Below are 72,089 nucleotides of genomic sequence, written 5' to 3'. Positions count from 1 at the left end.
TTTTATACTTGTGTGCTTTGCGTTTGTATTGTGATGGCCATTGGCTATAAACAATAAAAACTTGTGAGAGGGAAATTAAGATAATGAGCAGATTGAAGAGTAGAAGCCCCAAGTGATGTATGCGTTACTGGCTATACCATTTCAGGTACAGATATCACTGCCCGCCCCCCCAAACATAAAATACCCCTATAACAGGGAACGCCTGTTGAAGTACATAGGTTGATGTAGTACAACTCCCATAATTGTTAATCATTGGCTATGTTGGATGGGACAGATGGGAATTGTAGTCCAACAACCTCTGGAGGACCTAAGGTTCCCCCATCCTATGGAACTCAGCTTCTGCAGCATTTTCACTAGTTCCTTGAAGCATTTAAACACAAAAGCATTCTCTCTGGCTCAGGATCTCGCAACCTCACTGGGAGCATTTGTTTTGGGGTATTAATGTATGCAGCTTGACCTACTTTTCATTTGACACCCCTTGTAGCTCCTTGATGCTAGAACTCCCTGCTGTACCTATGGCCCCATTCAGGCCACAGCTAGACCTAAGGTCATCCAGGGTTCGCCCCTGCCTGAGCACTGGATCCCCTGTGTGTCACCTAGATGAACAGGTTTGACCCCTGGATGATCCAGGGATAAACCTTACGTCTAGCTATGGCTTTAGACAACACTCTAAACCATGCTGCTTAGCCACAAAATTGTTAATGGAATGCATTAAGGTTAATGCATTCTGTTAACCATTTTGTGGTTAAGCAGCATAGTTTAGCATGTTGTCTGAATGGGGCCTATGTAATTAACCCAGTACTACACGGACTGAACTTGGGATGTGATCCATGGTGCTATGGGTAATCTATGGTCTTTTAAGAAAGTATTTTTCTTTTAACGGAAGTATTTCTCTATGAAATTGCTGTTTTTATTCTTAATCATCCCCCCCCTTTGATATGTTCAAACTGAAAAGCAGGTTAGAAAATCTAAATAACCACCCCCTACTGCTACTCCTACTATTTCTCACCCATTATCAGTCCTACAAGACTCCCCATGAATCTGAGCTGTGTAAATGCCAATATGCCATTGCTTAGAGATGTCAGAGAAATTCGCAACAGGTTCATATGAATTTGGATTTCTGCAATTTGTGGATTGGTTTTTTTTATTTTAGCTGGGAGGGTGTTGCACTAATCCTCATCACCACATCTGTGCAACTCAGCATTAGCACTAATGTGCATAAGCTAGGGTGGCCATATGGAAAGGAGGGCAGGGCTCCTGTATCTTTAATGGTTGAATAGCAAAGGGAATTTCAGCAGCTGTCATTTGCATGCATGCGGCACCTGGTGAAATCCCCTCTTCATCACAAGTAAAGCTGCACGAGCCCTGCTCTCTTTTGTATATGGTCAAGAGGGCAGCTTTAACTGTTGTGATGAAGAGGGAATTTCACCAGGAGCTGCACGCATACAAATGACACCTGCTGAAATTCCCTCTTCTATGCAACAGTTAGAGATACAGGAACCCTATCCTCCTCTCCATAGGGTCATAGCATCAATGTGTATTAGAACAAGTAGAATGAAATTCTGTTGTTGTTGTTGTTGTTGTTGTTGTTGTTGTTGTTGTTGTTGTTTTAAAAAAATCTAATTCCAGCAATGAATTGAATTAGTGACAGGAGGAGATGGGCTGCCTCCTTGCATTGCCACAGTAGAGGCATTGATCCTTTCATTTGTGAACTCAATACAGCGGCACTTGGGATTGGATTATTGGATGCAAAGCACCTTGGGTAGCTCCTTTAGAGTTCTGGCAGGTTCTGACTGAAACCCAGAGTGGTTTCACTGCCCCACTCACATCACAGCCACCAGACTTTGCTGTATCCAAGGTGCTGAACCCCATCTCTCAAATATGTTCAGCACCTTGGATAGCTCTTTTAGAGTTCTGGCTGGTTCTCACTAAACCTAGAATGGATTCACGCCCCTGCTGAAATCGGAGGAACAAGCCTCCACTGCACCCAGTTCTAACGTGTCCTATGGGAATGCAACCCCTGACAGGAAAAAGAGTCTGCCCACCATTAATGCAAAGCAGTCTTCCCAGGTCAGTTTAGTAAAGGCTCATTCCTGTAGCATATTTATTTTGAGGATTGAAACATTAATGGATTATGTTAGCAGAGCCCCCAGTCACCAGCATAGAGAACGATTCATGTGACACTTTCTCTTCTCATTACAACCCTCATTACAGAAATTCGGTTTGGAATCCCTTTAGTCATTCTGCTAAAGAGATGGCGCTTCAGTGCACCTTAGTGACTTTTACAAGGTTTTACAAATTAATTAAAGGCAGGTCCTGATATGTGTCATTCTGCTTGTGCCTCTTCTGCAGGCCAGCTGAGTTCAAAAGAAAGGCAGTTTTCCGGAGCCATAAACGTTCTTTCGCCAAAGATTTTTCGGCTGCAATGCTAAGAACACTGACCTTGAAGAAAGTCTCATTGAGCCCAATGAGACTTACTCATGAGTAGACATTGTGTGGTTAGTTACTTTAAAGCCTCAACTAGAGATGTAAAATTTCTGGAAATATTTGGGGAAATTGAAAAAAAATGCAATATTAGCACTTTTTACAGATTGAAAGTCACTTTGTTGCTTTAGGAATATAAAATGTAATTATGTAAAGTTGGTTTGGCATAAAATTATTACATTTGCTATATTAAAAGTACAGTGTATTCAAACAATTATTACAAACTGAATTTAAGTTTTTAAATTTTTACTTTTGTTTTGGTAACAAATGGAGCTACAAGTTCCTGAACTGTAAGGAACACCTGAACTGTAAGACCCCTCTTGTTTTGCCAGTTTATGAGGAACAATTAAAACCAGAAGAAACCATCAACATTAATAACAAAGAAAATTATGTCTCCACTAGTCCTCCACACTGTCAAGCAGATATAAAGCACCATAAAAAGTGCTTTGTTGTTGTTTATTCGTTCAGTCGTTTCCAACTCTTCGTGACTTCATGGACCAGCCTACGCCAGAGCTTTCTGTCGGCTGTCGCCACCCCTAGCTCCCCCAAGGTCAAGTCTGTCACCTCCAGAATATCATCCATCCATCTTGCCCTTGGTCGGCCCCTCTTCCTTTTGCCTTCCACTTTCCCTAGCATCAGCCTCTTCTCCAGGGTATCCTGTCTTCTCATTATGTGGCCAAAGTACTTCAGTTTTGCCTTTAATATGGATGCCAAATATACCGTATTTCTTCGATTGTAAGATGCCATCGATTGTACGACACACACTAATTACAGTACCACCAACAGAAATAAAAACCCTAAGACACACCCGCGATTCTAAGATGCACCCCATTTTTAGAGATGTTTATATGGGGGGGGGGGGGAAGTGTGTCTTAGAATCGAAGAAATAGGGTATCTACTATTTGAACTGTGGATGCAGGATTACCGATTTCTATAGCAGCAGACCCTTGCTAGATTGAGGGCATCAGTGTGTCTACAATTCAGCTGTCTTTTGTAACATGATTATCAGAATAGTTAAAAATGTGATTATATAATTTATCAACAGTAGACATCCAAGTTACCATATGCTGGAACTAATGAGGCAGTTCACACTCCCAGAGCTTTTGCTGTCAAAAGTTCTCCTCAGATTCCTGCAGATGCAAAAATTATTTTTGGGCTGCAATCCTATAATACTTACTGCTTTAAATATCATGCAGTTTGTTTCTGAGTACACCTGCATAGGTTTGTGCTATTTTTAGGCTTGTTTTGATCTAGAAACCAGTTTATTCCGAAGCAACAAAGAGTCTTCTGGCACCTTAAAAAGTTACACTTTTATTCTGGTATTAGCTTTCATGGATTTCATCAGATGCAGTTTATCTGTTTATACAACCTGCAAGTGCACAGGACACATGTATTTTTAAGATGAAAAATGACACGATTTTTCTCTGTATTGATTTTGATTGGTTTGAAAAATAAATAAAATAATAAAAATAATAATAATGACATTATGCAAAATTGGAGAATATATGCAGAGGAGATATCAAAGTTGTATGTATCTGTATTGGGCTGTTTTCATGTTCTGTTTACATGTAACTATGAATTATTTTTACAAATATGATGTGTGTTCAGTGTATTTGGATGTTTAAGACCTCACAACCCATATGAACTAAGTGTCTCACAACTTCTGACTAGGGACAAAATGATGCCAATTGCTGAATTTCATTGGTGGTTTTATACTTGCATGTATGTATTCAAAATAAAAATAAAATTAGAGCTGTGCACAGGGCCCCCGAACTGCTTCGGATCCTGATCTGGACCTTCCGGATCGGGCCCAAACTGCTTCGGGTCAATCTGGACCTCCCCTGATCTGCTCTGGAACTGGATCCGGAGTGAGATCCAGATAATATGTAAAACTGCATACACAGTTGAAGAATGTGCAGTTTTGCATATTAAACTCATTTAAATCATAGCACAGTTATGACTACGAGACTACAATGGAGTTTTCATCTGTTGTCCTGATGCCTTCTAGTCACCAGTGTATAGACAAGAGAAATTCTGTTGTAAATTATTTCTGCAGACATTTTTACAACCCCCGGAAGAAGGCCTAACAGAAAGAGAGGCCGAAATGAATTGGGCTTGTTTTAGGGTGACCAGATGACCTAGAAAACCCTGGAGACCTCTGGAAAAATGGGGATCTCTGGGGCAACCACGACTGGGCCCCAAGTTACCAGGGAAAAGCCCTGGAGGATGCGTTCCCAGACTTCCGGGAACATGTCCTCCAGCACGATTGCGCTGGCCAAGGAGAAGGCCTGGAAGCAAGAGAAGAAGCAAGAAGAAGGAGGAGGAGGAGGAGGAGGAGGAGGAGGAGGAGGAGGAGGAGGAGGAAAGACTAAGGTGTGTGTGAGAGAGAGTGTATGGGTGAATAGGGTGCCTGTTTGTTTGAGTGAATGGGTGTGTGTGTGTGTGTGTGTGTGTGTGTTTTGGAGTGGGTGATCCTGAGCGAGTGTGTGTGTTCGTGCACGTGCTGGCAGTGTGTGAGTGAGTCTTGCACATTTCACAAGAACAAACAAAAACCCACAAAGACACCACCACCTATAAAGGTAGACCCAGATTCTAAACCATTTGCCGAAAATGACTATGGAAAAATCCACTCTTCAAAAATGGTCAGCTTTTGCAGCAGCTTCAGACGAAGCAACGTCAAACTAAGGCTTCACTGCTTTTGAGAAAAACAGCAACTTGAAATAATGGCTGACAGCTGACTTTCAAAAATGACAGCTTGTTAACTGTTTTGGAACAGTGAAGAGCCAGCCAATATATTCTTACAGACTGTTCCTCCATCACTGGCCGTCAGTCTCTCGATCTTCATTTGAAAATACTTTGTGCAAAGCACCGCAGGAGAGATAACCTATTTAGTTTTTCAAAAATATGCAATAAAACTAAGTGATCTTGCTTTTATCTTCATTATATTTATTACTTTCAGCTCCATATCGGCCAAATTAAACTACTTGGTCTCTCATTGGAATGATTTGGTGGAATTATATTTATCATCTACATTGCAAATGGGCTGGCTGCTGAGATAGCTGCCAGATAAACAAGTCATAAGCCTTAGAATTATTTAGGCTGTGGGGCATCATTATCCCATAGTGATGGAATGGTGTAAAAATTGGAATTCTTTCTGCCCCTATCGAGTATTTGAATGTCTGTTTCTTTGGAAGATATCTACTAATGAAGGCAGTTTGGTGCCATTTAAACATTAGGTTGATTTTTCTTGACCTGTCTGTGGAGCAGAGAGGCTGAATTTCTGTGCCAAAATAAAATGTTGCAGAATGGCAGTGGTCCCACAACCTTTTTGGACTGGTGGGCATATTTGGGAATCTGATAAACTGCTGTGGGCACCACTGCAAAATGTCTTCTCCAAAAAGTGGGTCTATGACCCTCCTGGCAAAAGTGAAGTACAAGCTGAAGGATTACAGTTTGAGATTGATAAACAAATGGTCAAGGAACACCTAATTCCTTTGATAACATTCAAATCTCCAGGGCCCAATGAACTGCATCCTAGAGTAATAAAGGAGATGGCAGAAGAACTCTCAGAACCACTGTCTATTATCTTTGTGAAATTATGGAAGATAGACGAAGTACTGAATGACTGGAGGAGGGCTAGTGTTGTTCCTATCTTCCAAAAAGGCAAAAAGAGCAAAAGGGAAGGGCAGTGAGGGTAATCAGGACCCTGGAAACAAAGCTTTATGAGAAGAGACTGAAAAAACTGGGCCTGTTTAGCCTTGAGAAGAGACAGCTGAGGGGAGACAGGATAGCACTCTACAAATACTTGAAAGGTTATCACACAGAGGAGGGACAGGATCTCTTCTCGATCATCCCACAGTGCAGGACATGGAATAATGGGTTCAAATTGCAGGAAGCCAGATTCCGGCTGGACATCAGACAAAACTTCCTGACTGTTAGAGCAGTACAACAATAGAACCAATTACCTAGGGAGATTGTGGGCTCTCCCACACTAGAGGCATTCAAGAGGCAGATGGACAGCCATCTTTAAGGTGGACTCCTGCGTTGAGCAGGGGGTTGGACTTGACGGCCTTATAGGCCCCTTCCAACTGTATTATTCTATGATTCCACCTGTGATGTCTATGGATTTTAGGCTGTGTCTTATTCAGTAAAAACATTCATTTCATGACTATTGAACACCACAATGGCTAGATCTACATTACTGTTTTATAGTGGTATTGAATTCCATTGATAACCGTTGGGGGACATTACACATTTTATATACCACTATCTTAGTGTTATTTCCTGCTTTTTATTCCACATTATCCAAAATACCGCAACAAATGTCATTGTGTATGAGGTATGTGCCAAAGGGATATAGAGTTACCATGATGAGACTGTAATGATTTGACACAAGGTGCAGATCTGGTCTTTGTCTCTTTAATAAGGGATTGTCTAATTCTGCTAATTGCTGATGGTGCGATGCAGCGAATGCTTCTTTAAATCATATGTTTTGGCAATGTCCGCTAGTTGCCATTACCTGATTTGGTAGCTGCTGGCTCTTATGAGGTGGGCATGGTGAGGACTGCATAGGAAGAGTTCCCTCTGAATCTGGTATGGTCACAGCCTCTGGCCTGGAAGACCCTGGAGTTAGAAATGGTGGGTTAATGGGTAGGATGACCATATGAAAAGGAGGGCAGGGGTCCTGTATCTTTAATAGGTGCATAGAAAAGTGAATTTCAGCACGTATCATTTGTATATATGGAGAACCTGGTGAACCTCTTCATCACAGCAGTTAAAGCTGCAGAAGCTATACTAGAGTGACCAGATTTAAAAGAGGGCAGGGCACCTGCAGCTTTAACTGTTGTGATGAAGAGGAAATTTCACCAGATTCCCCATATATATAAATGACACCTGCAGAAATTCCCTTTTCAATACAACTGTTAGAGATACAGGAGCCCTGTCCTCCTTTTCATATGGTCACCCTATTAATGGGTGAAGCCTCTTTTGAGACACAGGAGGGATTGGGGCTGGAGAACATGAAAGGCTACCAGACATGGTAATTATAGATTACCTCCAATTGCTGGGGAATGTAAGTAGAAGGGTGCTGTTGCATTCAAGTGCTGCTCATGGGTTTTCTGGCATCTGGTTGGCCAGTCAGGAATGGAATGCTGGACTAGATACGCCTTTAGTCTGATTCAGCAGGACTCTTCTTCTGTACTTCTACCTTTCCCTTGACTCCCAGGCCATAGCTAGACCTAAGGTTTATCCCAAGATTGTCCTGGGGTCAAACCTGTTCATCTAGGTGACACACAGGGGATCCAGCACTCAGGCAGGGGTGAACCCTGAATGATCCCAGGATAAACCTTAGGTGTAGCTGTGGCCTCAGTTACACTTGAATTTTTCACACATATGATTGCATGCTATGAACGTAGGAGTCAGAAATGTGAGATTGCTCTCATGGTTTGTTTTTTGGCCTGGCCCTGCACCAGTTTCATCACTGTAGTTGGCTTTCCCTACCTGGTAATGAGACATCAATATTCACACTCTTAAAACAGATTTGGGCATTGCTATTTATTCTGTTTAATTTGTTGTGGATACAACAGATTTTCTACAGACCTTAGCACCTGACATTTACAGTGCAATCCTAGGCATGTTTTCTGAGCAAGAAATCCCACTGTGTTCAATGGGGCTTACTCACAGGAAGCAAGCATACAGTAGGCTTGCAATCAAAGATGGGCCGTTTTGTGACTTGCTGCTGGCATAGGAATAATGATTATGTCTATACACATCGGAGCTGAAGTTATTCTCCAGGCATTTGGGTCAATGCTTATTGAGGTAATCATTACTGCTGCTTGCCTCTAATTATAATGAACAGGCAGTCTTTGAAGAGTAAAAGGGAAAGTAATAGATTGTCTATGAGTTGGGAAAGATTCCTCAAGAGACTGCATTTAGTGAGGGTTTCTCATTCTGGTGCCCAATTAAAAGAGTTCATGATTAGACTGTTTAACCGAAGTTAAGCCCCCATTTCAGTATGTTATCAATCACCACTTCACCGTTCCATTGTGTTTTGGGACAATATCTTCTGAGGGTATGTGTCTGAGGAAGGAAATGCACTTAGCACAAGGAAGATATTAACAATTTTATATTTTCCAGCGGAGTTTATGAACATTGAGAGGAACATAAGCAATTATCTTTACTGATATTGTCATCACTGAATGGCAATTAGCCAAGATGCCTTTCCAGCCCTACCTGGAGTGGACATCTCGTGTGTTTATGTAAAGTCAGTACCCTGGGCTCCCGCATCATAAAGTTCAGAACTGTGCAATAACCTCCAAACAATACGTTGAGTTTTTAATACCTTTTGGCCATTTCTCTTGGCCCATTTCCCAATGAGATGTATTGTTCAGCCAAGCCAAGCTGTCAAAAGCGTTTGAGAGCTCTATTTATCCTTTGTAATTTCAGATGATGACAGAACTGTAGAATTTATCAGGAGAACGTAATCTCAACAGAAATGAAAAGAATGTGCCAAAAAATTGAAATCAACTGTTATGTAAACTGCCCAGAGAGCTTTAGCTACAGGGCGGTATATAATAATAATAATTCTTCAGTGAGATTCAGAAGCAGAAATTGAAAACCATGCCATGCAGGACGACATTAAACAATTCGTTGAGGGTTGGTGGTTCTTCATTGCATCTTTTTCAAAGAACTTTATATAATGACTAGCTGATATGCCTGGCTTGGTCAGGTCTATGAATAATGTTTATAATATTTATTTCATAAATAATAAATTTCTCTGCTACTTATTCATCTTTAGGTTGGTTGGTTTTTTTAGTTTGGCTGAGTTAGTAAATTCTTTTGTTAGAATAAATGGGAAATTGTGTTAATAAGAACTGTATTTTAAATTAGAGCTTTGTGATAAACCACATTTTTGTTTTACCTGAAATAATGCTTACACTTCCCATCATGCCTTGGCCAGAGCAGCTGTCTAAACTGCAAAAACAATCAGGACACACAACACTCTTTCTACCAGTTTTAAAAAAATGCAAACCTAAAAATATGTTTTCAAAATATACCCGGCATTGCTCAAATATCTGAATAACACATAGTATGGAAGCAGATCTCAGTAGACGAGGAGAACTGTTGTATGCATATGCTCTGAAATTATTATTATGAAAAGAGGAAAGCAGCCAGGACACAGAATAATTTATTGGCATAATTTACTGTATAATATCTACATTTAAAAGTTTTTGGCAGAGAGCCAGGGTGGTCAAGGCCACTGGTGACTTGGGGCTTTTATCTGACATACCTGTGCTCTGAAGACTCACCATGGCACTTTTTATTTTATTTTAGTTAAATGAACTTGTATATAAATTAACCATCTGCACTACAGTAAGTGCGTACATACGGAAGTGAAGACACAGAATGATTAAGAGCCAAACTGCATGTGACTTGAAGTGTGCTTAAATAGCATGCTTAAGATTGGCCATACCGCCTTCTTAACAGAAAGCAGCTTTGGGGACCAAATTGTGATCAGGGCTGTAGCGGGGGAGAATTTAACTCCCCCATGCACCCATCCATGCTGTTTTCCTGGTTCAAATTTCCCCAAAGCTGCTATTTAACCCAGATAGTGTCATTAATAGCAAACAGCACATGACCCTGGATGATGATGATGATGATATTTATTTGTATCCTGCCTTTTGCCCAATACTGGTCAACCCACTAACTTATGGTGCTGGTGGCATTATGCCACTGGTATGGAGTCACATAGATGATAGAGCAATTTTCAATATCTCCTGCTGAAGAAAACTTATTTATGAAATGTCCTGAAGGAATAATAGCAATTTGTACTGGTCATGACCATGAGTCATAGTATGGTGGCAAGAAAAGACTCTTGGGAGTTCCACCTAAGGCATGCTGGGAGTTGAAAGCATCAGCCTTGTTTTTTTAAATAAATTCTTTAAAAATACTTAAAATCCAAAATTTAATGTTTTTAGATTTTTCTGGTACATAGTACAGCCAGCATGCCAAATTTCAAGTTTCTACCCAGTGTTGCTTGGGTCCCTAAGATAGGTGACCATATGACTGGACAAGTGATGGCAAGTCCGGGAGGGGGAGGGGAAATCCGGATTTTCCCCCCCAAAGAGCAGCTCTAATGGGAATTAACAAAAATGCTTATAACTCCATCATTTTTTAAGGTAAAGACATGAAACTTGGCACAATGGTAGCTCTTAGGAAGGGCTTTAATCACACCAAATTTGAAAAAGATCCGTTCATCCATTGATTTTTTAGGATTTTTTAAAAAATTATGGTTTTAAAATTATTATTTTTAAAATCGTCATTTTTAAAGATAAAGAGATGAAACTTTGCACCATGAAAGGATTTAAGTAGAGCTTTAGCCACACCAAATTTGAAACAGATCGGTTCATCCATTGATTTTTTTAGGAATTTTTTAAAAATTGAGGTTTTAAAATTATTATTTTTAAAACTGTCATTTTTAAAGTTAAAGGGATTAAACTTTGTACCATGATAGGATTTCGGTAGTGCTTTAGCCACACCAAATTCGAAACAGATCTGTTCATCCATTGATTTTTTAGGATTTTTTTTTAAAAAATGAGGTTTTAAAATTATTATTTTTTAAACTGTCATTTTTAAAGATAAAGAGCTGAAAGTTGACACCATGATAGCTTTTAGGTAGAGCTTTAGCCATACCAAATTTGAAACAGATCTGGGGCCAGTAGCAAACCCTGTTAACAACAACAGCAGCTTGCAATGAGTGAAGATACAGTCAGAAAAGATATTTGAGGGAAGGGGAGAATGTAACACACAGAGTATAGCAAAAGCTTCAAAGTACAGCAAAACCTACAAAAGTAAGAGTGAGTGAAGTTAATTTCAGATACACTGAATCTCTCACTTGTTCTTTATTTCAGTGATTTTAACATTAAGATGTTATGTAGAACAGATTTGTCTTAAATGGGTGCTGTAAAATCAGACATGTGACCAAGGCTATGTTCAGGTGGGCACGCCCCCTTGGTACTGGACACGCCCCCTTGGGGGCGACCATGTTGTCCTCCTTTTTGGTTTCCAAAATATGGTCATCCTACCTAAGATATATGTCTGTGAGGTAATCATCTTAAAGTAGCAAGCCAGTGCTAGGTCTCTGAGTTAACCTTTAAACAAATTAAATTCATTTCTTTTTTCCTCTCTCACCTTCATAACAACCCTGCAAGGTAGGCCAGTCCTAGGCCTGTGAGGTAAGTTTTAAACAAATCAGCCACTCTACATGCCAGTACTACACCTCCCAGCATGCCTTTGGTGGCCTGCAGTTGCCCACGTCCTCTGAGAGGCACTTCCCTCCTCTCATTGCCAATGCTGCTCTTTCATAGAGGATTGAGGAGGAGTATTGCAAAGAAGGATAAGTAAGCAGCTGTCAGTGGACACGCCCAGCTCCTGCCATGTCCTGCCAGTACTGCCCTGGCCTGCACTTCTTGCCCATCAAGTGCTCCATCAGGAACATGTACTGGAGGGTCAGGGCTGGCCCACCTACTTGCTCCCCATCATTGAGCCTATTTCTGGGCATGCCTTTTCCTCCCTCCCTCCTTCTTAAGGATGAAGGCTGCATGTGAGCTTCCCCCCAGTTTCTGAGAAAACAGCAGTATCAGGATGGGGTTCCTTTGAGCATGTCCAGATTTCAGCCTCTCAAAGTCAGGCTGTTGTATCTAGTTATGATTTTAAAACCACACACAGCCGGTGGGAGGAGGCACTGCAAATGGATGCAGGCCATTTATGTGGGATGTTTCCTTTTATGTGAAATTGGGTTGTTTGCTTGAGGCTGACCTTAGGAATCACAATGGCCACCAAAGGCTGGTAAGTCTGGCCTTCCACCCAAGGCATGCTGGGAGTTCCGCCCAAGGCATGCGGGGAGTAGTAGGCATAACCTGCAGTTTTTTATTAAATTCTTTTAAAAAATACTTAAAACTCCAAAATCTGTATTTTTAGATTTTTCTAGTAGGTTGTACAGCCAGACCTATCAGTGTGTAAAATTTCAAGTTTCTAACTCATCTGGAAGTGGGTAAACTTTTCCGGACATACATGACACGCACATACTGTCCACTTTATAGTCAGAGATGTGAAGGGGAACAAAACCTGGATTCACCAGGTTGCCATGAGAGCCAATGTGGTCTAGTGCAGCAGAGCAGAACCTCTTTCAGCCTGAGACTTGATTTCAGAACAGCTCTTGGAGGATGCATTCCAGGGAAGAGAGGAGCTGAAAGCCAAAAATACCAGGTTATTTGAACTAAAAGCTCTCAGTGCTTGGAATTAAGCCTATGGAGTGGCATTTCAATATTTTTGAATAAGGGAAAACTGCACAAAAATCAAGAAAACACCAGACGATTGGTACCTGGTGGAAAGTGAAAGGGGTGTGTGGACTTGTGGGGAACCTCAGAGGACCGGATTAGGACCCCCAGAGGGCTGGATTTGGCCTCTGGACCTGAAATTCTGCACCCCTAGGTTATTGTTCAAATTCAGGTTCAAATCCTTACTGGGTCATAAAGCTCACAGGGTGAGTTTGGGGCCGTCACTAATTCTCAGCGTAAGGTACCTCACAGGGTTGTCATGAGGATAAAATGGAGAGGAAGATGACCATGTACATCATCCTGGCCTCTTTGGTGGAAAAGGAGGGATAATTATTCATTTATTGATTTAATTGCATTTATACCTCACCTTTTTTCCTCTAAGGAACCCAAGGCACTGTACATAATCCTCCTACTCTCCATTTTATCCTCACATCAATAACAACCCTGTGAGGTAGGTTGGGCTGAAAATCTATGACTGGTCCAAATTCACCCAGTCAGCATCCATGGCCAAAAGGGGACTAGAAAGCCAGATTTCCCAACTCCCATTTCAAAAGTCTAGCCACTACACCACACTAGTTCTATGTAAATATGTATAATGTAAATGTAACAAATCAATAAAAGAATGAAAGACGGAAACCAGCCAAAAATGGAATAGCATTCCATCTTTCACAGAGGAAGGTTGGGCAGTGAGGACAGGCAGGGAGAGAGGGGCCCTGACACTGTCTGATGACATCATCAGCAAGCAGCAGAGAAAACTAAGGATCCGTGCAGTGGAAGCTGGAGTCTCCTATGTGAGTGGGCCAGTGAATTTGCTCTGGGTTTCAGTCAGAACTCTAAAGGAACTATCCAAGGTGCTGCCAAAGCCTGGGTTCAGCACTTTGAATCACTCCTTTAGAGTTCTGAATGAAACCCAAAACGGATTCACTGCCCCACTGACACAGGAGCCACTAGCCTCCACTAGCTCCAAGCTACCATTTTGTTGTGGCTGTAGGACGACTAAACTTAAACCCAGAACTGTCAGATTTGGAGGTTTGATCTGAAGTTTGCCTCCGACTGAGGATCTCCAGGAGAAGAAGAAAAATCTCAGAGTAAGCAGCCGGGACCAGAGCCAAGCTATGGTTTCCTTGATTTGATCAGCATGTTTCCTTTACCTCCAGTCCCTTGTTCATTAGGTTCCACCCCTCAGCCACAAATATTATTTCTGCATTTATTCATGTACGTATTTATTTAACAAAGTTATATATCACTTCACAGAGAAATTTCCCAGAGTAGAGTACTATAAGAGACACATTGTGTTTGAGATTGTGTCTTTTATTGTACACTGCTCTGGGAAATTTCTTTGTGAAGCAATATATAACTTTATTAAATAAACACATGAATAAGTACTTGTCACTTCCTCTGTGCCCCTCAGCCTCCATTATGCCTCTCTGCAGTTGAATTACAATACCATCATCCCCAACCACTCACCATGCAGAGTGGGAATGATGGGGGTTGGAGTCTAATCACTTCTAGAGGACCCCATGTTAGGAAACACCGGTTAAGATCTATTCCCTGAATCATACTTTCTGTGTTCAGTGTTTTTAAGGTGAGAGCAAAAGGTGTGCATGAGCAGTGATTGCTGCAGACTTGAATGACCATACAAGAAAGTCTGGGCTGGATGAGACCGGAAGCATGCCTCATTCTTCAATGTGCTTCCTACAATAACCAAGCCAGCGAAAGCTGGTGGCTCCGATGTCAGTGGGGCTATGAATCCACTTTGGGTTTTAGCCAGAACCAGTCAGAACTCTGAAGTGCCTTTGGAGTATAAATAAAAATTCCAGAGGCATTTTAGCTTTTTAATACTGTAGTTTTATTTGCCAAGGCCTTTTACCTTTTTATTGTATTCATCAAAGCTGTTATGTTTTTAACTTGTCTTATTGTATGAGTCACCCCAGGAACTTTCTGTTATAGAGAGCAGCAAATAAATAAATAAATAAATAAATAAATAATCTCATATATCAATGATTCACAGAGTGCAAATCAGGATAATTAAAACCAACAGGCTTTTTGCTATTGACTTCACAAACATGTGTGTTACTCCTGTAAGACTGGACCAAAAATCAATCATAGTTAGAGTACAGAGCCATGAAATCAGTGGGGCATAAGTTAGCCATGATTCTAACTCAATGACTTCAATGGGTCTACTTTAAGTATGGCCAAGTGTGGACGATGCCCACTGTCTTTTGCTTTAATGAAATAGCACCTCTGAGCAGCTCATGCTAATGGCAAAAAGGGGACCGTCTTGTCACATTAAACTGAATTGTTTTTAATGAAATGTGTACCCTTGAAGGCTAGAGCTCCAGTAAAGTTTATTGTGGAGCATCCATGCCCATCATCCAGCTGATGACTAATTCAGAAACTTTTTAGAATATGAGCAGCATTGAGGTTTTATAGAATTTGTAAAAAACACACAGAAGCACAGGGCATTGGCAACAAACATTTTATTGTGCAAAAATGGACGCGTGTGAAGGCAGCAGTGAAACACCACAAGGGCACTACGTGTTTCTTGAAGCGTCTTCTTTCTTCATCATGTTGTAAATATCTCATAGTCTTTATGACTGTCTCTTGATAATGTCATCCATGGGGGAAGCAATTTTTTTATAATAACCTGGTTGAGACTTTATTATCGAGCAGCTGCATGCGAAATGATGAGAAAACAACACTGTGATAGCTTGCCTGCATATAGCCAGAATTTAGAAGGGGGGGGAAAGAAACGTGGCTTGTACTGAATCTGTGTAATTTATATGCATGCAGTATATTCGGTGGTAGCTAATGATAGATCATTGTGTGCCATCTTAAAGCTAATAATAATGGGTATTTAATACCACCAGCTTCGGAGGCAGTATGCCTCTTAAAATGTGTTGCTGGGAAACCAGCCCATTGGTGGAGTGAGGAACTGGTTTTCCTCCTATCACACCCCCTGCATTTCATTTCATGATGAAAATATACCCCCAGCCCCACTTTGTAGCAAAACTGTGTTATGTGATGTGCTCTCATTAGACCCATGTACAAACTTGCACATGCTCTGGTGAGACTTACACTCGCTTATAAGGAATCTTTTGTCATTGGCAATAGAGCGTCTGTGGCTAAGTAAGGCAATTCTTACTCAAGAAACTTACAGCACTGAAGGGGATAACGCCACAATGGCACATTTATTGAGGTTGAAACAAATACAAAGGCACAAGCTAGTTTTGGGGAAATTAGCTGAGCAAGTAGAGGCTTAGAAGCAGTTTCAAGACTGAAAAATAGACTTTTTGAGATTTAAGAGCATACACACACACACACACAGACAACAGGGGAAAGAGTAGAGGGAATCTTTAAAAGCAGTATACCTTTCCTTGGGCTGCAGCCCTTTCCTGTAGACTAGAACTGGGGAGAGTTGCAACTCTAGGGCCATAGCTAGACCTAAGGTTTATCCCTGGATCGTCCAGGGGTCAAACCTGTTCATCTAATTGACGCACAGGGGAACCAGTGCTCAGGCAGGGGCGAACCCTGAATGATCCCAGGATAAACCTTAGGTCTAGCTGTGGCCTTGGTCTTAGGTGAAGAGGAAAAGAATACAGCCAGGCAAAGCACTCACTCATGGCGGCTTGCTCTCGCAAGCTGGCATCTGTAGTATGCCCTGTGTTTCTGGTTCAAAAGGGAGAGAGAGAGAGCTAGCCTGCTTCTTCCCTCAAACTTGAGGGTTTTTGTATGATCTTATCTAAAGATCTACTTGCTATGGGAACAAAAGTGGGTGATTTGGGATGATGGTTGTACTTGATGCAGCCTGGAGTTCAGCAACAGGGCTACATATGTGTATGACCAGGTAAAACTCTTGCCATCCAGCATTCATATTCTGCTTAGTTTTACCCCTACCTTTGTCTCTGGGGAATGCATTTGAAGAAGTCTATCAGGAAATGGTTACTTGACCTAGGCCTTCTGTGAATGCTCTCACTCTGTAGGTGGGCTTTTGGGTCGCTTCAAAATGGAGTCAGTACTGCTCACAGAAGCTACCTTGTAACAACTGGCAAGACTCTGATTTGGCCCATTGATTGGCATATCCTGCAGCAAGTCAGGCAGTGGCTACTTCTGCCTTGCTTTGGGACAATCTATAAACTAAGACACACACGGAAAGTGGAGAGAGGATAGCAAAGCCATGGCAAAGGGGAAGGATTGGCTATTGATTAAAATAGGGCAAAGGGTTACAAGGCAACCACTTGGGAAACCGGGGGGATGGGGGAAGTATCCAAGCAGCCTATCCACTGATTCCACTGCACAAGCACTGCTTGTGCAACAAAGATTTAAAGCTTCCTATAGGAAACCCTGAAGTGAGCTGATACCTTCGTTTCTGGATTGGGACCGATTGGTGGAATTCCCTTATGGGAGCTCTTTTCCAGTTGCTCCTGGAAAATTCATCCTGACAATCCCCATAGGGCATGTCTACACCAGGGAAGAGGAGGGGGAAGATCTCATGATAGGCTGATTGCGAGATCCTCCCCCTCAGTCCACATGGGCCGGGCGACATCCTGGGCATCACGCCCATCGCGGTGGCCATTTTTTTCCGACAGAAGAGCTGGCGTGCACAAGCGCTCCAGCGAAAATTACAAGGTGAAATAAAAATAAAAATTGACCCTGCTTCCCTTCCCACCCCTGATGGTCACGGAGCTCCTGAAGAACTCCGTGCCCCATGCCCAGTTCCTGGCTCCTGGCATTTACTTGCGAGGAGCCAGAACAAAACTGGGATGGCCACCCACACCTCCCATGGTCTTGGGATGATCCTGAGACCACGGGAAAAATCAGGCTAAAAGCTGTCCCGGTAATCCTGGGGAAATGGAGGCATCATCCCTCCCTGCCCCTGGGATCCACTGTGCGTCATGTGGATGCATAGGGCATCATCTAGACATGCCCATAGTCACATCCTCAAAAAGAGTCTAAAGGTTCAGGCAAATGTATCAATGCATATCAACAAAGCAAATTCCTGGAGAATAAGGTCTCCATCACACCTATTCCCCCCCCCCCCCGGTTTATGTTATGCCTTTTTTACCTCTGTTTCATAAGTGTGTCAAGGTAATGGTCCCTTTCACGTGGGTTTGTGGTATTGCACTGCACCATGAAACCTCCCTTTCTCTTGTTTGCTCTTCCACTCCACCCCTCCCATTCTCCTTCTGCCTCTAATTCATTGGTTGTGGTACTCTGATGGGCATGGGCTCCTTCCCCTCCCCTTGCTCTGGCGTTGTTGTTTAGTGGTTCACTGATTTAACATTTCATTGGCTGGGCTCCGTTTCTGTGGGCAATGAGGGTGGGGTTGGAGCAGTAAAAAGTCCATTCAACTGACAAAGCACAAGTCCGATTGACATGGCATGCTGGTGGAGAACCGCCCTGCCCTCCCCTTTCATCAGCAAGACTCAATTCAAAGCACACGCCTGCAACAAAGGAAAAAGCGAGAGGACCGCAATGCATGGAGGTTTAAGGGCAAATTAAATTCACTTTGGGGAAATAATCCAGACTTTCCCTGCACCAAAATAATACGCAAGATGGAGGAAAAGAGGCAAGATGGGTGCAGGACAGGGGTGATGTCATTTGAATCCCACGCTGCAAAACCAGATACCAGATGTGGCGAGAGTTCATTAAACGGTTGTTTGATGGAGCTCTAAGGCTATCAATGGCTACTAGTCCTGATTGCTAGGTGTAACCTCCAGTATTAGAGGCTGTAAGCCTGTATAGTATACACTAGTTGTTGGGGGACATGGGTGGGAGGGTGCTGTTGCACCACATCCTGCTTGTGGGCTCCTGGCTGACAGCTGGTTGGCGACTTTGAGAACTGAGTGGTGGACTAGATGGACCCTTGGTCTGATCCAGCATGGCTCTTCTTATGTTCTTAATTCTAGTAGTTTTCATCTCCACCAGGAGCAAGTCTTTGGTAAAACTGATGGCTCTTAATGCTTTACATTGCAACATGGAACAAGATATTTCTACTGCAAAAAATTATTTCCCCCCAGCTACTGTGAGGATTGCTGTTAAGTTCAGAGACAGCAGGGAATTCTGAGGTGGGGGGTGGCAGATGATGTCACCATCCCTGCTGATAAAGAAGTCACGTTGCTGCATCCCTATGAGCCCAGGTTCCACTATAGCACTGTTCTCAGACCTTTCAGTGGTCCGTTCAATAGGTGGCACAGTGGTCCATTGCACTGCCTTTTATCATTTCTCACTGCTAGTGTTTGCCTGTCATGGGGAGAGGGGCATTTTTTGAGATTGGTTTCTTATATGATTTCACATTATTTCTGTCATGATTTTCAGTGTTTTGAACCGTGTCAATTGCAATATAATTTTATTGATAAATAGTGGTCTAGAATTTTTTTCAAATTAACCAATTCATACACACAAGCCATCCTTTGATGGTGCAGCCTTCACACAGGAACAAGGGCTTGAGCTATTGGATGGTATAGAATTGTAGCAAATAAACAAACAAACAAATACACAGGTCAACTGGCACTAACACAGCTGTCATGGTGATTCCAGTGCAGTTTTGATGTTTTGCAGCACAAGTCTATGCATGTTTACCTAGAAATCGGTATGAGTTCAGTCTGACTTACTTCATCCCAAAGCTCCCAAGGTCAATCCATGCCATGTGATATCTTCCAGTATAGCTGGCAGCAACCCCTGGCTGAAACCCTGGAGACCTGCTGCCCATCCATGTAGAACAGGGGTGGGCAACCTCAGGCCCATGGACCAAATCTGGTCCCCTGAGAATCCCCAGATGGCCACACACCCTTTCCCCTGACTCTCAATTATTCTGTGGTTTTCCAGCTCTTGCATGTGTTTCCCCCCTCCTGTTCTAAAAGGCTGAACTGCTTCTCCAAAAAAATTAGTTACTTGCTGTAAGAGGTTTAAGCTAAAGCATGCTGGCATTTTTGCTATTTTGCCATTGACCCATTGCCTTTGGTCCCACCCAACACTGGAGTGTTGTGTGTGTCCCCCACACCCCCTGAGAGCTTCTCTGAAAAGGAATTTAGCCTTTAGACTGAAAGAGGATCCTCACCCTTAGTGTAGATTCTATATTGTAGGTGATACTGTGCTAGATGGATCAATAGTAGCTTCTCATGTTCATATATCTCATAGAATAGTAGAGTTGGGGCCACCAAGTCCAACCCCATGCTCAATGCACCTTAAAGCATCCCTGACAGATGGCTGTCCAGCTGCATCTTGAAGGCCTCTAGTGTAGGAGAGCCCACAACCTCCCTAGGTCATTGGTTCCATTGTCGTACTGCTCTAACAGTCAGGAAGTTTTTCCTGATGTCCAGCCAGAACCTGGCTTCCTGTAACTCGAACCCATTATTCCATGTCCTGCACTCTGGGAGGATCAAGAAGAGATCCTGGCCCTCCTCCATATGACAACCTTTCAAGTATTTGAAAAGTGCTATCATGTCTCCCCTCAGCCTTCTCTTCTCAAGGCTAAACATGCCCAGTTCTTTCAGTCTCTCCCTAGGTGATATGTTCATGTAAATATGCTTAGAACTGCTTGGTTATAGAATTGTCTAGATGAGGACTGAAGAAATGCTGTCTCTTGCAGTCTTCAAATACTTAAAAGGTTGTCACACAGAGGAGGGCCAGGATCTCTTCTCGATCCTCCCAGAGTGCAGGACACGGAATAACGGGCTCAAGTTAAAGGAAGCCAGATTCCGGCTGGACATCAGGAAAAACTTCCTGACTGTTAGAGCAGTGCGACAATGGAATCAGCTACCTAGGGAGGTTGTGGGCTCTCCCACACTAGAGGCATTCAAGAGGCAGCTGGACACCATCTGTCAGGGATGCTTTAGGGTGGATTCCTGCATTGAGCAGGGGGTTGGACTCGATGGCCTTGTAGGCCCCTTCCAACTCTGCTATTCTATGATTCTATGATTCTATGAATTCTCACCGTGTTTTGCTCGACTTGGCTAAATCTGCATCAAGTTCTAAACCATTTTTCATTCAGCAGCAAAAGTGAAGGAAGGGCTACATTCCTTTTTTTTTCAGAGAGAAAAAACAAAACAAAAATCACGTGTGATAAATTTGATTGATTCTTAATGAGAGCAGTGACAAATATCCTTGTCACAAAGAATAACATCTTGGCAGCAGAGAACAAGCTGTGTGACTTGTCTCTGGAGCAAGAATGCAGATGAGTAGCACAATTCTTGTTCAAGTCGTACAGGAGGAATTCAGGATTTTATTTCTTCATCTGATGACTGTATTATGATACACATGCAGTGACAAAATAAGATGAGAACAAATAACCACAAGATACCATTATACTCCATTCAACTTAATTTTTTCCCGCAATTGATGATCAGCTGCAAATGCAGACAAGATAGCCGTAGGCCAGTTCATGTGAGTGGAGACCACCCTGCTGAAAAACTAAAGCCATGTATGAGAATTTCAGTTTTGCTTGCAAAACATGTAAGCATGCCCCATTTGAACCCCTGAATGTGAGTGTGAGTATGTGTTCGCTGTAAATATTCACAAATTGTGAAAAATGTGCTCATTTTCATCTTGATTGTGGTTCCCAGTTCCTGGTTGGATTTGCACAAGTTTCCAAATTTGTGCAAATTTCCTCAGTGGATTAAATCAGCCTTGCTTTAGTCTATGGAGGAAAGTTATGCAAATTAAGGAATTTACACAAATTTGGGGAGATGTGTGCAAATCACCCATTTGATGGCTGCAACACTGCACCTACTTATCTGGGTGTAACACCCATTGAACTCAATTGGACTTACTTTTGAGTAGTTATGTGTAGAATTGCGCTGTTAATGTTCTATGTATCTTGTGGGTCCAAAGATTAGAAGATATGCTAAGTGTATGTCCCTGGCAGTGAAAAACATTCTGATGATCAGCAGCATTATTAGAGGTTTTGGTTGTCTTCTTATCTCATCTTTACTTTTTCTTTTTCTTTTTTCTTTTCATTTTGACATGAAACACCTTTGGGGGGATTTCAACATCAGAAAGTTTATTTTTGTATAAAGTTTTGTTTTCATAGTGCCATGAATGGTAAATTTACATCATGCAGCGGAAGCATGATGACCTGGGAAACCAGAGACAGATTGGTTGAGAACTGAGGTTGGCCAGATTTGGCCAATGGGACTGAGGTCCTGCTCCCCTGGTTTATAATACAAAGGGCATAGGGCTGCAAAATCCTACAAGTCCCAGTATTCCCCAGCTGGCTGGAGAATGCTGGGAGTTGTAGGATTCCTCCCCCCTGTCTAAACATACATAGGATTATGCCCTACATCACCATTCCAAAGTACTTTTCTTAGCACAGATATCCTAACCGTAAGCAACCAGATTAATCCTTTTGGAGATAACATTGCCTTACACCACTCTAACATTCAATATTATAGGTACAAATCAAAAAAGTGGGCGGCAACATGGCTTCATTCAGACCTTATAAAATATCTGCACACATTTTTTTTTAAAAAACACCTGAACAGAAACACAAACACAGGGATCAGAATACTTAGAGCAAGCTGAGAAAACTTTCTAATATATAACGATCACAATGGTGGATATAAGAAAGTGAGAGTCACAGGTAGGAGTACATCTTATATTGCATCACATCAGCTTGAGCAAAACCAAGGAGTCATGCTTTCTTTCTACTTGAGAAGAACTATCTTTGCACATGCGCCATGTGGTTTCACTTCTATCATTAATTCTCTCCCCACTTCTACGCAAAACACGCTCAAATGGAATATTCACCATGGAAAACTGATACGAAAATGTCACCCAATACTGAACCTGTAGCATATGTAGTACTTTCTAAATAGCACATTTTATTTCGTGATTTTTAACAACTTCTTTATGATCTTTATATACTGGTTGTGCACATACATGTTCTCAAAATAGTGATCTAGAGTAATTTAGATGCCAAAATATTTAAGAACTATTTTAGTTTTGGGTAACATTTTAGGATTGAGCACAGGATGGGTTAGTGTTTTTTCTCTAGACCCGTTTGAGGCCTGCTTTACACTATCGTTTTTTTTGATAGTGGCAACCTCAGGGTCCATTGCAGAGTGGTAGAACACATCCTTTGCATGCAGAAGTCCCAGGTTCGATCCCTGGCCATGGGGGGAAAAACCTACGTGTTGCTATGAGGAGCTGCTGCCAGTCAGTGTTGACAATACTGAGCTAGATGGACCAAAAGAGCTTCCTATGTTCCTGTGGTTTGTTCCACAGGGGGCTAGAAAGCAGGAGTTAGGAGTTCAAACCTGAGCACTGGGAAAGGGGCAACATGGCTCCTTTTACTGAGGAAAGTCATCTGTTTGAAAGGCCGCTAGAGGACTGTCGTCTATTCTGAAGGCATCCTCTGTTTGAAGAGCTGTCCAGTCCAAGTTCAGTTTAAAGAGACAGAACCATCAGAAGGAAGAGCAGGGGGCTTGAAGTTCCCCATCAATACCACTTAGACAGTAGACTGTGCAAGACACAGAGGTCACCTGGTCACAGTCTTCCACACTATGGTGAGATGTACTGTATTTCTATTTAAATTATAATAATGATTTCAAAATGTGCATATCTCTCTATAACTTAGCACATGCAAATTTTATGCAAGTCGGCATCCTCATTTGTCCTCTTTTTCGGTGATTCATAAGTGGGCACTCTAGATCTTACTCTACTTGAGTGAGGGTAGATTTTGGTTGAATATTATGCAGAATTTCTTGACGGCTTGACAGTGCAACCAATTACCTAGAGGTTTGGTGGGCTGTCCCTTGCTGGAGGTCTTCTAGCTGAAAATGGCCAGCAGTCTGCCGGGTATGCTCTAGCTCTAGATCTCCTATGTTGAACAGGGGTTGGACTAGATGGCCTCCAAGGCTGCACCCAACTCATGATACTCTCAGTGGAGGGTGGTGACTCTGATGCCAGTGCAGCAATGAATTCACTCCAGGTTTCAGTCAGAACTCTTCAGAACTCTAAAGGTGCTCTTCTGACTGAAACCCAGAGTGGATTGATTCATCATCCTACTGATATCAGCACCACCAGTCTCCACTAGATCCAATGACCTCTCCCCATCACTTCCACATGATGAAGCTTCAAAAATGTGTTTTCATATAGTGTGTTCAATCATTTGCCTTCACTTGGTTGAGACCATTGACTATAAATGCAGCTGAATAAGATGGTAGAGCAGAGTGTGAAGATGGAGTTGCCTTAAAAAAACAAAAAACACCCCCCAAAGATTATCTGCATAAATCTCCCAGCAAGTTTAAAAATAATCAGCACTACGGTAGTACATCAGGAAGCAAGGTTCTAGCTCAGCTCATTCCCTGCTGTTTTCCTGTTTGAAGGGAAATTGGCTTCCTTTTTCTTTCTAAGTACATTGGGAAATATTCAAGAATGTGACTTTCCTGTGTAGGAGGGACAGTATATTCTTCACACACAGACCTCTGCCACAAACTTCCTCCCTCTCCTCATCCCACTGCATGTGAAGGCCTGAGAGAAACATTCTTTTGCTTTTGAGATAAGAAGATACACTGATAATTAGCCACAGTGGGGCCAAGAAAGCTCAAAGAATGATGACAAGTGGGACTGCCAAAGTTGAGAGTCTTTCTTTCTTTCTTTCTTTCTTTCTTTCTTTCTTTCTTTCTTTCTTCTTACATTTATGTCCCACTTTTCCTCCAAGGAGCCCAAGGCAACATACATGACCCTCCTCCTGTCAATTTTATCTTGACAACAACCCTGTGAGGTAGGTTAGGCTGAGAGTCAGGGACTGGCCCATAGTCACCCAGTGAGCTTCATGGCTGAGCGGAGGCTAGAAACCAATTTCCCAAGTCCCAATCCAACACTCTAACCCGGGTTGAGCAAATTCAGGTCCGGGGGCATTTTTGCCCCTGGACCTGCTCCCCTTGGCCACACTTCTCCCTTGCACCACGAGGGAGCTAATATATATATTAAAAACCTGGCATCCAGGGTGCATACAGAGTGCCCAAAGGGTTGAAATTAGCTCTGGGAGCAGCAACGGGGGTAGAAGGGGGTGCATACAGCCCAGTGTGGTGTAGCGGCTGAGGTGTTGGACTGGGAGTTGGGAGATCCGGGTTCTAGTCCCCTCTTGGCCATGGAAACCCACTAGGTGACTTTGGGCCAGTCACAGACTCTCAGTCCAACCTACCTCACAGGTTTGTTGTTGTGAGAATAACATGGGGGGGGAGGAGGATTAGGATTATGTATGCTGCCTTGGGTTCCTTGGAGGAAAAAAGGTGGGATATAAATGTAATAAATAAATAAATAAATAAATAAATAAATAAAATAAATAGGCAAACTGTTGCCCACATCTGCTCTAACCACTACACCACACTGGCTCTTCTGTTCCTGTTCAGGATACTCCATTCCATTCACCTGCCTTCCTGGTATTCCAATCTCCACTCCCAACAGACAGGGAGCATTTTGTGGCCACTGACCATGCTCAGTTTTCATTGGGATATTTTTTGGGGTTCCCATTGCTCTTCATTTCTTTCCATAACTTTTTTTTTAAAAGGTCCCCTTTTGAAGTTTCTCCAATCCTGCTGATACCTCCCACTTGTGTGTGGATGGTGCTGTTTAGGCTAGAAAAGCAGCATCACTCATCTCTGAACATGAGAAATAGACAAAGTCATGATGACTGTGTGTTCTTGCTCTCAGTATGTCTTCCTACTACAGCAGCTGTTTTAATACACAGCAATCTCCATCCTTCTAATAATAGGCAGTATCCAATCATGTCATTCCACAAACTCAAATAGGGCTAGCGGAGCTCCACTGAATCTTCCCATTGCACAAGCAGTTGCCCATTACTCTTGAGCAACTGGTTGTGCAATGGTTGCACAAGAGTTACGGGTTAGGTATTGCACAAGGACTTACACAAGAGTTATGCACAATGGGTTGCACAACCACTTGTGCAACCATGCTTGCGTAAACATAACCTTACTTGGATCTTTCTCTTGTGCATAGTTCAGAACCAAATTTCCACTAGTGCAACATCATTTGTGCTAATGGAGTGACACAGTTGGAGACTGCCCAATATAGGGATTGTGGCATCATCTGATACAGCCAATGTATTTATGATTACTTTGAAATGGTCCCAGCAGCCATTCGACATATGATCCTTTCTAGTGAGGGGAAACTTTGCATGATCTCCAGAGTGTTTCATAAGTAGAAGACCACTTTAAATCATCATCATCATCATCAAACGGCGTAGACCATTTTCTTAGTCAATGTATGTTATGTACTTGCTCTCTAAGAACTTGAGTACAGTGACCAATATATTGTGTACACAGTAAATGATTTTGTTTTGATATTATTATTATTATTATTATTAGCATTTTTCTATTGTTATATTAAGCTCTGCCTATTTTTGCGGCTTCCCTTAATAGTTTCCGTGCGCGGCAGAAACGGACACTGTAATTTGCTATGGAAATACATTCAGAAAGGTATTTGGAGCAGAGAGATGATAGTGAACATGCTTGGCATACAAAAAGTCCCACATCCATAGCATGTCTTGTTAAAATAATTGTTATCGTGAAAGACTCTTTGACTGACACTGTGGAAAGCAGCTGCTACTCAGAATAGACAATAGTAGGCTAGATGACAAATACTCTGCCCTGGTATAAGGCATCTGCCTATATTCTTCATGGCCTCTAATGTTCTTGCTGTGAATCCACTCTGGGTTTCAGTCAGACCCCCCCCCCCCCAGAACTCTAAACGGGCCATCTAAAGTGCTGAACCCTATCCCCAAAATGAGTTCAGCACTTTGGGAAGATCCTTTAGAGTTCTGGCTAAAATCCAGAATGCATTCACAGCATCACCCACAACCCTGCCATTAGGATGGACCTACAAATGAATCAACATGAGGTTGAGGAACTACACCGCTCAAATAGATGGTACCACTTTAGACTGGATAGATAGGCAATCAATGTTTTTAATCCCCACTCCCATGCAAGTTCAACCAAACCTTTTGGGTTTGATCCAGGTTAAGTGGGTCACACTTTGTTCCTGTTGAAATCAATGGAAGAAATTATTCACAACTTAGTAAATTCCCATAGATTTCAATGGAACTGAACTGTGATCCCAGCCTGCAAGTCGCGCAGCAGACATGAAGAAGGGCTGAGCTAGAACCTTAGCCCTTGATGCACTACTTTTCCATTTGCAAATTGCAGGGAGCTTTTAAAGCAGGGGAGCTGCAAAGAATGCTATTCCCACTTAAATCCTAAATGGTCTACCACCTGATGTTCCTTCTGGCTTGCTGCTCTAGTTGTGTGAAAAATATGCCCTCAGACATTTCACAGATGAAACTGCAGACTTGCCTAAGCATCTGAAATTCTGCCTCTTCCCATATAAACCTGCCTGCAATTTGCAGCCAGCATTAGAAGTCCTGCTATATGTTCCAGCACCTATAGAGTAGGGCTGTGGACAGCCCACCACCCCCTGATTCCCATCAGAGGCCAATTCAGAGCTTCCAAATTGGCCATGATTCAACCTGGGGCACCTCAGAACCACCCTGGCCCACTTTGGTTTCAGTTTCAAATCTGAAGCAGGTCAGCTGTTCAGTTCCGAATCCAAAGCAGGTCAGTTTCCCATAAAATTCTCCTTCCCTCCCGCTCACCTCCCCGCGAACCATGAGAGCTGCTGCTCCCCTGCCTCCGGGACTTACCTGAAGCCTCCGCTTGTGCCATGAGCCACCAGGAGAGCTGCTCTGACCTGCTGTAGATCTCTGTTGTAAACTACAGCCAGTGGATGGCCATCTGTCCAAATCAGTCCCCAAATGGATTTGGGCTAAGATTTGGGTCCCAAAACGGATTCGGGTCAAAGTGGGCCAGATCAGCCTGCTTCGACTCAGATTCAGAGTTCAGGACCAAGGCTGTGCACACCCCTACTAGAGAGGTTAGATTGGGCCCTTTCTACACCATACCGATGTAGAGGGAGGGAGGGGGAGGATCTCATGATATCCTGATCACGAGATCCTCCCCTTATTCTACATGCGGGCGCAACATCCCGGGAGAAAGGAGGATGTTGTGCCCGCCATTTTTTTTTAAGGGAGATGAGTGCAAGTGTGCTCCAATGAAATGTGAGGTGTGGTTTTTTTTTTTAACAAAGCCCTGACCCCGCTCCCCCCACCCCCAATTCCTCCCAGCCCGGTTCCTTCTCTCTACAGATCCCTGCAGATCCTGACACCACGGGAAAAAACAGGTTTTCCCAGGGAGTACTTATCCCTGGAAGGGTGACCAACTGTCAGGATTTCCCCGGATTTGTCCTGGTTTTTGTTCTTTCCATAGTGTCAGGGGGGATTTTCTATAATTTTCAATAATGTCCTGGAATGACACACCTTCCCTTTTAAGGCTGCCATTAGCATGGCAGGAGGGAATGACATGTTTTCTTGAGGCACATCATTCCCCCACCCCGAGCTCCAATTGAGGTCTTAAAGGGGAAAGTGGGTCATTTGTGGACATTATAGAAAAGGCCCCAATTGGAGTGGATGGTGGTGGTGCAGAATGAAATCCTTTCCCCTCCTCCACTCCAATCGGGTTCTTTAAGGTGGCGAGGGAATAACGTACTTTCTGCAGGACTCAGAAAGCTGCTTCCCCCCACACACACTAGGTGTCCTCTTTTTTTGGTTTCCCAAATATGGTCACCCTAATCCCTGGGAAAACCCAGTCTAGTCCCTCCTTCCTCCCAGGAGCCCCTGTGCATCATTTGGATGCACAGGGACTTGGCCGTGACCAGCTCGGATTTTGGGACTGGTGTAGAAATGGCCTTGGTGTGCACTCAAGTCTGGGCCTTTTTGTAGCAGCACCCTAATAATAGAACTCTGTCCCTGTGGAGCTCAGACAAGCACCCTCTTATCATGCTTTAGGCAGGCACTGAAGACCATATTGTTCCACTGAGCTTTTAATGGTTTGCAATGACATTTTCTGATTTTATTGTCATGAATGCTTAGCTTCTTTTTATTTTATCTGAATTTTTTTATATTGCCTTGGCTCAAGTGCCCAGAGGATGGAAAGGCAGTATTTATAAATATGTAAAATAAATTAATAAACCACCGCTTCTACTATGGCAATTGTTACAAATTACAGAAAGGCGTTTTTTTACCTGATGGATGAAATGCTAGATTCAAGTTCAGATTCAATGCTCTGAGTCAAAATGGCAAGAGCTACTTGCAAAGAGTAAGGTATCAGGAGTAGTCATTAGAGTGTTGGACTAGGAGTTGGGACATCCAGGTTCTAGTCCCACCCTCACTTGGCCATGGAAACCCACTGAGTGACTTTGGGCCAGTCACAGACTCTCAGCCCAACCTACCTCACAGGGTTGTTGTGAGGATAGAAATGGAGAGGAGGAGGATTATGTATGCCGCCTTGGGTTCCTTGGAGGAAAAAAAGGCAGGATATAATGCAATAAATAAATAAATGAAAAGCCTGAGGTTTACAGAAATACCAAAGACACAACAAAAACAAACAAAAATCCTAAAAATAGCCACAAAAAAAGATTGAGTCTGCTCACTAGCCATGGAATCTGGTTGGCTGTTGAGATGAAAAAAACCTGAAACCCTTCTGGGAGGGGGAATGGTAGAGCATGACTGGAAAAGGAATATAGAGGAAAACACAGATAGGCTTGTTCTGAACATCATGGCAACCCAGTGGCTATTTCTCTGGGGAACTGGAAGAGAGACATGCCAGAGCTCTGTGTTCCGAGGCAATGCTAAACAACCGGGATCCTTGGGTTGTTTAGCCACTCCACCCAATTGCACTGGGAGCAAGTGGGCAGCAGAGCAAACACCAGAAGCTGCCTTATGTTGAGTCAGACCCTTGGTCCATCTACTCCAGTATTGCCAACACTGACTGGCAGCAGCTTTCCAGGGTTTCAGGCAGGAATGTTTCCAGTCCTACCTGGAGATTCCAGGGATTGAAGATGGGTCCTTCTGTATACCACTGAACCATGGTCCATCCCCAGGATTCAAAAGGAAAAGAAAAACTGCTTGGTCGTTATGTGCAATTTGGGCCAGAGATATAACGGCATCCTCATGTAAAGATATAAAGGTTCCTGCATTGAGCAAGGGGTTGGACTCGATGGCCTCATAGGCCCCTTCCAACTCTACTATTCTATGATTCTATGTTCATTTGCTCTCTTGCCAGCTTGGTCTGAGAAGGGAAAGCTTTGAACCCCACCCCATCTCTCTCTCTCTCTCTCACACACACACACACACACACACCATTTTATTTCAAGGGTCTGCTTGAATATATTTACTCTGCATTGCCTGACCTGCACTTGCTTCAAATGCGGTTGTGTTCATAAACTGACCATTTTAAAGGTTAGATATAGTTGATAGAACATTTAATCTCAGGCCGGATGCAGCTAACCAAAAAAAAAAGAATAGCTGAAAATCAAAAAACGTTCATCAATATTTACCATCCAGAACGGAATATTAGGCAATTGTGGATCAGGGGAAATGGAAGAGAAGCAGTGCATTGCCATTTTGCTTTTAGGAAGTCAAGAAAGAATCAACTTAGTTATTGATGTAAGCTGTTGACTTACATCAGGCATTTTACTGTTATAGGCCTTTTCCATGATAGGGTCCTTTATCGCTGCTGAACAACTGCTCTTTTCCCAGCTGAAAACAGAATTATAACCTCTTCCACAACACATAATAAAACACTGCATTATTTACAATTCTTCAGTGCCTGTACTCGCAGCCAAGATAGAGGTGGATTGTACATTACTGATCTAGGATTGCACCTTTTTCAGTGAGATCCTAAATAAATTTACTCACAAGTACCATTCGTGTCAATGGAATGTCCTCTCCAGAAAGTAAGAGAGATTGGGGTGGGAGGACTTACAAAGGAAATCACCATTAATCTTGGATCCCTAGGTCTGAAAATGAGAAAGAAAGAAAAAGCATTCTTTCTTCCTGGATCAAGGCCACCCAGCTGTTCCTCCCACTTTCTGGGTCTCCCCAAACAACGATATGCCTGTCTCCTTGCCCCAATGATTTGGCAGATGGGAGATTAATGGCAAAACAGTGCCCCATTTCTCTTATCCATCAGTAAGGTGGCCATGTGTCCTACTTTGCAAAGGATGGTCCTCTATTTGAAGGGTTATCAGAACATCGTCCTCTATGTGAAGGACTGTCCAGTCCAAGTCCAGTTCAGAGATAAAGAAGCAGAAGAAGGGAGAGCAGCAGGGGCCTTGGAGTGGCCCATCAACTGTTAGCACCTGGGCAGCAGACCGTGCAGCTTCCCAGATCACCTGGTCATAGTGGCTTGGTTCCAGTCATACTTAGCGTGGACTTATTGAAGTCAATGGGATTTGTGTTTGTCATGACTAACATAAGCCCAACCCAATCTACCCCACTATGCTGAGATGTCTTCTGTTTCTATTTAAATTATAGTCATTATTTCCAAATTTGCATACATGTATAACAACTAGCATATGCAAATGTCATGCAAATCCACACCCTCTTTTGGGGTGATGTGTAAGTGGCTACTTTATCCCTCTAGGTTTGGGGCAAATTGAGGTCTCTTCCATCCTTTCCTGCCTTGATCTGCCCAGCTGCATTTCTCTGCCTGTGGTGTCTTTGTTAATTGGCTCAGGGTCCCATCCCATGTCTTCCTCCCTAGCACACCAAAGAGGTCTAAGCTTCAATAAGCAGTTCCAATTGGCTCTTTGAGCACTCTTTCCTTGACATTGTCCCAATATTCCAGGGCGGCTTTAGGCTAGCTGCCAGCAACTGGCGTCCTAGGTGAACCATGCAATCGGCGTCCCCACTCCCAGACTCCAAGGGCAGATCTAGGCTGAAGTTTTTGGTAAACTGGGAAACTTTTTGCCCCTATTTTCCATTTAATAAAGAGGCAACCTCCCATGCCCTCTGCATCTTCGGAAGCAGGAATATTACCATTTATAATAAAACATTCCCGAAATGATTTTTTAAAAGTAAAAAAAGAATGGTACTGTATTAGCACAGAGGGTCTGATAAAAACAACAGAGGAGATGAGCACAGACATCTGCTCTGTGAAGGAACAGGAGTCCCATCCACAATGCCCAAGGGAGGTCCCTGGAAGAAGGGTCCCTGTTGCATCCTCAGGGCGCCATGGCCAACAAGGTGCTACAAGCTCCCTGGCTCACCACACTGAGGGCAAACGAAGTGGCTGCTTTCGAGGGAGCCTCTTACTCCCTGCCTCCAACTGGGAGCAGCAAAGAAATAGGAGGACACCCCACATCACCTCACTCAACTCCACACCCTCAGTCATATTCCCTTTGTATGTGCATGGCTTTTTTTTATTATTATTTTTCCTGTCGAATTTGGTCCTCCACTTCACTTGGTGCCCTAGATGACTGCCTGGTATATGGACAGGCTGCCACTATTTGTTTGTTCGTTTATCTTCTTTATTTTTTATAATTGTGCTTTAACACACACACACCCAATTATATATTATTAGCACACCTAAAAATGGAAAGAGCAAAACTCTGGCCCTGAGGGAAGGGACATAGTAAAAGCAGTACGGTCAGGAATCACAGGCAATACAATATAGAAGGCCCAGCATCCAATAACCGTGCCCCCCCCCCAACAGCATCATGAATCATTCCTCCCACCAAGTGCTTCAGTAGCACCTGCCAGTCCCCACCAGTTGATGTAGTAGCTCTAGGGCCAGCCCTACCATGAGGCAGAGTGAGGCAGATGCCTCAGGCAGCAGATAGTAGCAGATAGAGCTCTCTGTGTGTCATACAACCTGACTTGCAATCTTTAAGCTAGCCTAATGCCCTGAGGTGCAGCAGAAGATGCTTTCCCATCACCAGCCTTGAAGTAAGATCTAACTGCCAGCCCAAGTGGATTTTGTATATGAAGTGGGAATGGCACCATCTTGTCCTTTGCCTCAATGCCCTGTCCCAGACCTGAATATCTCCATTCAAGGTTTACTCAGTAAATTTGTGATATCCATTCTGTAGAAATGGGCTCGTTTGGAAGCTACCCCCTTGGTACATTAATCAAATATCTGGACATATGAAATGGTGCAATCCATTGCTTTTCAGTGGTTTGCAGCAGATCAGTGAACCTAAGTGCAATCTGTGCCTGGGTTAAAAGAATCCAATGTTATTCTGAAATAGTTCCAATGGCCAGATACGTTCAAGTATTCTGGCATCCATCAGAGGGTCCCCCCCTCCTTTGGAACGTTTGGAACACAGATTTGCGCTGTTTGATATTAATCAGACTAATTGACATGGAAATAAAATTTAAAATGGCAAGATCAACCCTAGAGCATGCTTGCCCTTTGAGAATAATATTTACTCAGAAGTAAGTTCTATGAGTTAAATGGGGTTTATTTCCAAGAAAGTGTGTGAAGGATTGCAACCTATGGTTGAAACTACATGTGACACTGTGTCACTTGTAGTTGCATGAATCTTTTTGTAAACTGCAGCTATGTTTGGGGGTAGGTGGGAACCAAGGTCAGGACTGTGGCAAACAGAGAGGATTTTTAAACCCTTTGTTCATGTGCCATATTCCCGATGGAAATTGGCCATCCATGCTCCTAGTTGGCATAGGCAAGGAGCTCTCATTGGCACTAATGAAAGCTGTCCTCTCTTGCCAAATAGCATCTTTAGAAAGGGGGGGGCAGTATTAAATGGGGAAGCAGCCTGGGGAGAAACTTCTTTCTCCTCTTGCTGTGGTTGTCAACCTGTTCATCCCTCCCCCATACTATTTTCAGTTTTGTTTTGTTTTTAAATATATTCAACTGACTAATTTAGAGAGTATAAGAATTTAGAGGAGGGGGTCCCCACTCTTTTTGGTTGAATGGGCTCATTTGAGATTTTGAGAGAATGTTGTAGGCGCTTTCACAAAATGACTGCCATGGGGTGGGGGTGGGGGCTTGACAATTCATAAAATGGCTGCCCCAGTGGGCATGGCCGGTCCCAAAACCCTCATTTTCCAGAAGGCAAACTGGTGAGACTACAAAGAAAGTAACTTGTCCAAGAACCTAGGCACAAAGCAGAGGTGGAGGTGGAGTGCCGAAAACACAAAGGCATTCTTTTGAACCCAAATAAAGATGGTGCTGAGATGTGGCAGAACGTGACTGTGCAACATGCCAACCTCCCAATAAAACAAGAATTTAAAAAATCTTAAGGAATAAAATTAAAAACAAGAGGGGCAGAGAACCCGGTGGGCGCCAAAGGAGGTGTCTGTGGGCACACTGGTGCTCAGGACCATCACATTGGAGACAACAGATTTAGGGCAGCACGTGAATACAAGCTGTATTGTGTTCTATCACTGTTATTACATGTTGCATTTATTTGACTGTTTATGGTCATACTTATTGTCCTCGTCACATAGCATGGCAGTCCACCATGGCTTAATTTACCCATGGGGGATGTCTGTCATATCATGCCGGATATCCGCAGGTGCCAGTTTTGTATGGTGATCTCTGGCACCCAGCCTGTTGTGGCTTGTCATGTTTGTGAACCCAGGGAGCAGGGCTTATTTGAGGGTTAGATAAGCTTCAAGCAACCCTAAAATATGTCATACATTATTTGTGGGTTATCTTACTCTCAACCTACCTCTGGCTCCTGGGTTCACATGACACAGCAAGCCATGGCAAGCCAGGTGCCCATGGGTGCCATGTACAAATGGTGCATCCAGGGGCCCAGCATGACACAACTTCCCACAGTTAAATTGACCCACAGCCGGCTGTCATGTAATGTGAACCAGGTCTTTGTGTACACCACCCTGGCATCCATAATGACAAAGGGAAGTTTATGCATTCTTTTAACTAATAAATATATAAATAAGTGTGATGGGGGGCACTGACACATTTCCCTGTGATGGGATGTGTTGGCTCAACTTTCTTTCAATGGCATGGGAGCCACTGGGTTGTGGCTGCTCCCACATCGCTGTCAGTCATGTGGAAGGATTGGGATTACGTGGGTTGGGCCTATGATGCAGTTACTTTCCATAGAACTACTGCCTCCCATGGTGAGATTACTCTGATGTAGGAAGCTGCCAATCTTGCCCATGTGTGGACAGCCATATTACAGTGCTCCCAGGCAAATGCAGGTAAAATATGCACAGGACCTAAATTACAAATGCTTATGGGATTTTCAGGAGGATGTGCAAATAGCCTGAAAGCAGGGGTGGGTGGCACGTGGCCCACCAGATATTTTGGCTGACAACTCCCATGACCCATGAGCTTGGCAATGCTAGCTAGGTCTGATGGGAGTTGTAGGCCAACATGTCTGGAGCACTACAAGTTGCCCAGCCCTGCCTTAAAACACAAAATGGGAGAGAGGGACGTAAGTGACTCTCAGGTCTCTTCATTTCCACTTTTCATTAGTGAATTATGGGAATAGTACCCTCACAATATACCATCAGGGCTACAATCCTAAAACTACCCAATCGAAAGTCATCCAGCAAAACTGAGTGAGCATCTCTCTCTCTCTCTCTCTCTCTGTCTAGTACATGGTTTAGAAATTGATGTTAGAGCACTTGAATAACAATGCGCATAAACTTCTGCCTTTGCCTCTTAGTTTCTGTAAAGCAAGCATAGTCTAATGATATAAAGTAGGTTCCATGTAGGATGAAGAGATTCAGGCTTTGTAATATTGAGCTTTATCACATCAGAATTGGGTAACTCTGTGAGAATGAATACAGTAGGAGAAGAAGAACAGAGTTGGAGATTAGCTTCGTCCAGTTTCACATCACCTGGAATGAGAAATTGAAATACGAATCACTTTTACATGTCAGCTATGTGCAAGCATGAAAAGAAAAGCTCATGTACATTTAGCCTAAAGTTTCCTACCTCTTGACAGTCTTTAAAACAGAAATGCTGAATTGATGCATTACATCACACTAACCAAGGATCAGAGTCTGTTGCTGCTGGATAAGTTGGTAGAATGAAACTGCTATCGTCAATCCGAAGTGAATTCACTGCCTCACTGGCATCAAACCCACCAATCTCCATTGGCTAAATGCAGTTACCGTCCTTCCTACAACTGGGAATCATGATCACACAGCGGAAAGAACTGTGACCACATCCAGTTGAATGTGATTATAATCTCCTTTCAGATCTTCCTGCTCAAGGTGGAAAGATAGTGGAAGTGGCAGGCAGGCACACATGGCCCTGTAGTGCCTCCATTAATACACTTTCAGAATACCTGAAATAGATCTTTTCTCTCTCCTCCACCTGGCCATCAGAGGGAGAAGACCTTTATTTTTGGTTAGGCAAAATCTAACTTGGTCACTTGGGTTAATGATCATCTTTATCTGCCCAAATTTCATCCTCATATAACCCATGAGGCCAAGCCCAAGGCATGGTCTGAAGGTATGTGATACAGCAACCTTGTTGAAGCTAAGCAGGTCTGAATCCAGTCAGTATCTGGGTGAGAGAAAGCTTGGGAATTCTCCAAATTGCCTTGAAAAAAGGTGAGTTTATCAATGTAATAAATACTTCTGCAGATCAAGCTGCTGTTAAAGGTATGAGAGTAGGCTAAGCTATTTTTCCCCCACTTGGTTGTCAACCGTACTTCTGTCTGTCATAACCTTTCATAGTTACATCTCTTCCAGTGGTGCTATGAGAGTAGGACTTTGTGGCAGAAGTCCACGGCCCCTTTCAGCAGATATGACCCAGGACATCCGTTGCTTCTTGGCTCTGACAGTAATTAGTGCCATTTCTTGCTGTGTGCTGGAGAAGCTGGGCTACAAAAATGCCCACTGAATGGGCCACGTGGGCATTATTGCACTATGGAAGCGGTATGAAAACAGCATATAAAAGGCAGGAGCCACACTACTGCTTTATAGTGATATTGAAGTGCACTGACAACTGTTGGGGCCCGTTGTCATGTACCATTTACCACTTTCATACTACTATATCCTGCTTGGTGTAGATTAGGCCGTGTTCACTACATGCATCCTCTTTCTTCCCCATGTGAAGAAAGAGGAAGCTGCTTGTCACTATTGCGGAATAGAAGCAGGAGGCAAAGCAAAAGTAGGAAGACGAGATTTCCCCCACCTACTCCCCGTCTGAAAATGCTCTAGGATGAAATACACAGATAGAAACTTTTGTTCTGGTTCTTTACCTCAGAGGACATGCAGGTGTCATCGAAAGACACCTTTGTGGATGACAAGTAAGCCTCAGTGATGGTGACATCCTCTAGCTCGGTGTTGAAATGGTCAGACTCCTTGATGACACTGTAATTGAGGGCTACGCTGTAGTTGGCGGGCTTCTCCGATGGTTTCTGCTGGCATTTGCAGAGTTTTCTGAAGGCTGCTCTGAATTTCTGGGACATGAGGTTGTAGATCACAGGGTTGATGGCACTATTTAGGTAAATGCAGATCCTGCAGAAGAGCAGGAACCAATTTTCTTCGAAAGGGTCAGACAGGAACGAGTTGATGACCACCAGGGTCCTGTAAGGCATCCACAACAACGCGAACAGGACTACAACCACAGCCAGCATCTTGGTAACCTAAAGGAAATAAAGGGAATACTATATGAGCAACAAAGGGTTGGGGGGATGGGATCAGGGCAATAGTAAGGTTCATACTTAATGGTCTAGTCCAGGGATGGGTGTAGCTGATGGAAGATCGGGTTCAACAACACCTGGAGGGCCACTGGTTCCCCATCCTGGATCTAGTGGAAGGCATATTACTAAACAGATTCCAACACTGCATACTCTTCATTCTTGCCTTCTTTCTTCCAACCTTCTTGATTCCACAGAGAGCTAAAAAGTTTTGTACGGTTGCAGAAATCCTTGTAAAAATAAATCATGTGGTACACACAATGTTAAGTCAGGTCTGGTCTTTTACAGAGGACAGTCCTCTGTTTGGAAGTGAAGCAGTGAAAATTAAGGTTAAAAAATCCCTGCTCCTCCCACCACCCCTGATGTCCCTACATTCCTCCCAGCCCAGGTCCTTCCCTCTGCTGATCCCTGCTACTCAAGGGGAGGAGGAAAGAAGCTGGGACAGGTGTGCACACCTCCCACGGTCTCAGGACAATCCCAAAACTGTGGGAAGAATTGGGTTTTCCCAGGGATTATTTATCCCTGGGAAAACCTGTGCTCATCCCCCCTTGTCCCTGGGAGTCCCTGTGTGTCATTAGTTTCAGTCAGAACCAGCCAGAACTCTGAAGGAACTATCCAAGGTTCTGAGCCTTATCCCCAAAATAGGTTCAGCATGTTGGACAGATCCTGTAGAGTTCTGGCTGGTTCTGACTGAAACCCTTTGAAGGATAAGGTGGTTGGGTTGGATTGGGTTGGTTTTTTGCTCAGAATATGGAGTTGGGGGGTACTGGCAGAAAAGGAAGGTATGGAAAAGCCTCAAAAAGCCTCAAGATTTTTTTTTCATGATTTCTTCAGGAGAGCTAAACACAAAAAGCTCGTTCTAAGATAAAATGGGGGTGCTGTGGGGTGGAGAGTTTGTTGATTACCTTTCAAAAAAGGGTTTGTGGAACGTTCAACAGGACGGCTGTTTCATCACAATCCTAAACCACACAAAGGGAAAGGGGATGACACCGATACATTTATGTATCCGCCCAGAGAGCCGCCCAGAGAGCTTCGGCTATTGGGCGGTATAAAAATGTAATAAATAAATAAATAAATAAATAAAAATGCTTTTCTAGCATAATGTTTATTGTAATTCCTTCTATGCCTTTTGCTCGTAGTCTTGGCTTTATATTTGATTCCTCGCTCTCCTTTATTCCTCATATCGAGGCAGTAGCTAAATCCTGTCGTTTCTTCCTGTATAATATTGCCAGGATTCGACCATTTTTGTCTGTCTCTTCTGCCAAGACTCTCGTTCACGCACTGGTTATCTCTGGGTTGGACTACTGCAACCTTCTTCTCTCTGGCCTTCCCTCGTCTCACATCAGTCCGCTGGTCTCTGTCCACCACTCTGCCGCTAAGATCATCTTCTTGGCCCGCCGCTCTGACCATGTCACTCCACTTCTGAAATCTCTTCATTGGCTTCCAATTCACTCCAGAATCCAATATAAACTTCTCCTGCTGACCTTCAAAGCTTTTCACGGTCTAGCTCCTGTCTATCTCTCCTCTCTCATCTCACACTATTGCCCCGCTCGTGCTCTCCGCTCCTCTGATGCCATGCTTCTCGCCTGCCCAAGGACCTCCACTCCCCTTACTCGGCTTCGTCCTTTTTCTTCTGCTGCCCCTTACGCCTGGAACGCTCTTCCAGAACACTTGAGAACTACAAACTCAATCACAGCTTTTAAAACTCAGCTAAAAACTTTTCTTTTCCCTATAGCTTTTAAATGTTGAGTTTGTTCTGACTCTATACTATTAGCCTCACCCTACCCGGTGCCTGTTTACACTTCCCTGTGCCTGTTTGCATTCTCTTTCCCTCCTTATTGTTTACTACAACTTTATTAGATTGTAAGCCTATGCGGCAGGGTCTTGCTACTTACTGTGTAATCTGTACAGCACCATGTACATTGATGGTGCTATATAAATAAATAATAATAATAATAATAACATTGAAACACAGGAACTGTTGAACTTTAAGGGTGCAATCTTATGCATGTTTAGATGGGGAAATATTCTACAAAAAAACTTGTAAGTTGTTCCTCTCTCTAAACATGCATAGGATTGTGCCTTAAGCAATTTGAGGTTGGGATGATTACATGGGTTTCCTCTCCCCATGGACACATCCCCCAGCCACCCTCAAAATGTCATTTTTTTTAGAGATCTAAATGAGTTCCAATACTTTGGCAAGTCAATGTTGCTGGTACTACTACTACTTCTTCTATCTCTGTAACACATAATGCAACATGGAAAGTGTTCAGCTGCTTTTGGATCTTCACAGTTGTTTTATTATCATCATAACCTAGGTTATGTTGCAGTGACTCAGACCTTCAAAGAAAAGGCAAGGCAAATAACTGCCTCTACAAGACCTTCTTGCATGCTAAAGGCTCTTTGACCAATCATAAGCCATTTAAGCATTTTTGTGATTGTAGCACATTCTCTGCTGAAGAAGAGTCCAGAGAATAAGCAAATCATTTCAATCTGATGCAGATAGGAGGTTGAACTGAATGTTCCTTCTGCACTAAATTAAGAGTGCGTCATCTTATCAGGAGTGGAGGGCTAGCCACTAATGCCGTAGCAAATGGGTTTTCAGGATGGAACTATTACATGGTATAAAGATAGAGAAATGGGAAAAATGAAAGAACTGAGCACAGATCTGCTCTGTAGTCTACTGAGGTCAGGGCAAAAGCTGTTTCCCCAAAGCAATTACTGTAGGAGGCTCTAGAACACAAAGGGATTGTGAGGCGCTCCAAAGGGATCGCTCCAAGCTGGGAGAGTGGGCATCCGAACTGCAGATGCAGTTCAATGTAAGCAAGTGTGAAGTGATGCATGTTGGGAGAAAAATTTCCAGCTTCAGGTATAACCTGCCAGGATCTGAGCTAGCAGTGACTGAACAAGAAAGAGATCTTGGGGTTGTGGTGGACAGCTTGGGGGATCTACACTACAACTTTAAAGCGCTTTAAAGCACTTTATAACAGTTTTGACAACTGTTGGAGCCCAGGACACACTGCATATACAGTTTTCAAAACGTTTTCAAAGCTGTTTAAAGCGATTTAAAAGCAATAGTGTAGATTCCGCCCCTTGATGAAAATGTCAACCCAGTGTTCAACCGCTGTAAAGAAGGCAAACTCTACATTAGGCATGATTAGAAAAGCAACTGAGAATAAAACTGCCAGTATCATACTGTCTTTATACAAATCTATGGTGTGACCATACTTAGAATACTGTGTACAGTTCTGGTCACCACACCTAAATATATATGTATGTATGTATGTATATATGTATGTATGTATATGTATGATGTTGTAGAGCTGGAAAGAGTAACTAAAAAGAGTAACTAAAATGATCAAGGGACTGGAGCATCTTCCCTGTGATGGAAGGTTACAACAACAGGATTATTTAGCTTGAAAAAAAAGGAGGCTAAGGGGAGACCTGGTAGAGGTGTACAAAAGTATGTATGGTGTGGAGAATGTGGATAGAGAGACATTTTTCTCCCTCTCCCATAACACTAGAACCCAGGGTCATCCCATGAAGCTGATTGGTGGGAGACTCAAAACAGATAAAAGGAAGGACTTCTTGCCCTGCCCTCTTTTGTATTTCATCACTTTACTGTAGCTCCTGCAGCTTTATCTGTTGTGCTGAGGAGGGGATTTCACCAGGTGCTGCATGCATACAAATGACACCTGCTGAAATTCTCTTTTCTATGCAACAAAGATACTGGAGCCATGTCCTCCTTTTCATATGGTTACCCTAATTAATTACTCACGTCTTAACACAGATAATTTCTTCCCTTCCTTTTGCATGTCATATATATTCATGTTTGTGAGTTTGTGTGTTCTAAACTCATTCATTTCCACTACCACTCATTAATACCCTTTCAGGAGTGGCAAGGTAATTCCATCTGAACAAGTTCCATCCCTTATTAAAAGCCCTCCAAAATTCAATCATCTAGGAATCTTTTTGTCTGGGAAACATTTTGAATGGTCCTTATTAAGAAGGCTCTTAATATTTTAATTTAGGGCTGATATTTCAAGGAGAGAAAGAGAGAGAGAGAGCCTTTCTTTCCCTGCTTTTTCTTCCCTAAAAGTGACCCACTTTGTGCTACAAGTGTACAAAAACATGAAACTACCCCCAATATGTACAACATTCCCAATTAGCTGAGTGCTATAATTGCAACTCCCTTTGAATTATGACCAAGTAAGAAAAAGTCTGAGCCCTCCTTTGCTAATTAAACCACTCTGCTTTAGACAAATGCCCCACTGTTTGAAGGATGCTGCTCTTGTTTGGCATTGCACTTCTAAAGACATTTTCCAATTAATCACCAAAGAAAGGGGTTGCTAAAAGCCTATTGGGGATGAGCATCCCAGCTCTCATCGGATGATCATCAAAGGTTGAAGCGTTGTTGTTGTTGTTTATTCGTTCAGTCGCTTCCGACTCTTCGTGACTTCATGGACCAGCCCACACCAGAGCTTTCTGTCAGCTGTCGCCACCCCCAGCTCCCCCAAGGTCAAGTCTGTCACCTCCAGAATATCATCCATCCATATTGCCCTTGGTCGGCCCCTCTTCCTTTTGCCTTCCACTTTCCCTAGCATCAGCCTCTTCTCCAGGGTATCCTGTCTTCTCATTATGTGGCCAAAGTACTTCAGTTTTGCCTTTAACACCATTCCCTCAAGTGAGCAGTCTGGCTTTATTTCCTGGAGTATGGACTGGTTTGATCTTCTTGCAGTCCAAGGCACTCTCAGAATTTTCCTCCAACACCACAGTTCAAAAGCATCTATCTTCCTTCGCTCAGCTTTCCTTATGGTCCAGCTCTCGCAGCCATAGGTTACTACGGGGAATACCATTGCTTTAACTATGTGGACCTTTGTTGTCAGTGTGGTGTCTCTGCTCTTAACTATTTTATCAAGATTTGTCATTGCTCTCCTCCCAAGAAGTAAACATCTTCTGATTTCCTGGCTGCAGTCAGCCTCTGCAGTAATCTTTGCGCCCAGAAATACAAAGTTTGTCACTGCCTCCACATTTTCTCCCTCTATTTGCCAGTTATCAATCAAGCTGGTTGCCATAATCTTGGTTTTTTTGAGGTTTAACTGCAACCCAGCTTTTGCACTTTCTTCTTTCACCTTTGTCATAAGGCTCAAAGGCTGAAGCGTATACCGTGTGTATATGTACTGTGGGAGGTCAGGGGTAATTTAATCTTTCCACCGGGGCAGGGAAAACCTTTTCACCTCCAAGGGCCAAATACAGTAATAATTGGGAGGGGGACACGTGCTGGTGGGTGGAGCTGGATGAAATGGTGGGTGGGGCTTTGGCAGCGGGCCTCGTAGCTAAGATTGAATTAGAACTTGTCTGGAAGTGTTTGGGCTCATACGGACTGTCAGAATGTGTGCTTGCCTGAAGGACTGCGAAACCTGGCAGGCTTTATCTAGTGGAGGGTGGGAGCAGGGCCAGTGTTCTACTAGGTCCCCTCACACAGAGCCACACAACCAGCCCTTCCCACACACACACACACACACACACACACACACACACACACACACACACTTTATCACACACACACATCATACTCACAAACATTCAAGGCATGCAGGGAAGGGTTAGGGTTAGCCTGCTTTTCAGCAGCTAGGGGGAAGTGTGATTTACATGAGGAGGACATTATAAGCTCCATCCCATCTAGGTAGAAATGCATGGCCCCCGTCGCTTCTCTCATCGCTCCGATGTCGCTTCCTGAAAACAGGAAGTAACGAGGCCCATTCAGTATGGCTGGAGAGAGCAGCAACTGGACTTTTTCTGGAGGTGGGGTTTCAGTGCAAGGAAGGCCAGAAGGGGTGGAAGACATGAGAGAGGCAGACGACATTATGTGAGCAATCGGTGAGTGCCCAGTAATGAGCACGGAGTAAAACGCTCATCGGATGGAGCTCTGTGTGTATGTGTGTGTTGGTGTTGGTGGGGAATTAGATTGTGCTGGGAGCTTGGGCACCCACATGGCCAACACTGAAGAACTCTGAGGACCACGTGTAGTTCACAGTCCAGGGGTTGCCTACATGTGCTTTACACCCATGCTTGGCAGTAAACACATAAGTTTGGTTTTGCTGTAGTTTACTCTATTTCCTTCCCACTTGTGAAGTGCTCCTTTCTGGATGGATAACTATTTGAGGAACCTAGCAACATATTCCAGGCTATTCCCTTGAAACAACCTATCTAGACAATGGGATGGTTCTCTCTGTACTTTTATTTTATCTCTGTGTGTTTCTTTCTCCATCTTCCCTTTCAACCCACTCTATTCCATTCCCACTCTCACTTGGTTGTCAGTCCCTGCCTCAATCTCTTAACATTCATTCCACCCTATGTTCCCCAATAAAAATGTTTGGCACTGGGTCATTCCCCTCCCCCCCCAAGTCTGCAAATACCTCCCTCTTGTACACTGGTGCTGTGATATTGGCTACATAATGATGTGCACTCTCTCCCTTTGAAGTTCAGAAAATGGAATATATAAGCTGATAGATGTATCCTCTCTGAATCAATCTAATCCATCTTTTAAAGTCCTCAAAGCTAGTGGCATCAAAATTAAACACGTGGTGATAAGGTGCACAAAATAGGTTTATCACATGTTGGGGACTGGGATATATATATATTTACGTACGTTACTATATATAAATCTATTAAAAGCAAACAAACAACTAAATAACTAAGTTTTCTGGTCTCATTTCTGGTCCATGTCATTATTTTGAGAGATAGTGAACTGGCCCAAGGTGACTGGGCAAGGTTCATGGTTGAGGAGGGATTTGAACCTGGGTCTCACTAGTTAATGTCCCTAATAATACACCATACTGTCTTTCTTGCAATGTGTATTGATTGAAATACATATTCTCTCAAAATATACCTTTGCTATGTATTTTTTCTTAGCCTAGAACTGTACTGGAACATTTGGGAATTATGAGGACTGGTGGTTAAATCAGTTCCATTCCACACATTACTTTGGGAGGTGCAGGCCAGGTCATTTTGCACTGGCATTTGCAAAGGTTGAAAGGTATGCTTATTCCTGCAGTGAGCACGGGGGTTGGACTTGATGGCCTTATAGGCCCCTTCCAACTCTACTATTCTATGATTCTATGAATTCCTCAAGCATCCCTAGCCTGAGAATGATAGGGATGGTTTTCCCTTTGGCCCCCTTGTCCTGAAATGGCTCTGAGAATAAGCCCTCATTAGGGTGGCCACTTTATCAAGCATCAAAAGAGAACATGGAATACCAGAAAAAGAAGACACTGAATTGCATAACATTTGCATGTGTATATGCAAGTTTAGAAATAATTATTATAATTTAAGTAGAAATCCAGTAGATATCACCACAGTGTGGAAGACTTAAATAGAGGGCTGTGCTTTGTAAAAGAGGACACATGGCCACCCTCACTCATTGGGGGCTAAGAAGACATTATTAGAACGACCTAAAGTGAAAATGCTCTAATCACAAACATTATCTGGTGTGGAGCCAGTGTGGTGTAGTGGTTAGAGCATTGGACTGGGAGTCGGGAGATCTGGCTTCTACTCACTACTCAGCCATGGAAGCTCACTGGGTGACTTTGGGCCAATCACAAACTCTCAACACAACCTACTTCACAGGGTTGTTGTTGTGAGGATAAAATGGAGAGGAGGAGGATTAGATATGCCACCTTGGATTCCTTAATGCAGAAAAGAAGGCAGGATATCAACACAATAAATAATATACCCACTATCAAATGTGTCCTCCAACAACAGAAACATAATCTAAAGCCATGTCATTGCATTTATGCATATTCACTATGCGTTCATCTTGAGTAGACTCTTTTGAAATTTTACACGGTACCTGCATTGTATATGCAAGAAAGTGTTTTCTTTCCTTCACTTAAGAAGAGTGTTTTTCTTCTTTATTGTACTAACGTAGTCTGTGTACATGTATGACTGGTAAATGCTCTTTCTGTTTTGCCTTTTTGTTTTTCTCTCTGCTAACTGCCTTTCTAACAGGAGGCATCACTACTACTAATCCCTTCACAAACAAACCTTTAAGGAAAAAAATCTTAATGGGGCAATACTTCATCCCCACAAAAGCAGCCCAATGAGGGCAGAGGATGATAAGGGTCACAGAATGCAGAGTGGCTGTGGGGTGGGGTTGTGGAAATGAAGACTGAGGCAGAGGGAATGGAGTATTAAAGAAGAGGATATGGCTGGCTCACTGGAAATTTCAACAGGAGCAATCCATATTGCAACATTTTCTTGTTAATTAATAAATACATGCTAGGAAGAGGGATATAAAACAGTGCTTCCTTGGTGTTCAGTACCAGGAGTTTTTTTCCCCTGCTTACATTTTTAGAGAAACATGATTGTGGCCATTTCGGGTGAGCTTAAGGACACCTAAGTTCTCTCCAGACTGCACAACCAACAGGAGGCAAACAGCACGTATACATGATACGTGATATGCAGCCAGAACTGCAGTCCACACAGATACTGATGATGGAGAATACAATACTGGCAATTGTCTACCCTCGTCTTAAATGCCCTTTGCGGTTAGCACTGCTTTCCCAACCCTGAATCAATTTTCTAACTGTCAAACCCCAGTGGAAAGACTGATTTGTTTCCTCCATTCTCGACTGTTGAGGAGATGTTTGTATTTTGTTATTTGTTTCTCCAGGAGGCGAAAATTAAGGTAGCTTTTGTCACATCATACAACTGACTGGGGCTTCAAGGCCTCTGTAAAGGTATCAGCTACAACTCAGAAAAGTGCCATTGAAGATTTGTGCCTGTGTTAAGGCCTTTTGCGTTAGCTGAAAGACAGCATGCTGTTTTTTCTTGAAGACAACATTGCAAGCTGCTTCTTAAACTAAGGATGCAATATTATGCATGTTTAGGCAGAAAGTGTCCTACAACTCACAGCATTCCCGAGCCAGCTATGCATCCTAAGGCAGTGGAAGCAGTAAAATTTTGAAGTACAGCCATTCCTCTTGACACTCCCCATGTTTGTAGGGCTTTGTGGAGAGGGCAAGGTCTGGCATGGACAGCTCCTAGAACCATCACGTTCAGAGGATTCCGAAAGGTATTATTAAACTTCTATTTCTCCTGGACCCAGATCTCCAGAGGAACCCTGTGGGGAAGCTCCCCTATATCCAGAGGAGGCTACATTACCATCCTCTGACTTTGAAGACTTGGGCCATGAAGACATAGCATGCCACAACCACTCCTATGTCACGTAGCTTGAAGCTGCTAAAAGACACAAGGCCCATTAATGGTCAAACATCAGTAAAGATAGAAGTGAAGCTAACCACCCTAAAGGCTGAGAACTTCGCATTCAAGCTTCAGTATTTCTCCAACCTTCTTTGGAACTACATACAGCTAACCCCATCTGGCATCCAGTCCCAGCATCACTTGGAGCTGTCCATGGTGCTGATGTCTTTCAGCCTTGCTTCCTGAGGAGCCTCAAGATCCATAGCAGAACCAGAGCATCATCAGAACTCACAGAACCGTGTCTCAGGCACAGGTCTTTCCCTTCACTTGAAAGAGAATATGGAGGAGTGAACCTGGGGCATGCGGTCCATGTGCCTTACACCTGAGCAATGGTTTCTCCATCTTCTAGGAACAGAGTTTGACCACCAATGGCCATTCTGCAGTATGTTTATGTATCAAGCTTTACAGAAGCCTTGGGAGATGGTCATCTCTTTCTCTTTCACAAAACAATAGCCTGGCTGTAACAATACATAAGAAAGCCTTGAGAAGTACGACAGACATTTGAAAATGTAGCCACTCTTCTCATTTCATTTCTTGCACAGCCTTGGTCTGAATGATCACACCATCGTGAAATCTGCTCCAACATGGAATTTGCATTGAACATGGCTCCTTGGCTTTCTGAATGAGGCAAATGGGACTTTGATCTGCCAAGCTTCAAAAGACCGACTTATCATGGCCCTGTATTATAGTGCAATTGATCTTTGTCCCAGCCAGGGTGGCAATTTTGACTGTTAAGTGCAACACCACTGAAGAGGCCTAATTTGATAAAATAACGATCATCGATTGGCTGCTGAAGTTGGAAGGATGCAATTAGGGAAGGAAGAGATGATTTCCATTCACCGGTTTGCTAGTAGCACATGCGCACTTAGCAAGATGCACAAAGGGCCTCACCTCTTGTCACCCATCTCTGCTTCCATCAGCTCAAAATGCCTTTGCAAAAGTCTCTTTTCTACAATCACATCATCTCTCTTCCTCTTAAAACTCTGCACTGTCTGGCTTCCTGCCATTTTCAACAACAACTTGAAACTCCTCACTCTGCAATTGAAGACTCCTGGCTTGTCAGGGCAGGCAGCTCAGCAAAGTGCCACATAGGGCTCCCAGCAATTTGTGAGCAGCTCAGCATATCATGAGAAGCCGGGCCAGAGCTGGGGGTGGTGGTGGTCACAGTCGCAGGGCAGTTGAGACACATGGACTCTCTGTCAACATGCAGTTGTGCTTTGTATGTTCATTGGCACTGCCTTGACACCTTGGTTCAAGAATCTCTTTTGCCCTGGAAGAAGATGCTGAGCCTCAAGTGTGGAAGGCTACCAGGATCACAAATAATGTCCTGGATGACTGCAGAAGGACCAGAGAGTTCTTCCGTTGTGTTCTTCCATTGACTCAATTAGAAGAGGTTGCTCTCATGTAACTATGGACACATGTAGTTGCTGCCCAGACAGCTAACCCACAAGGTGCCAGTAAACTGGCCAGTCCAGAGCCTTGGCAAGAAAGATGACCCAAGCCTAAATTGTCCCAACTGCTAGACAGGTCAATTGGTTTTGATACCACCCAGGCATCATTGTGACACTTTTGGTTGATGCCAGGTGGAATGAACCAGGAGAGCTCTCAAACTGGGGTCCCCAGTACCTTACTTCCTGCACCATTTAGTAATTTATTTATTATATAGTTATTTATTTATAGACCCTTACTACTACTACTACTACTACAATACTTAAGAATACGAAAAACACAATTTACATAGCGATAATATGTAATATTATTATGGCTCACATAATTAAAAAATACGGTTTTAAAAGCAAAAACACATTCTCTAACAACAGCCCCAAATTATTAAAAACATAGACTATGGGTGACCAGAAAGTAGATCTTCAGATGTTTTGGACTCTAACTGCCAGCATTCCTGACCATTGACTATGGGCTTTTGGAAGTTAAAATCCAAATCCCACCCCTAACATAACCCGCTGGGGGGGGAAATAAGTAAAGGAGCAGCAAAAAATCCCAACAAAAATAAAAACCTTTCAAACTTCTTAATTTTAGATGTAACCTTTAAAGCTCAGGAAAAAGCAATCAGAAATTAAGAAGTTTTTAAAACTCACATTATAGTGTGCAGAGTTGAGACTATGCATGCCTCAGTGGACGTGGACTTCTATAACCTGGGGACACTACTGAAAAGGCCCTGTTTCTAAGTCTGGTGTTGTGAGAGCGCCATCTAGACTGCAGTACCAGTCTATTTGAGCACTTAGTCAATTGACTTCTGGAGCCAACCTCACAGAGTTCTACCCAACCGTTCCCTAACCTGATGTCCATCAGATGTTTTGGACTACAACTCCCAGGATTCCTGATCATTGACCATGCTGGCTGGAGTTCACAGGTCCAAAACATCTGGAGGGCACCAGGTTGGGGGAGGCTGGTCTAGCCACAGCATTTGCTCTTCCGCCTGAGCAACTTGTTTCTTATGTGAGGTGGCTAGGGGAAGGATCCAATGGTAATCACTTCAAAGGGTCTACTCTGTTTTGGAGTACACTTGAGTACTGCCCTAAGCTTCCTTTCCCTCCTTGAACACTAATCAGTAGAGGTTGGTGGCTCTGATTTCAGTGGGGCTGTGAATCCATTATGGGTTTCAGTCAGGACTTTAAAGGAGCTATCTAAGGAGCTGAAACTAGTGTGGGGATAGGAGTGAGCACCTTGGATAGCTCCTTTAGAATTCTTCCTGGTTCTGACTGAAACACAGAATGGATTTGTAGCCCCACCGAAACCAGAGCCCTTGTCAGGTTAGGAGGATGGGTGACTGGGCAGATTATTCATATTAAACATTTAAAATATGTTAAAATCCAGTTTGAAGGAATGGAGGAGGGGGGAAAGAGAAGAAAGCCTGGCCTTGCAAAAAAATTGTCCAGCGAATGGTAATTGCTAGCCTGGAGGGGTGTCTTGCTAAGGTGAGATAACAGGGTTTAGTGCTAAAATTCTGGAGCAGAGAACAATTTTGGGGTGTGTGGGGACTGTGTGATTAAGTACTGGCTGCACAAACTACTAGCAGCATACACTGGAACAAAACTTCATGCACTTGGCTACTCTGTGAATATTCCCAGGGCCAGACTAGACATGACATTAATTGTCTGATTGCAATGGGCAGCTTGACATTGACTTCCATAAGCGCAGGGCAGTGTAGCCTAGAGGGAAGCTTGGCAAAGAGGAGTTTATAAAGTTACTGCTAGAATGTGAATGAGTTGCTTTCATGGCTCATCATGGCTCCCAGCACTGCACAATTACGCAAACAAATGAAAACATATAAAATGTCCCTCTATGCCTCCGCAGTTCAAATGTAGGGTCAAGGAAGACATTACTTTTCATGTGTGTCTAGCAGCAAAATCTTTATTTTTTTATGCTAGAGTAGGCACAGGGGCCCCAATTTGGATTGGAGCTTAGCATAGTGGCTGTGGGGCTGAATTGCGGGGAGCAGGGAGAGATTCACATACTCTTTTCTCTATTCCCATGCATTTGGTGGCATATGATGGCCTCTCTAAGGCATCAGTGGAATTGTTTTGCTCATCATTGACGTTTTAATAGTTTTATGGAGTGGTGGTGGTATTTTAGGGGATACGTGTTTTTAGCTTCTTTAAATTGTGTGTGTGTTTTAATTTTGTAAGGCACCTTGTGTCTCTTTGGCGAAAGGTGCCTAAGAAATCTAATTGATGATGATGATGATGATGATGATGATGATAATCTACAGTAAAATTAATAAAAGACAAGGGGCATGTCTACACCACAGGGTGTAGAGGGAAGGAGGGGGAGGATCATGGATTTACTGGCTCCCGTGATCCTCTCTCAGTGTCTTGACGGCCATGCGACATCCCGTAAGGACGTCAAGGATGCCGTTTTCTTTTCTGATGAGGGAGGAGTGCAACTGCCCTCCTCCGGAAAAGGTAACAGAAACAGCAACAACAATAACCCAAACCTACTCCCCACTCCCCACCCCCGATGGGCAAGGACTGCCCTTGTGCAGCTCCATGCCCATTTTAAGTGCCCCACAAGAAGGCACGAGCCAGGAGCAGTGGCCACGTGGCCCAAACTCTGCAGGATGGTCCTGGCACCACAGAAAAATTGGGTTTTCTGTGGTTTCCTATATCCCAGGGAAAGTTCCGGTCCTCCCCTGGTACAATCCAGGGACTACCCCGGGATATAGGGCTGGTATAGACATGCCCATAGCTGCTGGACAAGCATTTAAAGTAGTGCTTCTTTTGGCCCTTAGAATGAACTTGTACTTTTGTCCTATCGAAAGGGCATAAATTTGAGGCTTTAAAAGGATCAGAAAACAGACTTTTCCTCCAACTGTCATGAACGCCACCATCAAAGCAAACCATGTAGGCACTCCTTTGCCATTATGTGCGCACAACAACAGATACTGTTCTCTGTTCAAAATAGCAAAAAAGACACACGCGCACAAAGCACATCTTATCTAAGATTACGTATCACTGTTAATCAGGTCAAGAGCCCTACGTATGACTAGGCATTTATGTTCGGCATTCTGCAGAGTCCATTATAAATATAGAAAAGGCGAAAACTGAATCACATCAATGGCCCCCACCTGACCTAAAGTTGTCTACTCTGACTAATGACAGCTCATCTCAGACTGGGATTTTTCCCCTCTGCACTTTAAGACAGAGATGCTGGGTTTTGAACCTGGAACCTTCTTCATACAGAGCTCTTTCTTCTGGGGAAGATGACTGTGCAATCCTGTGCATGTTTAAAGTGTACGTCGCACTAGAGCAATCTTTCTCAACCTGAGGACTTCCAAGATGTTTTGACTACAAACCCCAGCATTCCTCACCATTGGCCATATTGACTTGGGCTGATGAGAGTGAGTCCAAAACATCTATGGAACTCCCTGCCTCATGAAAACATCTTTATTTCAGGAAGTGTTCCTTGACTGATCAGCCATGGTTTTCATCACTATTCTGTTTTTATTTTATTTTTTAAATGGAGTTTTATCCTTTTATCTTCTTAACTTCTATGATTTGTAATGGTATAAAAATGTTGCCAATAACATAAAATAATTAATAAGTAGTCCAAAACATCTGGAGAGCACAAGGTTTGGCAAGACTATAATAGAGTCAAGGAGGCTCACCCTGAAGTAAGTGTGGATAGTGTTGCAGTCTGAGGGTAAAAGCCAACTGAAGCCCTTCTTATGGTAGACCCATTAAAATGAATGGAACTTAAGTGAGTCATGACTAACTTATGTCCCATTCATTTGAATGGGTCTACTGTAAGAAGGACTTAGGTTGGATTTTTACCCTTGGAGCCAAACAACTCATTACATTAAATGTCAATTTGCATTTGTGTCTGTGTATGTTTAAATAGAATATCTACCAAAATGGTGGATGACGTTGGGTGAGGTTCTCTTGCTCCATATTCCTGATAAAAATGGTTGCCCATTCAAAGTGATGACTTGCTTCAGGACAGGAACTGCTATAGGCAGTAAAAAACCACATGATTGCTGCCTCACTGCTTTTACTACTGTTTTATTGTTTTGTGGGTTTGTTTGTTTTTAAAACAAACCCAAAACTTTATTCTTTAATTTAATGTTGATTGTTTAAAGTTTTCATTTTTATTAATAGCCAACTTAGAAGTGTTTGTAGGAATAGATATCTTTTAAATAAGATAAAACAATAAAACAATAAGCTATCTATTAAAATCACTTATGGAGCCAGTGTGGTGTAGTGGCAAAAGAGTTGGACTGGGAGTTGGGAGACCTGGGTTCTAGTCCCCACTCGGCCATGGAAACCCACTGGGTGACTTTGGGCCTGTCACAGACTCTCAGCCCAACCTATCGCACAGGGTCGTTGTTGTGAGGATAAAATGGAGAGGAGGAGGAGGAGGAATATGTATTATTATTATTATTATTATTATTATTATTATTTATTTATTTATATAGCACCATCAATGTACATGGTGCTGTACAGATTACACAGTAAATAGCAAGACCCTGCCGCATAGGCTTACAATCTAATAAAGTTGTAGTAAACAATAAGGAGGGAAAGAGAATGCAAACAGGCGCAGGGAAGTGTAAACAGGCACTGGGTAAGGTGAAGCTAAACAGTATAGAGTCAGAACAAACTCAATATTTAAAAGCTATAGGGAACAGAAAAGTTTTTAGCTGAGTTTTAAAAGCTGTGATTGAGTTTGTAGTTCTCAAGTGTTCTGGAAGAGCGTTCCAGGCATAAGGGGCAGCAGAAGAAAAAGGACGAAGCTGAGTAAGGGAAGTAGAGGTCCTTGGGCAGGCGAGAAGCATGGCATCAGAGGAGCGGAGAGCACGAGCGGGGCAATAGTGTGAGATGAGAGAGGAGAGATAGGCAGGAGCTAGACCATGAAAAGCTTTGAAGGTCAACAGGAGAAGTTTATATTGGATTCTGGAGTGAATTGGAAGCCAATGAAGAGATTTCAGAAGTGGAGTGACATGGTCAGAGCGGCGGGCCAAGAAGATGATCTTAGCGGCAGAGTGGTGGACAGAGACCAGCGGACTGATGTGAGACGAAGGAAGGCCAGAGAGAAGAATGTTGCAGTAGTCCAACCGAGAGATAACCAGTGCGTGAACGAGAGTCTTGGCAGAAGAGACAGACAAAAATGGTCGAATCCTGGCAATATTATAGAGGAAGAAACGACAGGATTTAGCTACTGCCTCGATATGAGGAATAAAGGAGAGCGAGGAATGCTGCCTTGGGTTCCTTGGAGGAAAAAAGGCAGGATATAAATGCCATAACACATAAATAAAAGAAAGAGTAGCTTTGATAGCTTATTTAGAAGACCATAATACCAAACTTCAAATCTTGCTGGAATAAGGTGCATGTGATGAAGCCAACTGAGCACAGTGTTTATTCAGAAAACTTATTACATGGAAATGTTTAACATTTTAAAGGAGCACAAACATGTTCAACAGAGCCAGTGTAGTGTTCTGGTTAGTGGCAGCTAAGAACCCTGGTTCAAAATTTCTGCTCAGCTATACATCTCACTAGGTGATCATTTATCTCCCAGCCTAACCTCCCTCACAGGATTGTTGTGAGAATAAGGTGGAGATGAGAAACTCTTTGGACTCCTTGAAAGAAAGTTGAGATATCAATATAATAAATAAATAAAATTAGGGTTCTCCAACATATTGCATGGTTTAACGTTATTGTTTTTATTTTGTTTTGTTTCTGCCTTACGATTGAGTGACTATGGAGATTGAGGCAGGCTCGTTCATTTTCCAGGGTAGAAGTTTCAGAGAGGTTCACTTAACGCTTCATAAACTCTTAATTAAAGACATCTGTACTAAGGAGACCCTCTTCATGCAGAAAACACTTGACAATTTGATGCTTAGCCAAAAGAAACCATGCACAACTGCCTATAATCATGTTTTTGATTGCTGTGGCTGTCGTCTTCTACCAGGCCAGCCACCCATGAAATCTTCCCAGAAAGATATAGGAGGGAGGAGATTTAGCTTTCTAGTGCTGAAAGTACTATCAGGCCTTAACTATTAACTGGGCAGTCAATACTGCCAAGGAGGGTGAATGAAACACAGGAAGCTGCCTTCTACTTGAGTCAAACCATTGGTCTGTCTAGCTTAATACTGTCGACACCAGCAGAAGTTGGTGGCTCCAATAACAGCGGGGTGGAGTTCTGCTCTGGCTGGTGCCCCCAACAGAAAAGATGGACAGGGGCATGAGGGTATGCAGAGGGAGGGGAAAGCCATCCCACTGGCGGTTTTCATTCTGCTGGTGAAATGACACCATTCGATCCAAACATCAGTAACCTAATTTTACTCATTATGTGTGATTTATTCTTTTTTATTTTGCTAATCATATGGAGGACCAAGGAACAATAGAGACCACTGAAAATCTTATTCACACTGCTGGCTTTTTCACCAGATATTCTGCAAACATTTTTAGGCCAGCTAGGTAACCATAAGGTCTACAAATATTTTCTTCTTCTCCCCCTCCCGCTCCCCCTCCTCTGGGTTTCAGTCAGAACTAGGCAGAACTCTAAAGGAGCTATCCAAGGTACTGAACCTATTTGGAGGGGGCTTAGGCTCAGCACCTTGGACAGCCATCTGTCAGGGATGCTTTAGGGTGGATTCCTGCATTGGGCTCAATGGCCTTATAGGCCCCTCCCAACTCTAATGCTCTATGATTCTATGAGTTCTGACTGAAACTCAGAGTGGATTCACAGCCCCACTGACATCAAAGCCACCAGCCCACAATGTACAGAGCAGTGTACAATAAGAGTCCCAATCTCAAACACCACGTGTCTCTTATTGTACTCTGCTCTGGGAAATTTCTCTGTGAAGTGATATACAATTTTATTAAATAAATACGTACATGAATAAATGCAGAAATAATATTTGTGGCTGAGGGGTGGAACCTAATGAACAACGGATTGGCGGTAAAGGAAACATGCTGATCAAATCAAGGAAACCATAGCTTGGCTCTGGTCCCGGCTGCTTACTCTGAGATTTTACTTCTTCTCCTGGAGATCCTCAGTCAGAGGCAAACTTTAGATCAAACCTCCAAATCTGACCGTTCTGGGTTTAATTTTAGTCATCCTACAGCCAGGACAAAATGGTAGCTTGGAGCTAGTGGAGGCTAGTGGCTCCTGTGTCAGTGGGGCAGTGAATCCGTTCTGGGTTTCAGTCTGAACTCTAAAGGTGTGATCCAAACTGCTGAACCCAGGCTTTGGCAGCACCTTGGATAGTTCCTTTAAAGTTCTGATGGAAACCCAGAACAGATTCACAACCCCACTGGCATCAGAGCCACTAGTCCAGCAGTCTTCTTAGCTGGAAGCTTTGTATGTCTGATTCCATGAAGCTTAAAGCCCAAGAGTTGTTAGGTTCTAACCTTCAACAAAGGATAGCCAAACTCCGACACACATTTATACCAATTTTGTCAGGACAAACAGCCGATTTATTATCATTATACAACTTTTTTTAAAAAACAAACAGAACAGAATTTGATTTGGGTTTTGAAAAAGAAGAGCTGCAATTACAAAGGTCAGGTTTAGGCTCCTCTCTAGCAACACAAAGCTATACATTTTGAAGAGGTCATTGTTGATTTCAAAGGTTGGAATGAAATGATGCACCCTGTTTACATCCCCTGTTCTGACAGCACAGGCACTGAGCCGGATAATAGAGAGAAGGCACCTGTAAAGAATATTTTATAAAAACACATCCATGTGGGTGGAATGAAATAATCATGTTTAAAACAAACAAAAAGAAAGCTTGGTTTGCAAGTGCAGCCCCAGTCGAGGCTGACTTCAATCTCAGAGGACTGGGACTCAGAAACACTTCGCAGCTGCTATGACAGAATCTTTTGGAAACATTGGCCTGCTTTGCACATAACAACAATCCAGAGTATGGGTTGAGTGTGGGTTGTCATTGAATTATGGGTTGCTGTTGAATCATGTGTTGCCGTTATGTGTGAACCCTGGACTACGGTTTAACTGGGGATTGTTAACCATGAACAACCCAGGAAGAGAACCTATGTTTGTTGTTGGGTGGTGAAGTCTGGGTTGTTTGTAGTTAACAGCCCATATTTAAACCATAGTGCAGGGCATGTAACAACAACCCATGATTCAACAACAACCCATACTCAGTCCATATTCTGGGTTGTTGTTACATGTGAACCTGGTCATGAGCAAGGCAGTTCAGTACAGAAATAGAAGAACTGCTTCTCTATCATGGGGTGCAGAAGTACATATGGGTGTGGGGTCGGATTGCCCCCACCAGGCCCTCCATAGGCTGGATGATGTTGGTGGATATGGCCATATCCATTGATGTCATCCCATCACTCCTTGCCCATTTTAAGCTCTCTCAGCATGGAAGAAAGGACTCAGTTGGCCTTGGGAAGAGCAGTTGCTACTCCCAGTGGAGGCTGAGTCTCTGGCTTTGCACAGTGTCCTATGTTCCTGTGGGGTTGCTACATGAAGCAGCTTGGCTGGGGCCAGGATGAACGCTGGTCTTCCCAGCACAGGCTGAATACTTATCTCCAATTTAAGACCGGAGATAACAGGCAGATAAGCTCCACCCCTGGAGGAATCCATGGCCAGATTGTGGAGCCCAATAAAGCTGGATTAAACCCACAGACTGGGGGTTCTGCACCCCTGCTTTGACACATTAGCCTCCTGCCCTTCATCCAAGGAGCCTAGAGCAGCATGCCTAGGCTTATCTCATTTGTCTATACAACAGCCCTGTGAGGTGGGTTAGGCCAAGAGAAAGCGATCTGCCTAAATCCACACATTGACAGTGCAATCCTATACCTATCTACTCCAAACAAAGCCCCTTTGAGTTCAATGGAACATACCTCCAGGTAGGTGTGTATAGGAATGCAGTGTTAGCTTTCATAGCTGAACAGCAATGTGATCTCAGCTTTGTTTGGTCCAGGATTAATAATCTGAACTCTCTTGCTCAAACTTGCACAACTAGTGACTCTCCACACTGAATGCAGCCCAGAAGCCATGCGGGACCAGAACCTTGATAAATCTGTTTTTGCTGCCTTCCTGGGAATGCAAAGAGAAAGAGGTTTGTCAAACCCCTCTCAAGCTGCAAGCAATATGAGTGCCTTAGAATCATCAATTTGGAAGGAACCTTAAAGGTCACCTAGTCCAACCCCATGCCCATGCCAGAAATCTGCTGTTACAGCATCCCTGATCAGTAGCTATCCTGCCTCAACTGAAAAACCTCTACAAAATCCTAGGAAGTTCTCCCGTTGTGCAGCTCTGCTGTACTTGCCACATGGTATCTCTGCTAATTCAGTATGCACCCCAGTGTGCAGGAACATCAGAACATTAAAAAAAACACCACCTGCTGGATCTGACCAAAAGCCCATCTGGTCCTGCATTGTCCTTCCTATGGAGAATCAAGTGCCTTCAGCAGTCCCATCAGCATGACGTGAAGGCAGAGAGAGCCATTGTGGTGTAGTGGTTAGAATGTTGGACTGGGACTCAGAAAACCTGGTTCTAGTTTCCACTTGGCTGAGTTCTCACTGGCTGACTTTGGGCTGGTCACCAACTCCCATCCTAACCTACCTTACAGGGCTGTAGTGAAGATAATATGGAGAGGAAGAGGATCATGTATGCAGAATATAAATGTAACAAATGAATAATAAAAGAAATCAAGTCTTCTGCTGAATACCAGTCCAGCACCTGGTATTCACTAGCTTACTGGCTCTAAACATGGAGGTTATCCATACCGCCATCACTGAAAGAATTCAATTTGTCCTCCATGAATTTCCATGATCTACGTTTAAAGCTGCCCAAGCCAGTGGATATCTCTGCATCTTGATTCAAGTGGATTTCGTAAATGAATAATATGACAAATTTCATTGGATGAATCATGCATCACATTTTGTTGGATGACCTCAAGTTCTACTAATAAAACAGAGGAATAGCATATTCCAGACAGCGTTACTCTAAGAAACCAGCCAGTCAGCCCTTTCCACATGCTCTTGGTAGGTAGACATTAGAGCTATGCACTAACAGCCTCTCAAAATTCTCCATCCTATTTATGGGCAGAGAAATTGTGGGATAATTACACCAAATGTCTCCAGGGAGTGGAGAAATTGTCCATCGGTTTCTTAAGGGTAGTGCTCACCATTGGAAGTGATTGCAGGACTTCTTTTTCAAATTGGTGGGTGTTCTGCTACTCTAGGTGGCAACGACAGAACTGTGTTGACAGCTTGGCCCTCATTTTACATCCTCCACAATCTTCCATACCTACCATAGTTCCGGAGCAATGTGGGGGGAAGAGGGAGAAAGCAGCCATCATAGTGAATGAACTGAGGTGTGGGAAGCCAAGGAGGCTGCTGGCTACCAGAAAGACGGGACACTCACACACATTCCTCAGCCACCTCATAAGCGAGGTAAGCACAACAATCCCAAAACCTGGCCATGAGAATTTCTCCAAAACGTCCTTCTCCTTTGGATCCCTTCTCAAAAGCAGTTTCTTGTCTTATCGAATTGAATAGAATGGTTGAAAAACATGTGGGAGAATTTTTTAGCATGGTACTCCTATACATAGACCTGCACACGGTCAGGCTGCTTAAATCTTGTTCAAGTCAAGGGTGGTTAAGCAACTTAACTGTGAGGGATTGCAAGCCAAACCATTTTTGGATGCTTTGACTTCATTTTTAAGTGAGGGACTCCCTTTTCCACTTGCCGTAACAAGAATCTCAGTTAAAGTCTCCCCATCTGTGCCTTCATCAACAGTGCCATGCGTATTTGGCACAAGACAAGAAAACTGCACAAGAAGACTACACTGAATGCACTATTCAAAGGTTGTTACTTCAGGCTACCTGGATTGCTTAGACCAGCTTTCCCCAACCTGGCACCCTTCAGATAGGTTGGACTACAACCCCAGCATCACTGGCTAGCTAGGAGATGCTGGAAGTTGTAGGCCAACCTATGGGGAGCAGAACATCAGGTTGGAGATCCTGTTTGAATAGGAATGGCATGGCAATCCTACCCACCTACAGCTCCTGGCTGCTGCATGCCACAAGAGGCCATGGCTCAGTGGTAGAGCAGCTGCTTTGCGTGCAGAAGGTCACAGGTTCAATCCCTGCCATCTCCAGGGCTGGAAAAAACCCTGCCTGAAGCCATAGAACAGGGGTGGGCAGCTAGTGCCCCAACAGATGATTTGACCTATAACTCCCATCAGCCTCAGGCAGCAATAGCCAATGGCGAGGGACAATGGGAGGTGTAGGCCAAAAGATATGGAGGGCTGCAAGTGGCCTACCTCTGTCCTAGAGAGCTGCTGCCAGTCAGTGTTGACAATGCTGGGCTAGATAGTCTAATTCAGTAAAAGGCAGCTTCCTAAATTCTTACGTGACGGCACCATTCTCATCCCTGTCTGCAGTTGCAGAAAAACATACAGGTTTGCACATGCTATAGTTCTGATTTTGGAACCATTCATAAGAAAATAAGAATTCTCTTACTGAGTCTGACCAAGGTCCACTTAGTCCTGCATTCCAAGAGGCCATGAAAGCAGGGCATGAAACCTTCAACTCACTCACTCCCCTCACATATACTCAAATCTTTTCTTTTAGCCCCAGCACTAGTAATCAGAGGTATAGTGCCCCTGAATGTGGAGGCCCCATTACATCCAAACCAGCAGGAAACCCCTATTGCAGACACAACTTTAATTTCCACACTCAAACAAAAAGAAGCCATTTGAGAGCCAGTTTTCCTACCTGCCTTCTTGAAGCCACTGCACTATTGATACCCTTGTTGGTTGTGTTGGCCTTGCTTAAGGGATCCAAATTCTTCTTCCACATCTTGGAGTTTTCTTTTGGGTCTGATGAGATGGGATTCAGGAATAATATCCTGGCAATCAACCCATAGAGGACAGTAGCTAATATCATGGGCACGACATAAAATATCCCAAAGTCCATCATATAGATTGGCGAATAGTAGCTCCTGGGCACTTTATACCCACAGGACACTACAGTGGTATCTTTGTAGGTGTCCTTCTTGAGATCTAACAAGAAAAACCAGAGCATGCAGTAGATGGAGGTGAACGCCCAGACAAAAATAATGATCTTCTTGGCTCTGGAGAAAGTGCATAAGAACTGCGCCTTGATGGGGTGGCAGATGGCTATGTACCTCTCGATGGTGAAGGCGGTGATCGAGCAAGAAGAAGCATTGATGCCGAGATATTGGAGGTAAGTAATGCAGAGGCATCCAATGTAGCCATACACCCAGGATCCGTAGACGCTGTCTGTGATGTTGGGGAGTCCAGCAGCCACGAGCACCATGAGGTCGGCGACCGCCAGGCTCACCAGGTAACAATTTGTAGGGGTCCTCATGTGCTTCGTCCTGAGGACCACCAGCACCACCATGATGTTGCCCACGATGCCTAACCCACAGATGAGGAGAACCAAAAAGATGGTGACCACTTGGTATTCAATGGCAACCGCCTCCCGGTCTGGCAGGAATTCTGTGCTGTTCTGCCCCTCGCTTGTGCTGTTCTCCATCTTCACCTGGCTGCTTCTGCCTGCCAGCTGCTGGTCAGCACATGTTCTCCTTGTCGCCCTAGGAAAAGTGAATCACAGTGAACTGAGTCTAAGACGGAGTTCCCTTGTGTGATCTTCATATCCCTTTGGTTCCAAGAGTTTGCTGGCCACGCGCACAGAGACACCCACAAAAATGCAGACACATGGACACACACAACTACCACACAGGCAGGTCCATCTCTCAGTCTGTTTGATTGGCTAGCTATTTTTTTTAAAAAAAAACACACAATTGTGCTAGGAAACAACTCAGACACTGGCAGCTGGGAAATAGGGCATGGTTTTCTCTGCCGAGGAGGCTGCCTCAGAAGGAGAGAGATGGGAGGTATCAGAGTTTTCCCTTCCCACTGACAGTCATTCCCCGGTTGGCATGAATGCTGAAGAGAGATGAGGGTGTGTTCTTTCATTGTTGAGTCTCCTTGAGCAAACACCACATTAGCACCACCCAAAAAATGTGTGCGCCTCTATCCTATCCTAAAAATGCTTTTAACAATTTCCAGAGGACCGGACGATTTAGTCTGTTCCAGCACAACCAACAAATAAACTTGTTTCACATTAAAGACTTACTCATTTATCCTGACTTCAGCTTTCCTAGACCAGAGCCCATGAAAACGCATCAGAGGCTCCTGATGAAGTGAACCAGTCCACAAAATCTCATGCAAGAATGAATGTGATAATCTTTAAAGTGCCGCTTGACTCTGTGTTGCTTTAAACTCTTTCTTAAAACTCTGATCTGCTTTTGGCTGAACAAAGGCTCAGGTTGGGGGCTGAGACTGACCCGACTCAGCGCTCCCGGCTTAAGGCATCCTTGGTGGGAGGCAATCCCAAAGAATCATGCTGTGGGAATGACAAAGGGGTACGAAGAAAGGGATGCATCGCAAGGTAATTGTGTGGGCAGCGCTTAATTGTGTCCGGTTGGTGAAGGGACGAGAACAAATAGACACACAGGCATAGCTGGGATAACAAATTGGTCACAACTTTATTGACTCACTTGGCGGCGGCATAGGGCATGGATCCTGTAATCGGCCAGCCTGCCTGCTGACTGATTCTCCTTCCTGGCACACATGCCAGGAGCATTGGTGGTGGGTGGGAGGGCCATGGGCACACCACAGCACAGACCGCTAATGTGAACCCCTTTCCACCACTACGGACACGGCCAGCTTGCAGCTCCCATGCCGGTCTGGTCTTGATGCCAGTTCCCTGAGATCCCTTATAGGGGAGCAGGGAGCCCAATCCCAATCCCCCTCACCAATGGATCCAGCCCAATGCCTATCACGCCTACATAAGTTGTGACAAATGTTATAAACTCAAGCATCCACAAAGGATTTACTGATTGTCCGGATCAACTTATTTACAACGGAATTAATCTAGCAACGGGGAAGGCAAAAACTCTACACAATCATAATAAGAGTTACAGGACTTGCTCGCAGCTTTATACTATCCCACTGGTAACCACTTTTACTGGCATTAGATCAGCACTGATCTAATACACAGACAGACAGATATTAACACACACACACACTCACACTCGGAAGTTCTATTCCATTTGATATAGATACGATATATAGAACTTACCTTTGGCTTTGCAGAGTTTTCACAGCTGTGCATATTCAATCCGCATTGATGGCATAAGCAACGTCCCAACTTTGCACATCCGGGGTGTGTGTGTGTGTGTGTGTGTGTGTGTGTGTGTGTGTGTGATCCTCCCAAGCTTTGCACTTCACTCCTGGGGCACACTGCAGATCACAGCAGTCACTTGCTGAAAGCTTTGTGGTGGCCGTGTCTTCTGAGCCCTCTGAGGGATGAGGCTGATCATCTCAAAGCTCCCATGCCGTCAAATCGCAAACCGCCTATGAACGAAAATAAACACAGAGTGTTCATTGATTCGCGGCTCTGCGATTTTCCCAGGGAGGAAAAGAGAGTGCTGTAGAGTAACACGGTTTGTCTGTTTGTTTTTAACTCAGGAGGGCTACTTAAAATACAACTACAAATCCGTACAAAGGCAGGCAAGGCAAGTAATCCGTGTCAGTTCTTTCGGGAGCACTAACGGGAAACCTGAGCAGCAATATCCTACTGATGCTCTCTTGTGCAACTACACTTGGCATGTGAATGTCTTAGTGCTCTCTCCCTCTCTCTGTTTGTGTGTGTGTTCTGTATCCTGCTGTGAATGTCCATACTTTGGAGAAAATGAGAAGTGAGTGTGTGTGTATAGGGTGGGGGGGAATAGCCTGCAAATCGGGGCTATTATTAATCTATATCTATGCACACAGACAGACCTTTCTAAATTAATTTAATACAATATTATTTGTAGCTTTTTGTTTTGACCGTTTGGCCAATGAAAAGCAGCAGATGGAATGACTTTAGAAACCCAATTTTCTTTTTCATGACCAGAACATCACATTTGCTTCAGTTGCAGCAGTTCTGGAAACAAGAAGCTGTGTGAATGGAGGAAAGGGACAATTGGATTTCCTAATAGGTTTGGGGTTGAAGAGGTTGTCGCTCAACGAACCATATTTCAAACAGAGATTTTGCGGGCGGGGAGCTGGGGGACGCCTGTTTTATTCTGACATTAACTTTTTTAAAAAGGCAACAACATTAGAGAAATGTGCAGAAAACATACAACGCCTTTTTCTGGAAATAGAGAAGTCAGTAATACCCAACACTGGTTGAGTGGGTTGGCTTTGCTGCATGTGTAGCAAAGCACCCAAACACTCCAGTCCAGACGTAGAGTTGAATCCATGCTAAATTAGTTGAAATCAATGGGACAAGCTAGTCATGCCTTGCATTCTGTTGATTTCAATGGGAACAAAGTTCATCGAATTTAGTCTGGATCAAACCCTTTTTCATCTGCAAAAATGTGCACGAAGCAATGTGGATGGAAACAGATGGCCCCATTCACACCCATATCATGAGGATGAATGTCCATATCAGCCCCAGAACACAATATGGGACAGCTATTTTTTTGATTCCCGAACATGACTTTATTTTAAAGCAGCCTCTCCCAGCCTAGTGCCTTCCAGATGTTTTGGACTACAACTCCAGTCACCCCTGTCCATTGGCCATGCCATCTGGGGCTGATGGGACTTATAGTCCAAAAACATCTGGGGGACATCAGGTTGGGGGAGGCTGTTTTAAATTATCCACAGAGTATGTATGACTTTGATACATACTCTTTGTATACATACCCTTCTGCTGTTTTTCCAGTCCAAATTACTTCCTGATCTAATAGCAGCCATGCTGGGGAGAAAACACAGGCATGACACAGGCACCTCTCTGTTTTCTGCTGCAATATCAGTAGTATTAGCAGGATATGTCTGGGGCATGTCTAGATGGGGCTATATCCCAGGGATCATCCCCGTGCATCCACAAGACACACAGGGGCTCCCGGGAGCAGGGAAGGAAGATCCCTGCATTTCACCGGGGAAATTGCTTTACACTTTTGTCCCAGTTTTTCCTGCAGTCTGGGGATGATCTCGAGACTGTGGGATGTGTGGGCGGCTGTCCCAGTTTGTCCCAGCTCCTCTTGAGTAAATGCAAGGAGCCAGGCATGGGGCATGGGTGGGGGGAACGGCAGGTGTGGTTTTTTTAAAAAAAAACAATTAAAAATGTTTTCGCTGGAGTGCTCCTGTTCTCATTTTCGATAAACCCACACACACACACAAGGGTGGGTGCAACATCCTCTTCTTCCTGGGACATCATGCACCACGTGTAGACTGAGGGAGAGGATTTCACAATCAGCATATCATGAGATCCTCCCCCTCCATCCCCCTGGTGTAGACATGCCCCCGAGCATTCAAATACTGTCCCATTCAAGCATATGAGCATTGAGAGGAGGGGAAGTTTTCAGTAACAGACCACGTGGTCAGCAACTCAAACCATGTGGACACCCCTCTCCACCCATGTAATGCACCCCATTAGAATCGTGCAAAAGAAGCAGGAAGCACAGACCCCAATAAAGAAATGTGATTTCCCCTTAATGTAAAGATGCCCTGTATCTCGTAGCTAGGTCTTGTTGTCATTTTCACTCTAGAGTAGGCACAGAAGCCCAATCTGGATTGAGAACATAGCATTGTGGGGGGTCGGTAGGGGGCTTTTAGGTTCCAGTCCATCACCTACTCTAAATTAAAATGAAACAAAGATAGCTGCTAGATACACGTTGGAATAATGTCTGTTTTGGCCCTCAGAATTGTGTCCGGAAAGAGACTAAGGGCCACTGAAACTGCTGCAAAGGAAGCCATGTGTTCCTTGTAATCAGTCCCAGTCAACAGTCTGGCCACACATTCTAGACCTATAATAGCCTTCCCAGAGCCACCCCTACCATTAGGCAGAGTGAGGCAGTCACCTCAGGCAGCACTTGGTGGGAGATGACAACAAGGTAGGAGAGACAGCTGTGGGCCAGCCCTGTGCCCCCAAGCTAACTTGCTGCCATCATTTGTGGTGGATGATGCTGTCCTGTCGCCTGTGTCAAATAAATTTTCGACTGCCTGTACAATCGCTTTTTGTACATGGAATGGGAGTGGCTCCATCTTGTCCTTTGCCTCAGGCAGCAAAATGTCCTAGGCCAGCATTGAGATTTCCCCATCTCAGTGATACAATAAAGTAGCTCTAATCAGTGACCTGGGGAGCTGGGGAGAAATTTGGAAGGGCAGGACTTTGGGAGAAGTGGGTGGGGCCTCAGAGAAAAGCTGGAGGACTGGATAGGGAACCCACCTCAGCAGAATCCAGCTCAGAGGTTCACTGTCCCTGAGTTTGAGGATTTCCTCCAAAATGGACCTACAAGCTTCCAGATCTGACTCCGGCTTTGGCCTGGTCCTAATACTCCATGGGCTATAGAAAGCCACACGTGGCAGCTTTCAAGTGGCTGTCATATCCCTGAAGCAGCAAGGGCAGGATGGGGATTTGTCTATCCTGACCAGCCATGGCCATATAATTCTATATTCTGTCCATGTTTTGTCATCTGCTATTTCGATGCTGATTAGAAACTTCCTTGCTTGGTCTCAGTTTGAAGGCAAGGGGACATAAATTACATTTGGCATATACAAGCTAATGATGGGCTGTCTGGGGCTTTCTGAGCTGCTGAAACTCAGTAGCTACTTGCTCTGAATGCTAGGATTCCAAAATGCCTTTTTATTGATCTTAATGGATCCCAAAATATAGATAAACCGAACCTATGGCATTTTTTTCTTATTTTTTAAAAAATTGTAACCAAAAGGTGATCAGTCCTCTAACAACTGATATCTAAACAGCTGTTATATAGGAATAAGAAAAAATAATTAATACAGTTTTAGGGGGTGGGGACAATACAAAGAAGGAGAGAAAAGAGGGGGAAAGAAAAAAAGAGAGAAAATAGAAATAACTAAATAAACAAATATATTAATTAATATGTGTGCTGCATGATCTTCATTTGTTATTATAATGTCCAAATGCTCAAAGCTGAAGTGGGCATATATTATTGTAGGTCCAGTTGTGATATATGTTGAATAAATCTCCACCATTTAGCATAAAAGTATAATGGTTCTGTTTTTCCTTGGATTAAAAGCAAGTCATGAGTTATTTTTTCTGATGTAGCCACTGACCATATATTTTGGTACCATGCCGGTAAGTTCAAATTGTCCAATTTTTTCCACTGCTGTGAAGTTGTCTGGCGAGCAGCAGTTAATAAAAATAATAATAAATCTTTACATTTCAAACTTAGATTAGAACCTTTGTATACTGATAATAAAAATAATTCTGGATCATACACAATCCTGTCTCTAGTAATAACCATCAATTCATCATCACTATCATCATCATCATCATCATTTTATTTCTTACCCACCTCTCCATTCTGATTGAGGCGAGGAACAACAATAAACAATAAAATACATAAAACTGAATTAAAACATAATATACATTGTTAAAAACATCCTAAAAACATCTTAAAATTCCACTGGATAGGCCTGCCAGAAGAGACAAGTCTTTATAGCTTTCTTGAATGCTAGTAGACTGTTAAGTTGATGAGTCTCCTCCAGCAGGCCATTCCACAGTCTGGGAGCAGCCGAAGAGAAGGTCCTCTGAGTAACAGTTGTTAATCTAGTTTTTGCTAGCAGAAGTAGATTTTTCCCAGAGGACCTGAATGTGCGGAGCGGATTGTACGGGAGAAGGCGATCCCACAGGTAGCCTGGACCCAAACCATGTAGGGCTTTAAAGGTAATAACCAACACTTTATACTTCGCTCGGAAACTAATTGGCATCCACAATCCCTGTATATGTGGACAAGTCCATGATAAATGAAAATAAGCACCTTTTAATGGCTTGCTGAACCTCCTCTACTAGTATATTTCCATTCAACATTTTTTGTTGATTTTCATTAGCTGGGGTAACACTACTTCTTTTCAAATATCTTTCTATAAGAACTACCCCTGGAGAGGTTGTATGATAAAGTAAAAGTCATAAAAGACTGCAAACTGAGTATTAATTAAGGTTATTAACAGGGACTGGCCGGCGAGATCACATTATGCCAGTCCTTTTCCAGCTTCATTGGCTGCCAGTCCAGGTCCATGCCCAATTCAAAGTGCTGGTATTGACATTTAAAGCCCTAAACGGTTTGGGGCCAGGTTATCTGAAGGAACGCCTCCTCCCATATGTACCTACCCGGACCTTAAGATCATCTACAGGGGCCCTTCTCCGTGAACCCCTGCCAAAGGAAGTGAGGCAGGTGGCTACTAGGAGGAGGGCTTTCTCCACTGTGGCACCCCGGTTGTGGAACGAGCTCCCCAGAGAGGTCCGCCTGGTGCCTACACTGTACTGCTTTCGTCGCCAGCTGAAGACCTTTTTATTCACTCAGTATTTTAACACTTAATTTTAACTTAAATTTAAATTTTACTGTTTTAACTCTGTATTTTAATCTTATATCAACTTTGCTGTGTGGTTTTATCCTGGTTGCGCTTTTTATACTGTATTTCGTAATTGTGTTTTAACCTGTTGGGTGTTTTATTGTGGTTTTAATTTTGTGAACCGCCCAGAGAGCTTCGGCTATTGGGTGGTATAAAAATGTAATAAATAAATAAATAAATAAATAAATAATAAATTTGATCAAATGTTAGAGTGCCATCATTCCTACTTATTGAATGTATTTTGGATTTTGTTTGTTTCTTTTTAAGTGCTCTGGCCAACATTTTGGAATGTTTGTTACCAGAAAAGTTTTAAGTATAAAGAGGGATTTAGCAATACCCATGGTATCTATACTTTCCAGTTCTTTTCTTTTGGCTGGTGAAATTCCCTCTTCATTGCAATGGTTAAAGCTGCAGGAGCTATACTAGAGTGACCAGATACAAAAGAGGGCAGGTCTCCTGCAGCTTTAACTGTTGGGATGAAGAGGTAACTTCACCAGGTGCTGCATGCATACAAATGACACCTGCTGTTAAAGATACAGGAGCCCTGTCCTCTTTTCCATATGGTCACCCTAAGCATTATGCCTAACCAGCTAAACAAAGCAAGGTACTTGCCTGTTGATTCAAATGGATGGTTTCCAGCTGTGCCTAGGCTGCTACTAGGTTCCTCCTTCAGAGAGGATTTTCCTGATCCAGCTTCTTTTGGGCAGCCAATCTGGCAGACCACCTCCCACTTCTTATCAACTCCACCCACTTAATTCTGTACCAAACTCTGGCATCTAACAGTACCAGTGCCCCCTCCTCCTCTGACAAAGGTTGGGTTCCCATGGAGAGGGGGATGACAGTCTCTGAACCTCATCCTCCTGTTAGATAAGCCCCTGGGAAGATTCATCTATGATTCCTAGATAGACTGGGGCCACAGCTAGACCTAAGGTTTATCCTGGGATCATCCAGGGTTCGCCGCTGCCTGAGCACTGGATCCTCTGTGTGTCACCTAGATGAACAGGTTTGAACCCTGGATGATCCAGGGATAAACCTTAAGTCTAGCTATGGCCTTGGTGAATTTCCTCCTCTGCAGCCTGTCTTGGCTGGGCTTTTTCTAGCTCTGCCAAACCAGGGAGCCAGGACCCAATTCTGACATTACTTACATTTTGTTACTAGCAAAAAGTGCTGACCACTGTACAGCTACGAAAATCAACTCTGACTTCATAATAGTTGCCAACTTCTCTACCGAATAAGTACACATATGCTACTCGCCATTCCATATGACTCTGTGTAAATTCACACCTGACTCCTCACCATTCTTCCAAAACCAAATTGAATACAGCATGTCTCTCTCCCTCCCTCCTCTCTCCCTCCCCCCCCTCTCTCTCTCTCTGATACTATCTTTCATTGGACCAGCCAGTGGTTTAATTATGCTGTGCAGGCATAATTGCTAGAAGCCCAAGATCCACCAAACAGAGTCTTGTGCAAAAGATATACACTTAGAATGAAAAATTGCTGAGCCGAGGAAATATTTCTGAATACCAGCACAGAATGGAGTCCACAGTCTTTTGCAAAACCCAGGCCATGTTACCCCCAAGAATTCTAAATGTCAGCTATTTAATTTGGGAACAGCAAGTGGAGAGTCATTTTGTTGCTGCAATTATCAAACAATTTGAGTCAGAAATTCTTGCAGATCCACTGCAAGTCACCCAGAGATCTACCAGTAGATCCAGATCTACCTTCTGCCCACCCACCTCCACCCCTGATATACAGCACTTTGTTTTAGATGATATTATAGAGTTGGAAAAAGGGGATTGGGCAAATTCACGGAGGGGAAGGCTATCAATGGCTATGAATCCTGATGGCTATATGCTGCCTCCAGTATCAGAGGCAATATGCCTATGTACATTAGTTGCTAGGAAACATGGGCGGGAGGGTGTTTATTCAAGTCCTGCTTGTGGGTTTCCTGGGGGAAGTGATTTGTCACTATGTGAACTGAATGCTGGACTAGATGGACCCTTGCTCTGATTCAGCAGGGCTCTTCTTACATTCTTATGAGGTTTAACACTTCCCTCCTCAGCTGCAAACCCAATGAAAATCACATCACCACCCCCTCGTTGCAATTAGCAATAGGAAAAAAAGCTCTCGTTGGTACAAATGTGAGCTGTTTTTCCTGTTGCTATTTGCAGCACGGTGCTGGTGAAGGCCATCAGCATTGCAGCTTTGGTTTCAACCTCCCCTTCCGGGGCACTGCAGTCCAGGTGGAAATCAGGAGTGGGGTATACCTAGGATGAAATGGGAGTGGGGAATCCTCTAACATGTCTCAAGGATGCTATTCATCTAATGTATAGTCCTGAGTGTGGGCGGAACAATTTAAAACAGCAATTATGATTCAACATGATGGGGATCATAAGGAGAGCTGAGTATAAGCAGCAGATGGGTGCTATTGCACTCAAGTCATACTTGTGTATTTTCCAGAGGCACCTGGTTGGCTACTGTGTGAACAGAATGCTGGACTAGATGGATCTTTGGTCTGATGCAGCATGGCTTCTCTAATGTCCCAATGTTTTTGGAGTAAACAACACAGAGTTATCCCAACAATTGCATATAATTTGTTGCTGGTTTAACTCTGGGGCCAGTCCAGATCTATACCAACTAGGATATGACAGTTTGAAAACGGATTGAAAACTGTATATGGTGTGTGTCCTGGGCCCCAACAATTACCACTACTGTTATAAACCATTTTAAGCAGTAGTGTAGATCCTGCCTGGGTTGTTTAAACCATATGACCCAGACCTTCTTGGTTCACACATCATGAAATAACCCAGAAACTGGGCATTCTTGAGTAGTTAATTAAAAACAGAGACAGTGGCCCTGTTCAGAAGACACCTTAAACGATGGCAAAATGGCTTATTCACCATGGTTAAAGCTATAGTTTAAGGTATCTTCTGAACAGGACCAATGAGTGTGTGGCTCATGCACTTCACTCATCACCACAATTCCTGGTTGAGCAACGCAGGGGTTCTACCATAGTGTGTGAACTGGGTCTTAGAGTTTTTCAACAGAATTGTAGGGAAATGTTTTTGGTGCCTAAGTTGCAGAACTGAGTAATTGCACATGCAATTAATTGCATTAAAGTGAAATCCTGTGTGTTTTTACTCAGAAGTTAGTGCCACTGCGTACATTGGGACTTACCCCCAAGTAAGTATGAATAGGACTACAGACTTAAATTGCATTTATTGTCATTTAAAGCTTTCTGGTCATGTCACAGGAAGCTTTGCAAAAGTAGAAGTTCGAGAGCAGAAAGGGCAAAATTCACTGCCTGTAGAGCTTCATTCAATTCACAAAGCAAACATGTTCGACAAAAATAAATATTTTTAGTGGGTGAAAAGTCAAGATGTGAGCCATTATATTAAAATTCCCTTTCCTCCTGACTATACTGATTTGGATGCTATAGCTCTTCATTCCGGCATAGAATTCTCATTTTCTAAGGTCAACATTGATATCTTCCATAGCAGATGTGGTCCTCAAATTGGTCTCATTTAGAAAAAAAGATCCAGTGAAATTATCCCTCATTTCTTTTCTTTTCTTTTCAATAAATCAAGGATTAATTGCAGAAGATATTGTATCTATGCCTATATTTTGATTTTTAAAAGGCAGGAGCTACACTACTGCTATACAGTGGTAATGAAGTTCACTGACAACTACTGGGGCCCAGGACACCTCTACACCAAGCAGGATAGAATACTATGAAAGTGGTATGAAAGCTGTATATGGTATGTGTTATGACACTTCCATACCACTATAAAGCAGTAGTGTGGCTCCTGCCTTTTATATACCGCTTCCATACCACTTTCATAGTGGAATATCTGCTTGGTGTAGATGAGCCCTGCCCCCCCTCTCTCTGTGTGTCATTAAGAGGTGAAAATCACTGATATTTTATTGTCAAAGAAAAAATTAGATTTTATGTTTACAGACCTTCTGCTTCTTTCTCTGTTCAATATACATGTTTATTTTCAGTATGAAGTGGGTGGTTTCACTAATTTATAATTGCAACAGTCCAGGAGCGCATATACCCTGCTTCAACAAAACAAAATTTTGAATTATCATTATATTCTAGATTTTTAAGTGCGCTGGAACTATTAATAAGAATGGGCAATTCTGAGCCAGATACAGCTTGGTGTTATGGCTTCCTGTGAGATTCAAATTATTCCACTAGTATTTTTGCAGATCCGAATCTCCAAGATCCAAATGGGCATGTCTAAATCCTGGTTCACGGATGCATGTACATCACAATTACAATCAATGACTGCACACACCTATTCACATGTACAGCACTTCATTTCACTGGGACTTGAATGTGCAAACAGATCCCAATAAATAGTGTTTGGGTGATATGAAAGGTGTTGTTGTTGTTTTTTACTGTGGTGTCCCATTCAGACATGTAAGATATCTTAGGATGTTTGCAGTCATCAAGCAATAAATACACATTTGTGGGCCAGCCAAAGTGACTCCCAACTGAAGGCATGAACTGGACTGAACTAAAAAGCATTGGGTTGGATCCAAAGTTGTGTTCTGTGGAGTTGGAGGAAGGGCATACAATGATTTTC

General features: G+C 43.4%; 1 protein-coding gene across 1 annotated transcript; it reads right to left on the bottom strand.

Annotated features, from left to right (window-relative positions):
* Positions 1-36,842: 36,842 nt before the first annotated feature.
* TRHR (thyrotropin releasing hormone receptor) lies at positions 36,843-62,261 on the bottom strand. The gene is made up of 3 exons (XM_063131322.1): positions 62,198-62,261; positions 59,804-60,644; positions 36,843-37,274 (listed from the first exon to the last, which is right to left on the bottom strand). Exons 2-3 carry the CDS (start codon positions 60,584-60,586, stop codon positions 36,843-36,845), a joined length of 1,215 nt encoding a protein of 404 aa, XP_062987392.1. The 5' UTR covers positions 60,587-60,644; positions 62,198-62,261.
* Positions 62,262-72,089: the final 9,828 nt, after the last annotated feature.

This window comes from Elgaria multicarinata, chromosome 7, assembly GCF_023053635.1.
Source record: "Elgaria multicarinata webbii isolate HBS135686 ecotype San Diego chromosome 7, rElgMul1.1.pri, whole genome shotgun sequence".
NCBI lineage: Eukaryota > Metazoa > Chordata > Lepidosauria > Squamata > Anguidae > Elgaria > Elgaria multicarinata.
This window is presented reverse-complemented; position numbering and strand designations above follow the sequence as displayed.

Bases quoted from the DNA above. Each gene is read 5' to 3' on its own strand.
- TRHR (XM_063131322.1), bottom strand. From the start codon at position 60,586: ATGGAGAACAGCACAAGCGAGGGGCAGAACAGCACAGAATTCCTGCCA. The intron at 37,275-59,803 runs GTAGGAAAACTG...TATTTCCTTTAG, and splicing joins CAGTGGCTTCAAGAAGGCAG to GTTACCAAGATGCTGGCTGT.